General features: G+C 32.3%; 2 protein-coding genes and 2 long non-coding RNA genes across 9 annotated transcripts; 2 read left to right on the top strand and 2 right to left on the bottom strand.

Moving 5' to 3' along the window:
* Window positions 1-4,342: 4,342 nt before the first annotated feature.
* On the top strand, window positions 4,343-5,416 carry LOC112789792 (uncharacterized). Its single transcript, XR_003196410.2, has 2 exons — window positions 4,343-4,790; window positions 4,936-5,416. It is a non-coding gene; the product is annotated as an uncharacterized lncRNA (long non-coding RNA).
* Window positions 5,417-28,736: 23,320 nt separating this feature from the next.
* LOC112789790 (GPI-anchored protein LLG3) lies at window positions 28,737-30,849 on the bottom strand. The gene is made up of 3 exons (XM_025831832.3): window positions 30,613-30,849; window positions 30,429-30,485; window positions 28,737-29,418 (listed from the first exon to the last, which is right to left on the bottom strand). Exons 1-3 carry the CDS (start codon window positions 30,704-30,706, stop codon window positions 29,045-29,047), a joined length of 525 nt encoding a protein of 174 aa, XP_025687617.1. The 5' UTR covers window positions 30,707-30,849; the 3' UTR covers window positions 28,737-29,044.
* A 2,971-nt stretch (window positions 30,850-33,820) lies between these two features.
* On the bottom strand, window positions 33,821-35,631 carry LOC140183732 (uncharacterized). 2 transcript variants are annotated; one of them, XR_011879610.1, is made up of 3 exons: window positions 35,444-35,631; window positions 34,903-35,342; window positions 33,821-34,254 (listed from the first exon to the last, which is right to left on the bottom strand). It is a non-coding gene; the product is annotated as an uncharacterized lncRNA (long non-coding RNA). The 2 variants fall into 2 exon arrangements; XR_011879609.1 differs by having other exon boundaries at window positions 34,903-35,448.
* A 4,935-nt stretch (window positions 35,632-40,566) lies between these two features.
* LOC112789788 (probable serine/threonine-protein kinase At1g54610) lies at window positions 40,567-49,125 on the top strand. Of its 5 annotated transcripts, none has more exons than XM_072232532.1 (9): window positions 40,567-40,981; window positions 41,604-41,678; window positions 44,033-44,548; window positions 44,833-45,117; window positions 45,303-45,620; window positions 46,017-46,244; window positions 47,195-47,295; window positions 48,017-48,125; window positions 48,699-49,125. In XM_072232532.1, the coding sequence occupies exons 3-9, from the start codon at window positions 44,132-44,134 to the stop codon at window positions 48,987-48,989; spliced, it is 1,749 nt and encodes a 582-aa protein (XP_072088633.1). In that variant the 5' UTR covers window positions 40,567-40,981; window positions 41,604-41,678; window positions 44,033-44,131; the 3' UTR covers window positions 48,990-49,125. The 5 variants fall into 5 exon arrangements, with proteins under 5 accessions (XP_072088633.1, XP_072088634.1, XP_072088635.1 ...); XM_072232533.1 differs by having other exon boundaries at window positions 40,879-40,981; window positions 44,040-44,548; XM_072232534.1 differs by lacking the exon at window positions 41,604-41,678 and having other exon boundaries at window positions 40,897-40,981.
* The last annotated feature ends 22,964 nt before the right edge of the window (window positions 49,126-72,089 follow it).

Raw genomic sequence — 72,089 nt, 5'->3', positions numbered from 1 at the left:
CTGAGTAGAGGTACAACGACCTTCTTGCACGTGTGGGAGGAGTCGTTGCCATCAGCTCGGACTAGACGGAGAAGCTATAGCAGCTAGATCGTTTGCGAGAGCAAATGAAGGTGTACAACCAATAGATGCTCCTTGGAGGCAGTGGCGCTGCTGGTTTCAGCGGCAATACCGCTGGTGGGGCACCGACATTAACACTTACTCTGCCGCCTCAGTAGGGGGACTCCGACAACGACGACTACCGGGATCTGTAGGGTTTAGGAATTTATGTTTTTGTTTGTCTACTTCATTGTATTCTACTTCTATGACATTTTATTATATTGAGACCATTTATTTTTAATAAAATAATTTGCTCATTTCTGATAATTTAAGATTTATGCTAAAAATTTTGTTAACTAGAGTTTTAATTTGACTATTAATGACTTAACTGTGCCAAAAAAAATAAATAAATAAAAAAACTACCAACGGATTTTACTGGCGGATATGTCCGAAGATAACTTGACACATAACACGTGAAATAGCCCAAAATTATCGTCGAATTAATCCGATAGTAATCATCAACTCAGTCTCGACGAATCCATTGAAAAAACTTACATAAAATCTGTCGGTAAACAATTTATGACGACGTTTATACCATCAAATCTAGGACGATGGTAAATCCGATGGTGAATCTGACAGTACTCAGCATTTTTCTTGTAGTGATAAGCTTGTGGCAAAACAGTTTATCCAAATAGAAGGAGTGAATTTTATAGCCACGTTCAGTTCAATGGTTCGCATGACGACCTTGAGAATTGTATTGGCCTTAGCTGTGGCCAAACAGTGGCATATCAAGCAATTGGACATTAACACCGCTTTCTTTCATGGTGATTTGAATGAGAACGTATACATGAAGCTTCCTCCTGGGCTCAATTATCCGAATGTAGGATCAGATTCAGTTTGTAAACTCCAGAGATCTCTGTATGGCTTAAAACAAGTGAGCCATCAATGAAACTTAAAGCTAACTGAAACTCTCACCACTGCCAATTTCACCAAAGCTAAATTATATCACTCTTTATATACGAAAATCACTCCTTAGGGCGTTACCATCATTATGGTTTATGTTGATGACTTGGTTTTAATTGGTAATGACTTGAACGAAATTGAGAGCATCAAGAAGTTAATTGATCAGCGGCTTAAAATCAACGATTTGGGTAATTTAAAGTACTTCTTAGGAATGGAAGTGGTAGATCCTCTAAGGGAATTCACCTATGTCAGAGAAAATTTTCTCTTGATATCCTCAAAGTATTTGGGTACTTAGATTGCAAACCCGTTAGCACGCCTATAGATTACACTTGTGCTTCCAAACTATGCAGAGAAAGTGGCACTACTCTGGTTGATCGCACTCCTTACAGGCAGCTCGTTGGAAGACTATTATACCTAACCAATACACGGCCATACATTACTTTTGCTATAGGAAAGTTTAGTCAGTTCATTGATTGCCCAACTGATGAGCACATGCAGGCAAGTTTTTGTGTGTTAAAATACTTAAAAGGATGCCCTTTCGTTGGTGTTTTCTTTTCAGCGAACAATGATCTCAAGCTCACTGGTTTTTTCGATGCCGATTGGGCAACATGTGCAGATACTCGAAAGTCTATCACCGGCCACTACTTATATCTTGGATGTTCCTTGATTAGTTAGAAGAGAAAACAAAGCACCATCGCTAAATCCTCACCATCACTAGAGAAACCGGCCACTTGCCAAGCTTAATAACTATCTTTCATCATGTGTGACCTTGGACTGCCCCTAACCGAGCTCGATACTCTCTTTTGTGACAACAAATCCGTCATTCACATTGACACTAATCCTATTTTTCACGAATGGACAAAGCATATCGAGGTGGATTGTCACACTGCTCGAAATAAGCATCTTTCTAGCCTCACTCACTTAATGCCTGTCTCCCCATCCAATCAGCTCACAGATTTTCTCACGAAAACTTTAGCACCAGGCCCTTTTTTGATTAATCTTTTCAAAGTAGGACTTCTAAACATCCACAACCCTAGTCGTGAAAGGGTATATATTAAGTCACAGTATTTCTCGTAGTTTAGATTCCTAATTATGTGTTAGTTGGCATTATAGTTTGTTATCCTTAGTGGCTCGACAAAATTAGTAAGTCACTTACTATTATTTTTTGTGTGTGTGTGTGTGTATATATATATATATATATATTAGCTATTAGGGTATTAAACAATTTTGTAGAGAATTCATTCAGGAACTTTCTAATATTGGTTTCTTTTTTTCTACTCTCTTTTCTTTCTCTCGTTCCTGAACTATCTCTCTTCTCTCATCCTCTCATCCTTCTTTTCTCTATTCCTTCCTCTGTTCTCAAACTTATTTGACAGAGTTTGATGAGAGTGAAGTCTCTCTTTTACCAATGTCTACAACACCCAATTCAATCCTAATGTATGTATTTTGCAATCCTATCATATAATTAATGAAATTGTTATTTCTCCTTTTAGTTGTTAAATTGTCGGCTTTTAATTCTGTTTCACCTGATTTCATTCGACCCTTGACAGTGTCGATTAAATTTGTGTCAAAAACTCAATTCGAGAAGTAGATACGACTCTTCTAAAAAAGTGTGCTCGGTCTGAGACTTATTGACTTAGTATCGAAGTTGCTTTTCTATTACGAATTTTCGCATGCAATAATATCCAAGCAAATTTGTAAAAAAAAAATTCTCTGAATATAACTTGAAAGAAAAATAATAAAATAAACTTAATAAATTTTAAAAAATTATTTTAAATAACAAAAAACTGAACAAAAGAAAGGGAAAATAAATGAAGGAAACAAAACTTTAAAATGCATATAAATGAATAAGCGGAAACAATAAATAAATGAAATAATGTTAAAATGTGAATTTTTTTGGAGAATTTTAGTGTAACTTGAAATGTTGAAAAATCGAAGTCTCTCTTAGACTCTTACCTACTTTAATTTCTCCCTTTATAGACGACGAATTCTGATCGTGTTGAGTGATACTTTCTACCACGATCCAGTTTTTTCTTGTCTTCCATGTTAAATCTTCCACGTTTTTTCTCTTTTTTACCTTGGCCACCAAGTAGTCATTCCCAAGTTTTTCCTTCAAAAAAAGTTCTTGTTTTTCACATGTCTCTTTGTTATTTCGACATATATGTCTTTTCAACTTGAGTTCCATCTTATTGTCAACTAAGTCAATTGTCAAATTATATACGATGGTTGGTACTTGGTAGTTGGTACCATTACAATTATCAAACTTTGTGCAAACAAATTCTTTTTAGTGTTAGCCACAAAAATTGCTCTGGAAATATTTAGTCGCCAATAAAAAATCTTGATTTTGTTAATGGCAAGGTACCTTAAAATTGTTTTAAAATATTTTGTAATGTGATAAAAGTATTCAAACGTAGCAAAACTTTGTTTTTGGTACCATATAACGTTGAAAATGACAATATACTCACTTTACAAAAGTCAAACGAGTATTGTTATGTATTGCTTCAATGGTTTCTGTTTCCAGAGACGATTTTTCTTCACCTTTAAATATTATTATCAAATTTTTAAATATTTTTATTGTTAACAGAAATAAAAAATATTTTTGTCATTGATTAAATAATTATGACTAATAAATCCTAAATGAGGGTTTTTTTTCTATAATAAAATAAAAAAATTATTATTTTTTCAAATATGATTTTTATACTTTAATTTTTTAAATACGATTTTTTTTGTATTTGAACAAGTTGGTCTTACTCCCGACGAACTCCCAAAAGTTAATTTATTAATGGAGGTAAAAATGGTGATATACAGTATTATTAGTGCATGGCGTGTAATCCACAAATATGTCAGAAGAGCCATCCAGTGCACGAAACTGTCCCTCTTTCATGTGTATTTGGTATAATCTTCTAACATCTTCCTAATTTCAACCTCACTTAATCCGACTTTATTTTGTACACAAAAATTTACAACTATGACATATACGAGGTTTTTTCACTAAAATAAAATAAAAAAAATTATTTAACATGATTTTTAAACTTTAATTTCCCTGACACTTAAAGCTTTACAATGGACAATGACAATCATTATTATCGTCTCCAGAGTACATAAGAATACACAAAAGTACACAAATCTGGGATAAGACGAACTTGTCAATTTTTACAGAATTCGCCGGGTATGGCAAACTTGCCCAAATGCAAAAAAAATGTATTTGGAGAATTAAAGTCTAAGAATCATATGTAGAGAAATAATAATTTTTTTATTTTATTATAAAAAAATCCAATAAATAATTGTATATACAAAATAAAATTTAAATTTTTAATATAGATAATAAACGGATCAGTTAACCAACTCAAATCCTTCAACTAAGTTGTTTTTATGGTCAACTCTTTTTTTTTAAAGAGGGAAAGGAATGGTTGCGCCGTAATTGGTAATCATCTATTCGTTAAGTAATTGTTACCGCTTGGTTCAGAAAGACACGATGCAAATCACTGGAATCAGAGAGTAACGAATGACTTGCGACGTGTCCGTTGCCTCGTTCTCTTTTTTCCCCACCATATACATAAGCAGTCAAACCCGACCCACAACAACACACACTTCACCAAACTTTTTTTTTCTCTCCTTCTAATTTTCCTGCGAAAATCTATCTTAATTTTTCTAGGCAGCCAAACACGCTTCTTCCCGAAGAACTAGTCCTTCCCAATATGATGAAGAAATCCAGTCTCTTTGCAGCCTCTGTCGCTGCCGCGTCGGCCACCGCGGTTTCTGTTTCGTCCTCCGCGCACGTCTCCATTCAGGTACTTCCTTTCGCTCTGTTCTGTTTCAAGTTCCGCTTCAAAACAACGGGGATCTAACACATCTTACCAAAAAGTTTGAATCTTTAAGATTTTTTTTATGTTACTGGGGTTCAAATTCTGATGCGGGTGCTTCCATTCTTATCAGGATGGTGGGTCTCAAAGGGGCCATGGAGGCTCCTCTTCTTCTCCAGAGGGTTCAGCTTCGACAGAGAAATTCGCTCCAAGATTCGACGGGTTGCGGTTCATTGAGACTCTAATTACTGCTCACAGATGAAACCTTTGTTTTCTAGGGAATAAGGATTTTGAAGCTTCTTGCTCAATTATCTGTAGTACTATTTTCTCTTTGTTTACACCTTTTTGGTTCCGTTAATCTTTTTATCTTGTCCTATATAGGAAAAAAGGATTTAACCATGGAAAATGTTTAACTTTTTCCTTTTCATCTTGTCGTAGGGTTTATTATAACTAGGAAGGGAAATTGAGCGAGAGTGAGAAATTGTAATGTTGCGAGATTGTTTTGTTTTCATGTTCTTGTTTTTGTACTTTTTTTTTACCTGAACTTATGATGTGCATCTTGTGATTTTTCTGCATGAATTTTCCAAGAAATAATAAAAAAAAAGTTTCTACCCTTTTGTGGCTTTTTAATTTTTTTGATTTGTGAATTTTTTTGAGGGAGAAAAAAATTTTTCCCCTGATATTCAATATTTTTTAATTTTATTGTTTGGTTGGTCCTTGTTTTGTTTTGGAGAAAGCATCAACGTGTAACATGTTGGAGCCTGTCACATGCACAGCTCATCAAAGAGGAGGATTGTACATTTTTAACGAGTTGATGATAGTGTCCACATATTTGCCTAAAAACAACTCATATGGAAAATTGGAAATAAAAGTAGATCCTTATTTTGCTTGAGATTAGGGATTTGTAGCATTGAAAAAAACAAATGAAAGAGGATGATGAGGAAGAGGGTTAGGTGACTTGAAAAATAGCTGAAAAAGTTATATTTTGTGGTCGGTTAATGTGTTTTAAAAATATATATCATTAGATTATTAATTGAAATTTTTGTATAAGAAAGATAAAATACTTGATAAATCAAATGCAATCAAATATTACTTGTACACCTAAATCAAAATTAGATATATGTATATTCTAAAGAGATCCTTTATCTAAATTAAATTAGAGTAATTCACAAATAATTAGAGCGAAATATTTTTCTACAGAAATAATTGAATACCGGCTGAAAATCATTTTCTATAATATTTTTTTAAGAAAAAATAATAATATTTAAAGAATAATTAAATACGTATTCATAGTAAAATAACATTGAATATTATATTATTATGATTTTATTTTAATTATTTAAATATTAAATTTTATAATTTAATATTTTTATTCTACTTAAATTATCATCATTAAGCTATGAACAAAAATAAATATTTAAATATAAAATTGGAATTAATATCTAAAAACTAATAATAAAAAATACAATCAGTTCAAAAAATACTTAAAAATTTCATAAAAAATTGTATAGTTATCCAATAGAATTATTATTATTAAATATTATAGAGACTTATGGATAGTAATATTTACTTCTACGTAAATATGAGATAAAGATTAAAGATTCATTTAAATTTTATTATCACAAATCTATATAGATAATTGAGTACATGTTTAAATAATTCAAATTAGTTTGAATAGTTTGAATTATTTAAAGATGTACTCAATTATCAAATATTCATTAGATTATAAAAATGTTAATGAGTACAATAAAAATATTAATGAGAATTATAATAAATATTAATAAATAATTAATTTATTGTTTATATTAATATTTTTTATAATATAAGACTATTGAAATAAAGTGTAAATTATAAAATGAAAGAATAAGGGTTAACATGTCTTTTTCTCTCGGATGAACTTCACAAGTTCGCAATTTTGATAAACAAATATCTTTAAACTTTTGAAAAAATGAATACTCATGTATAATATCTCTTTTTTGTTAAGAAATAATTTTTTTATTTTATTTAAAAAAGTGTGTTGATAATAGACTCAAGAAACGAATAAAGGGAAAAATTAAATTGGGGGTAGTAATCTTTTATTGATTTATTCTTTATTTTTTTGAGTTCATTCCTCGTACTGATACTTGATGTTAATTTGTGAAAATTTTAAATGAAATTCTATCTTTTATACCATTTTTAAAATTTAGATATATGATATGACCAAATAAATGAGTGAATACGATGATTTGTTTCACGAGTTGCCTAGATATTTTGGTAATTTTAAGGTGGAAAAAAAGACAAAACCACATTTTTCTGACAAATTGCATGGCATATTTGTCGTGGAGTTTGATCTTTTGGGCATATAAAAATTAGAATAAGATGTACAACTCGTGATTCATACTATGATTTGGGTGTAATGTGGGTGTAACTGGTTATTAAAATTAGTCTAGATATGCTGATAATTCTAAGGTGTAAAAACAGAAAGTCATATTTTTCTGATGAATTACATGCCATATCTTTCATAGGATTTGACCTTATGGGCAGTGCAACTCGTGATTCATACTGTGATTTGGGTCTAATATGCATGTGATTGGTTATTAAAATTACCTTGCGAATAAAAAAATCCAAACGTTTCTAATATTGCATTCTTCTAAGGAGTGACAATCAGAGTATATTACAAGAAATGCATTGAAAAAATTTAATGGGATGATTAGTTTGCAAAAATATTTTTATTTTTATTTTTTAAAAATAATTTTTATTTTTAACTTTTCGCATCTAAAAAAATGTGATTGTTTTTTAAAAAGATTATTCATTTCTAAACATTAAAAATAATAAAACTATATTTGATTAATTTATTTTTAAAATGTATTTTTTAATATTTTAGAATATAAAATTATATTTTTATTAAATATATGATTTTAGTTATTTAATTTTTTTTATTAAGTTAACAATTTATTTGTATACAATATCAAACATGAAATATATTACTATTTTAAAATAATTAATTAATTGCATTCATATGGATCTACATTAGAAAATAAGACTAAAAAGGACTAGTAGTTAATCTATTATTCACTAGAGTAAAGTATTAAATTGGTCTTTTACATTTAGACCTAATACTGTTTTGGTTCTTAAGAAGTAAAGTGTCCTATTTGAATTCAAAATAATATTTCATTTAACTTCAATGAGTCTTGCCGTAAAGTCAATGTTAAATAATTAACACCAAATTTTAATATCCTTCCTTAAAGAAGAGGTACAAACTCAAGGGACACAGGATCAGCAGTGAATGCATCACCGCGAGCCACTGGCCTTGGTTCAAGCATATATGGAGAACATCGTCGAGAACTCGCTTTCCACGGAAAAATTTTCCGGTGGCGACGAGGACAAGGCCATCGTCATTTCTACCGCGAAGAATTTCCTTCGACAACCGAAGAGTTTGATTATATAAGTTGTTCATATCTGAAAAACTGAGTTTCATTAATTATTTAATATTGACTTTATGGCAAGATTATATTGAAGTTAAATAAAACTTTTTTGAATTCAAATATGACACTTCAAACTTTAGGAACTAAAATAAGACGTCGAAAACCAATTTAGTACTTTATCCTATTCACTATAACTCTTTTATACGGGTGTACGCGGATCATATCGGATCGGATATGGTCGAAAATTCGATCCGATCCGCACAATTTCCATCGGATATATGATATCCGCGTTTTTTAGCATTGGATCAGATCAGATATCGGATATATCCGCAAAATTGAATATTCTCTTTTTAATCATAGTTCTTTGTAAAAAAATCAATAAAAATATTTCTTTCACACTTTTAAACTTATTTATTCCTAAAATATTTTTAATCAAACTTTTTCTAAATAACAAAAATAAAATAATATAATATATGAATAATAATTACTAACTAAAAAATACAAACAAGTAAATATAATACCAAACATATATATTTATTTATTTTTTAATTATTATTGTGCGGATCTGCAGATCCGCGGATCGGATATGCGGATGTAGAGCAGATATCCACGATCCGATCCATAAAGGGTGCGATCAGATCCTATCTGATCAATCTGCGGATCGGATCGTATCTGCAATTTTCGGATCAAATACGGATGATCTGCGGATACAATTCGATTCATGAACACCCTTGCTCTCTTAATTCAGTTAGTACGTGTACTCAAACTAAACAAAAAGAATTTAATAAAAATATTTTTGGTTGGTCTATTTTCAAAATGTACTTTTTAATATTTTAGAATATAAAATTATATTTTTATTAAATGTATGATTTTAGTTATTTATTTATTTTTTATTAAGTTAACAATATATTTTTATATGATATCAAACATGAAATAAATTACTATCTTAAAATAATTAATTGTATTTATATGGATTTACCATTAAAAAATAAGACTAAAAAAAAGACTAGTAGTTAATCTATTATGCATATCAAATTTCTCTTCTCTCGAAGTATGCATGTAATAAAATTGATTCCTTGATGAGACAGTTCTTGTGGAAAGGCCATGCGACTGGCGAAGGGCTGTCTCTGGTCAGGTGCGAGGTTGCCATAACTCCTTAAAGGGCAGGAGGATTGGGTATTAGGGATACTTCCTTTGCTAACATGGCGCTTCTGGGAAAGTTGGTATGAGATTGTCTAAATAATAGTGAGAAGTTGTGGGTACAGAGGCATAAATATCTCAAGAATCAATCTGGTATGAACGAAAACGGTAGAAATTCTTCATCGGCTACTTGGAAGAACATTGTTAGTGCCTATGAGCATCTCAAGGAAGGGCTTCATTGGAATATTGGGGATGTCCACAAATCAGTTTGGTATGATGAGTGGACTCCTTTTGGTAAGCTTTGCAACCTTGTTCCTTATGTGCATATTTCTAAATCAGATTTCATAGTGGCTGACTTGTGGAAAGGGGTGTCTTGAGAGGTTGATAGTCTTACCACACCTATTCCGCATGAGATTAAGCAATTTATTTGTGGTATGAGATATCCTAGTTCGACTGAGTTGGAGCCACAGTGGGAGTGGTGGCTTGCAGCAACAAAAAAGTATAGTGCAAGGGAGGGTTATAGATGGTTATTAGAGAAAATATTAAATTGGAATGCCAATAGTAACTGGAACTAGTTGTGGAATACAAACATTCCGGAGAAGTTCAAATTTACTATGTGGTTTGGCTTACATGATGTTCTACCAATTGAGACCTTTCGATTCAAGCGGCATTTAGCTTCTTCAAATATGTGTAAGAGATGTAATAAAGCGCAGGAGACTATGGAGCATTGCCTTAAAGACTGTGAACAATCAAAGGCAATTTGACATATGTTGGATCCTAGTATCCTGGACTCAATGGCTAGTACTACTCTTGAAGAGTGATTTTGGAAGGCCTTGGCTAACAATGAGGCGTCTTTTGGTGCAGGACTTTGGTGGATATGGAGACATAGGTGCAATGACATATTCAATACTGACAACCCTTGGACAGACCAGAAGGTTGTTGCCTTGGCTAGAATTACCGCCAAAGACTTACAGGTTTACAGGAATCGAAACAATCCCTTTAGGTCTCTCCGAAATTGCCTGTGTTAGGAACCACCGGCAGGCAACAGTTTTAAAGTTAATTGTGATACAAGCTTGTATCTGTATTCAAACTTAGTGGGATTTGGGTGTATTATTAGAGATTTTAAGGGAGATTGGATCTCAGGTTGCTCTGGAAGAATTTTCCCCTGGTCTATCATCAAATGTGAATTATTTGCTACTTGGAGGGGGCTGATTTTAGCTTGGGATTGTGGTTTGAGAGATATTACATGTGAAATAGATTGCTTTGACACTCTGCTCATCATGCATGAGCTTACAAGTGGGTATTCATCTGAAGTAACATATTTCGTTCATAAGATTCAGGAGCTTTTATCTCGTCCTTGGCTTGTTCACGTTGAGTGGGTTTCCGAGAAGCAAATAGAGCTGTGGATTAGATGGCTAGATATGGTACCAAGAGTAACTCTAATAATGTTATTTGGTCTGAGCCTTGTGTTGATCTCCAGCAAATCATCCGCTCGGATATAGGACAGTGTTTGCTTTGTTTTTTTCCTTGTTTAGACACCAAAAAAATCTATTATTCACTATAACTCTTTTAATTCAGTTAGTAGGTATTTAGAACTAAACAAAAAGAATTTGACAAATACATTTGTTCAATCCTACATTTTCGAACTAAATTGATCATACTTTTATTGGTTTTTTTTCTTACTGCTTCTAGCACTGTTTGATGTACTTGATTTTTTAGTTGAACTTGGGAGACCCGATCTTCTTATTTTTATACCTATATTAGAAAATATATTAGTTTTTATTGAAATAATTAATTAATAAAATTTTATTTCAAAAAAAATAACCATATTAAAAATTTTATCTTTACCTTTTAAAAAAGATGTTTATAAAAAAAATAAAAGATCTGACAAGAACACTTGGTGATAAAGAGCGAAAGAGTTGGCATGTTAAAAATAGGGATAAGTATTGTTTTGGTCCCTAATATTGAGGGTCAGAATTGAAATTGTCCCCAACGTAATTTTTTATTTAGAATCATCCTTATTTTTTTTCGTATTAAAACCATTCTTTTTAATAATTTTTTTATTTTATTACTAAATTTCCCCTATTAATAAACAAATTATAAAATAAAAAAAAAACACGCAAGGGGGCAGGGGACAAGGGAAAAGGGGAAGGGCGCAAGGGAGTCGGGGAAGGAAAAGGGGAAAGGGGGGAGGGGGAAGGGGAAGGGGAGCCCGACGCGAGGAGGGCGGCGCATAAAGGAGAGAGAGGAATCTGAGGCTGAGCTAGGTTCCTACCACTACCGATCTGCCCAGCCGCCATCGCTCCGTCGCCCACGAGATGCCGGTGGTTCTGCTTCGGCTTCTGCATCTGCCTCTTCTTCTGCACATCTGCTTCTTCTTCTTACCTCAGCTCCTGCTCCTTGCTTTGGCCTCTGCTTTCTGCTTCTGTTTGAGCTTCTACCTGAGTTTCTGCTTCTGCTCCTTACTTTGGCCTTTGCTTTTTGCTTTTGCTTGAGCTTCAACTTCTGCTTCTGTGACTGCTGCATTGCCGGGAAGGGGAGCCCGACGTGAAGAGGGTGGCGCGCGAAGGAGAGAGAGGGATTTGAGGATGCGCTAGCTTCCTACCCTACCGATCTGCCCAGCCACCGTTGCCCCGTCGCCCATGAGCTGCCAGTGATTCTGCTTCGGCTTCTGTATATACTTCTTTTTTATGCTTGGGCTTCTGCTCTTTGCTTTGGCCTCTGCTTTCTGTTTCTGCTTGAGCTTCTGCTTGAGTTTCTGCTTCTGCTCCTTGCTTTGGCCTCTGCTTTCTACTTCTGCTTGAGCTTCTGCTTGAGTTTTTACTTCTGCTTCTTGTGCTTCTATGATTGCTTCTGCTTCTATTTTTAATTCTGATATCAATTTGTTGTTTTCTAATTTTATGGTTGTCGTGTGTTGATTTGGTTGTTGAATTTGTGTTGATTTGTTGAATTTCTGATTCTTTGATTTGTTGAATTTGTGTTGATTTTATTGATGTTGTTATTCTTGGTGGTGGAGGTGCTGGTGGTGGTCGTGGTGGAAGTAAAGGTGCTGGTGGTGGTGGAGGGTATTTTTATCCGGAAAGAGTTAAGAGGACGATTTTAATACGGAAAAAAATGTTAAGGATGATTCTAAATAAAAAATTACGTTGGAGACGGTTTCGATTCTGACCCTCAACGTTAGGGACCAAAATAATACTTATCCCTTAAAAATATTAATGGTAGAAGAGGGAAGAAATAAAAAAATCAGCCTATAAAATTGATTTATAAGAGGAAAGGGAAAAAAAACAACACATGAAATTAAGGGTAGAAAAATGAGAAGAAAAAAGAAATCAATACTTAAAAAGAAGAGTTAGAGAGATTCAAATGTTAAACTCAAAGCTGAAAATTCTGTGTTTTGAAGTAAAAATGTTTTCAAGAGTCATAACTTAAAATTTTGGAAATAAGAAAAGCGCATTTTCAATTTTGTTCTATTTTTTAATTAAAAATATTTTTGTTAAAAATATTTTTGAGATGTTCAATCAATCATATTTTCATGCTTTATTTTTATTTTCACTAAAATTAAAAATAAAAATGCTCAAATCAATCAGCATCTTAAACGCTAACTTTTTTTAAGAGAAACAAAAAAGTCAAATAAAAGTCTTATAAAAATATCCGAATATAAGAAATATATTCTAAAATAATTTTAGAAGACGAATTTAACATGTTTTACAAGCATATTTAGAAAAATGAATTCTTTCTTTCTTTAGAAGTATACATGTATAACTATGCTACGTTTATATTAAAATAAATCAGTCACCAGTATAAAATATATGTTAAAATATAAATACATATTAAAAAAAAGTTAACCATGTATTTATATATAAATATATTTGTGACTGATTTTAGTATACAAATAGAAGTTTTGAGTACCTGTAATATCATAACTCCTTTGAAACCCATTTTGGCTTGATTCCTGGCTGTCAAACAAGTCGAGACAAACTTGTCCTGTCAAGACACGACCTAATTTGAGTTGCAAACTAACTATGAAACTTTGACTAGAAAATTTCTCTCTCTCACTTGAAAATCAAGTCTTCCAATTCCATAATTTGGCAATTACAAACATAGTTTAATTTCTAAGGTAGTTGTTAACCGCACACATTTGTAAAAAAATATCTAAAGAATTTTTAATAACTTAAGCATTAAAGTATTTATAGGTACTATTTGTCCCATTAGGACATGATATGGAGCACTGTTAGAATTTTTTCAATACAAAAGTTTAGAATATTATTATTCATATAAAGTACCAGAGGTATCTATGTTGTAATATTAATGTTGTTTTTGAGAACTCAAAACTCAACTGCATATGTGTTCATACCTTTTGGTAAGGTTACGAGCTATGAAGATTCGCAGATCCTAATCTGACAATGTTAGAACTAGGCCAGGAGGACAACCTGCAAAATACTCTGATACTTAAGTCAGTAGTGTTTTAGGTGACCGAGTGAACAGTTCGTTACCGACTGAGTTTTTTTTCCTTTATTATATCTCTCCGATGTAACTGTTATTAGGCTTTCACTGTCTTTTATGTATGTGTTTGATGTCATAATTTGATAATTTTGTGAGTTAACAGATTTATTAGTCTTAATGACTTAGCTGTTAGTTAGTAACGTCGTTTTCTCATTTATTCATATTCTCGTTATGCCTTCTCGGTAAACTTTTTAACGAACCATCTGGGATCGTTCTCCCGACCTCCTTTGGTTGCATTCTGGAGAAAGACTTTCATTTTTCTGAGTTTGTAGACTCATATCTTATGATTGAGACCACCAAAACGGGGCTAGCCAAGATGCCCCTTGAAGACATCTTGCCATGAGTTCAAAAGATGTTTTTTTTGGCTCACCTACCTTTGTTAGGGATACCAAGATAAAAATTTTAAATCTCCATTCTGAATTTGTGGCAAAGGATAAAGACATTGATAATGCCATCATTCATATTTAGAGTTTAAATATATCTTTGGCCTCTCTTCAAGAGAAAAATACCACTATTCGAAACAAGTTAAAAGCTCAGAAGAAGCGAAGACTTCTTCTGATACGAAAGTTAAGAACCTGAAGAAACAGGTTGCCGAGCTCATGAAGGAGGTCAAAACCCTCAACCAGTCCGTCACGAAGTATAAACGTATTGCTGTGGATGGGTTGTTCAATGATGAACATAACATGCTTGAGCAAGTAAAACTCTTAGCTCCAGAATTGAATGTGTCCAAAGTCAGTACTTTTAAGAAGGTTGTTTATGAGAAAGTACAGTGTTTGAGATCTTGTAAAGATCTTTATGAATTTGTCTTAAGTTATTTGTACTTTAAGTTTCTGTACTTAGTACTCTTTTATTGACTTTGTAGACAAATTATTTTTCCATTCTCTCGAAAAAGCTGTCTTGTCTTTGTGAACAAGTTCTTTTCTCATTTTTTTGAGAAGCCTTTTTTTGTCTTTGTGAACAAGTTCTTTTTCTATTTTCTCAGAAAATTTTTTTAGCTGTTTTGAACTTTTGTTTAGATAATCAAGCTGAGTTTACTTTAAACTTTATTGCCTTTAAATTTTATGATTATGCTTTTATTTTTTACCAGTTTTTCGATATTAGTATTAACCGCGCTTTATCACTATTGTACCGGTAATGATATCGAATGTATTTTAAATATTTGTGATGTCATTGCTCCGGAATTAACATTTATGCACATTAAATAGGCAATAATAACATTAATGTATGAAGTCAAGTTCAAATAAACATAGAATTTAAGCCTCATTAAAAGCTAAGTGAATAGAAAAAGAGTGTCTTTATTCTGGTAACTTTCTAAGAATAATATCTTTTAAGGTGGATAGTATTCCATGTTCTCGAGAGCTTAGAACCATCTAAGTTTTCTAACTTGTGCACCCCTTTGTCCAGATTTTCTTTAACCTTAAAGGGTCCTTTTCAAATGGGGGTTAACTTTTCTTAAGATACCGAGGTACCAGCATCAGCTTGATTCAGTACCAGGTCTCCTGCTTGGAAGCTCATAGGTCTAACATTAGTATTATATCTTTGCAATCCTTTACTTTAATGCTTGTTCAGCTAAATTGGTTGCTGACTTTACTTCATTAATAAAGTCAAGATCCTTACAATGACTGAAATTCCCGAGTAGCAACCTCGAACTAGGCTCTCCAAATTTTTATTGGATTCTGGTCTTGGCTTATCTTGAACTCAGGAGTCCAAGTCCATCAAAAATATTTTTGGCTTTATGTTGAACCAAGCCATTATTGGTCCTGACAATGTTATTGGATCGCATCTCCTACTCCTTCAAGGTTCATCCTAGTCTTAAAAGCATCAATGTACTCCTAAGGATCAGACTTGCCTTCACACTTGAGATCTGTTGGTTTATCAAAATGCTTAGGCAAGCAAATCTGGAGGACGCAGAGAGCAAATGAAATTTGACCCATGATCACATGCTCCTGAGTATCCCTGTGCCTTTTAAGACTCAGACTCCTTTGTAGAGTCCATCTCCTTTTAGACTGGACTAAACGGGAGTTAGTTCTTCTCTTTCTTTCAGGTTTGTGATGCCCTTCATCACATCAAGGCGAGTCCCTCCTATGTCCTGAGGTGAACAAAAATGTCGATGATCATCCTCCTGGTGTCGCACATAAGCCCTTTCAAGGGTCCTCCTTTCACAACTATGATCATGACCTCTGGTCGTACGACTTCAATACCGAAATTGCATCGATTACGATCACTCTTCCAACGACGTTCTAACTCTTTCACTTTGTGGCGTATTTTTTGCATGGCATGAATGTAGCCTTCTCCTAAATCAGCAAAATACAGAACTTCAATGTTCTGAACCTCATGGTTTTTGAATCCTGGAGGAACTTAAAGTTTTTGATTGGTAGGTGGGGTGATATTAGCTTCATGTCCATCATCTGGATTTTGTTGTTCCTTGAAAGGAGTGTTGGGTTAATTATTGATTGTATTTTGTGATCATCCATGGAATTAACAGCGTAGGATCCCCATAGATAGTGCCAAATTTTTGTACCTTTTGGTGAGGTTACGAGCTAAGAACATTCAAATATCCTAATCTAACAACGTAGGAAATGACTTTATTAGTCTTAATGACTTAGCCGCTATGTAATAACATCGTTTTTTTATTTATTCGTCTTCTTCTTACGCCATTCTTGTCCAAAACAAGATGATAGACAACCAACAGTTTCAGCAAAACGGACGTGTTGCATCTAATGTTTAGTTACATGACGACGAAGCAAGTATTCCAATTCCAAATTACAATACCTTCAGAGTTCATCTCGAACTGACCTAACTACCAAGTCTCAATGTAGGAATCTCTCCTTTGACTTGGAGACTAAACTCTTCAATCCCTTGATTTGACGGTTATCAACATGGTGTATGTAGTTTCCAAACTAATAATTGCTTACATATCTGGAATGAGCTCCTAAAGTGGTGATTACAGACACACTAAATCTCTAAGATCTAATCTTTAAGCTCTCTATAATATCCAAAATAGATATGAATCACTAAATCTCATAGAAAAAACTACCAAAAGTACCCATGAAATTTATGAACACTGACAAAAGTACCCATAAACTAAGAAAATTAACGCAGTATCCATGAAAGATGGATTCCATATGACAAAGTATCCAAATCCTAAATTTTTATTGATTTTTTAATAAAATTCCCAAACTACCCACCCTTAACTCATTCTACCGTCACTCCCTCTCTTCTCACTTCTTCCTATCTCCTCACTTATCCCTCTCTCAAAAACCCCCACAGAGTCTTCTCCCTTTCACTCTTAAGGTGACTACAACACCTTCATCGCGCGTCTGGGACCCAACTTGAAGAGAATATCACCGTGGCGCACATGTTGCAGCCGAGGAGAACGTCATCGTGGCGCACCTGACCTAGCAGAGGAGAATACCATCGTCGCACGCCTGAGAAGAGAGAGGGGTCGTGGTGCTTTTGCATGCAGGAAGAGGGTTCGGTAAAGAGAAATCAAAGAAGAAAGGGAGGTGGCGCCGTTGATGAAGGTTCTGCCATTGACGATGTTACAGTTGGCGAAGAAAAGGCATTTCTTATTCTTTTTTTTAAACATTTTTTATTTCATTTTTCTTCTTTTCAGAAATTGATTTAGTTACTACTAAAATGATATTGTTCTATTTTTTTTAAATCTGCTTATATTTTTTAGGAAGGCTGAGATTGATTTACAGAAGATTAGGTTTATGGCTACTTCTACTTCTGATTTTTGCTGAAATAAATTTCAAATTTGATTAATGGATTTGTTGGTTTTTTATAGCTGATGGCTGTTTCTACTTCTAGTTTTGCTAAAGTAAATTGAAATTGGATGAATGAATTTGAAAATTTTTATATGTTGAGTATTTTTTGGTGTTTGATAGATTTGGTTTGGATATGGATTGTAAACTTATGAGTGAATCAGTTGAGGTCCGATCCTTCACCACCACCACCACTACCATTGATTTCGGTCTGGTTTGTTGTAGGAGTAGTTTCGGACTCCATGACAAGAGTTGGTGCATATTGGGTTATGAAAGGTTGAAAAAGTGAGTTGAGGTTGAGTGCAGGGTAGTTTAGGAATTTTATTAAAAAATCAACAAAAATTTAGGATTTGGATACTTTTGTCATACAAAATCCATCTTTCATGGGTACACCGTTAATTTTCTTAGTTTACGGGTACTTTTGTCAGCGTTCGTAAACTTCATGGGTACTTTTGGTAGTTTTTCCAATCTCATAATTCTTTTATTGGTTTTTCACTAACTTATTCATCAGAGTCTTTATAAATATTCCTATCTCGCGAAATATATCATGTGAAGTATTTTCTGAATTTTCTTAATATTCAAACTAAAATATTATTATTTTCATAAGGGCCTTTTTTTCTCCTACGATATTCCTTAACCTGATAGGTCAAGAATTAATCTATCACTAGCCAATAATAGATTGCTGCATGCACAAGGCGGGATTTAAACCTTTGACACTTGTTTAAATGGACTAATGAGCTAACCAGTGGACCAACCCAACTTGATTGACTTAAGGGTTTTTTAATAGTGAGAATTAGAAAAAATGATACAATAGAGATTAAAAAAAATCAAGATAACTTGAAATAATAATAATAATAATAAGACTAAACCACCAAAAGTAACCATGAAATATTGATTCGCTGACAAAAGTAACCATGGAAGATCAAAACTCTTCAGATACCCCAATTGATTTGCTCCATTTGTCAAAAATAGCCAAGTCTGATGTAGCCTTTTACGTTGGCGATTATACGTGTTGGTAGGCATATGTGTACTCAGTACCATTTAGGGTCAATTTAAACCCTAATTCTTCGTTCTTCTCAGTTGGAACCCAATTTTCGTAGGGTAACCCGAGCACAGGCATCCAAGGTAACTAGTGAAGAACCCTAATTCCTAAATTAATTTATGCTCATAGAATTTGAGCAATGTCAAGGAGAGAGGTAACTACAAGCGAAGGAAGCAGATTTTCAGGAGTTCACATTCGAAGATGAAGAAGAAGAAAATTATGGATGAAAGATGTCACTGTGGTGAGTATGTTGTCTTGTTGGAATCTTTGACGGTTACTAATCCTGGAAGATGGTTCATTTGTTGCCCCCTTTTCGAAGGTATGGGACATTATTTATGATAATTAGACAAGTATAGGATTCCTTTGCATCTCTGATATTTTGATTTTTTGGCTTCTGTACAGTCGAGATTGCCATTATTTTGTTTGGGTTGATGAAATTGATGGGGAATGGAAAAGTTTGGCATGGTATTTGATTAGAAGAATCAATGAGCATGAATGTGGTGTTACTAATCAAGATGTGTCAATTGCTCCAACAGACCAGAGGGAGAGAAATGTTAACATGGCCACGTAGGTTGAGAAGAAGATTGAAAATGAAATCAAAGCTATGAGAGTATGGCTTGTGTCCGTGTCTTTAGGATTGTTTCTGCATTTTACGCTTTTTTTTGTTTGTAATGGTCATGTATCAGTAATTGGTAAGCATTGAACCTCAAAGATATTTCCAGCATCATCCCCTGTCCAGAATGGCCTCCAACTACTACTCTGTTTCTTATTTTTTTCTCTAATCTACTCTGCTGTATTGGACAAAGCTGTCTATTGTATCCCCTCAACTCCTTCTTATTTCTAGTCAAAATTCTCATAACATAACACCTTATCTCTTCCAGGAGGGTAATGATTGGCTTTTTCCTAAACTTCTTACACTTAGAGTTAAAAACTTCACTGTTGTTGTTGGTGATATTTTTCATCTTTGGCCATTCACTAAAGTGGGATCTTGACCATTGTTTTGGTGGAATGCGACTCAGATACTCCCAAGCATGTGGGTTTTTTCTGAATGTTGTCATGGCTACTGCAAAGTCTTGGGGGTGGTACTCCTTGCACACAACCCTTATAACTTAGAGGTTACAATCATTGAATGACTTAGTTCATAAAAGTATTACCTCATAGAGTACGCCTCTAAACACGGTCCGTTGGAGAAGCAGCAACCTCCTTCTCCAAATCAAAGTACAATGGGAATACGCTAGAAAAGAAGAAGATGAAAAACTGCTCCGTTAGGGCATAATTGATGTCACGTTCAAGGGAGGGATAACACCACTTTCTGTTTTTCTAATTTCAATGCTTAAAAGAGTAACGTTTTCTTTTTTAATAAACTAAATAAATACAATTTAAAAAATCAATGTAAGACATTCTTTTGCCACGTTGCAATAGATGTGGACATAATTTAACAATATTTTATTAATATTTGGTCATATTTGATAAATGGAACACATCAATTGTAGGTATCTAATTTGATCTTCCATTATTACTTTTATCAGCAAATCAATCTAGTTATTTTTGGTGGTTTAATCTAATAATAATAATGAATCATGCTAGATACAAAAAATAACGTGAATTAGCAATAAACGATGTCACTTTCAATTTTAATTGATGATAAGAATTCAATGGCATAGTTCCTTTTCTGTTCAAGGCAATATGGAACAATCAGTATCCATAATATTCATTATTCACCACCACTATATAGTTTTTTTTTATTTATAAAATAAAAAAGTTATTATTTCTCTCGATATGATTTTTGGACTTTAATTTTTTAAATACGATTTTTTTTATATTTAAGCAAGTTTACCAGACTCCGACGAACTTTATAAAAATTGGCAAGCTTGCCTAATCCCAGTGAACTCCCTTTTAAGTTTTTTCAATTTCACGTTTTTAATTTATTATTATCGTCTCCAAATAGTATATAAATCTACAAACAGTATATAAGAATACACAAAAATACACAGACAACAAGCATGACTTCTTCAAAGATTTTTTTAATTATAAATTAAAAAAATAAGCCATATTTAACAATGGCAACCATTATTATCCTCTCTAAAAATACATAGGTACATCGAAATAAACCATATTTAACAAGGATTTTTTTAATTATAAATTAAAAAATAACTATTCCCAAAAATAACAAGGATTGTTATCGTATGTACTTTTTGTGTACTCTTAGGTTGCGTTTATTTTTAAGAACAAGACACGAGAAAACAATGAAGACAAGACATAAGGGACAGAAACATAAAATTTTGTGTTTTTGTATTATGTTTCAGTGATAAATTAGAACAAATTAAAAAAATTTAATTTATTCTTTTTTTATTCAAAAAATTTGAGATGAAAATATAATTATAAAAAACTTAACAAGAATAATGAAAAAAATGAAAAAATAATTGTGTTCTTTGTTAGTGTTTTCGTATCATTCCTGTCAGGATGGACACAAAATACACTAGTTCAGCGTCTCTAAACACATTATCTCTGTCTATGTCTTCTCTACCAAATACAATTTTATGTTTTTGTATTCCTATCTTACTGTTATGTCTCTATAAACAAACACAATTTTATGTACTCTGAAACCATAATAATAATTATCATTGCTAACTTTTCAATCTGATATAATATTCATTTTCAGGTGATAGTGATGTTCTATGCTTGTACTCCACACTAATATAATATTCCTTTTCTTTTGATTAGGCAAATCGTGAATCCGGCTGCGTTCTTTTTGCTATTTAAAATTTTATGTTAAATTTTTTTCTAAAGAAAAAATAAAAAAATCAAACTTTGGCCAAACAGATCCGATTACTTCATCTTCTAAAAATTCATAGGTTTTACATATTGTTTGATTTGATGGTTCAAAATCTTCTACAACTCTCTAATTAACCTGTGTCAAGTAAAATTATGGACAATTCACATATATAAAATGGTTTGAAACAAAATTTATTCAAATGTCTTAATTAAAATCTGATTACTTTTATGTCTTATTTCGTATTTATGTAAATTGTGGAAGGTTGATAAGAACTAACAAATTTAAATAGTTTGTGAAGGCTGAAATGATTTCCGAGGAGAATCAGCTTCAAGCTAATTTATGGCAGGCTACAACGAACTAGCATGAAACAGCATTGGAGTTTAGTGATGGTACAATAGTGGTTCATATTCAATTTTTAAAAATGTTGGATAACATACTACTCCCTTTAATTATACAATAATATCAACAAGGTCTTCTTCCACTAAATGGTCAACAATATAAATTAAACAATGTTATTGTATTCTATTATGTATCATATTTATAATAAAATTGTTAATATTTAAAATTTTTTGACCACTTTAATAAAACTATAAAAAAATAAAAAAAAATAAAAATAAAGAATGTTATACTTTGTATTTTTTTATTAAAAAATTATAAAAATAAAGCTAAATATATAGACAATATTGTCTATGAAAGATAAGATAATAAATAAAAATAAAATAACGAATAAAGATAAGATAAGAACAATAAAAATTAAAATTGTGATGGAATTTATATGTTATATTGGGTTAAATTTATTAATCAGTGTGAGACTTCTTTGTTGTTATCATGGATTAATGTGGACTAATGTAAAAATGGTTTAATACACCACCGCAAAGTGGTGGATGAAAGATATCAACTTGAGAAAGACGCTTACGGTGCGGCAAAGTTAGGGCTGTCGACGGTAGAAACAGAACAAGCAGCGATCTTTAGCGTATGCAACACAGATAAGGGAAGAGAGAGGTGCGACAAAGCTGCTGGAAGGAAATGCGGGCAGAGCTGGCGTAAGGAACTGCAAACGGAACTGCCAAAAAGAAGCGTAGACGAAACTAATAGAAGGAAGCGAAAAATATGTGGTTTTTCCATGAGAGTAAGTAAGTAGCGGATTACAAAAATGTTTAATTTATTAGACTTGGAAAGACATAAGACGGAGATGATAGGCTAATCGGTGAGGTGAAAAAAAGCATCAAAGCAATGACAATAGACAAAAAAAAATGACACAGAGAAGAAGAGTACTTTTGAAGAAGAATATGGTGCTACCATCGGAACTAAAATAAGCTATCCTCTTCAAAGAGGATATTATCACTCTGATACCATAATAAAATTATGAAAGAATAAGAAAAAAAAGATGAAGAATGTTGTATTTTGTATTTCTTGTTTGAAAAATTATAAAGGTAAAGCTAAATATATGGACAACATTGTCTATGAAAGATAAGATAATAAAAATAGATAAGATAATGAATAAAGATAAGATAACAAATAAAGGTAAGATAAGAACAATAAAAGCTAAAATTATTGTGGCAAAATTTATGTATTCTGTTGAGCTGAATTTATAAGCTGGTGTGAGATTTCTTTGTTGTTGTCATGGGCTAATACGGACTAATAGAAGAGTGGTTTAATACACCTCATGTATATGATTTTTTTCGGTATTCTTTTACCTTTCACAACCTGTTCACCTTTCATCTCATTCATCCTCCTAACTATATACTCTACTAGTTTTTTTTCTCATATTTTTAAACCACCTGAGACGAGTACCATTTTTTTCTCCTATAGGTGCTATGCTAACTTTCTCTCTTATATCTTCATTCTTTATTTGTTTATACATGTATGACCGCTCATTCATCTCAGGATTCTCAGCTCTACCCGATTTAACTTATATTCATTTTCATCCTTTGCTGTGCAACACACTGTTTCATAAAACATAGCCGGTCTAAGTACGATACAATTTTTCTTTAAATTTTGAAGGTATTTTTTGTCTATATAAAATCAGATGGACTCTGTCCTTTAACCAGCCAGCTTTGTATCTGATGTTTTACATCTTCCTAACTTTCTATAGTATCTTGTATAATATACATAGTTATCAGAATCAGATCGGATCGGCCAGTTCAACCGAAAATCCGGTGAATCAATGGTCTGGCCGGTTCGGTTTACGATGCTGACCGTTTCTGTAATTAGACTGGTCAACGGCGGTCAAATCCGTTAAAAATCAGACGGTTCAATGTGAACCGGTGTGGTTCGGGTGCATGACCCGCGTGTCTCTACGGTGCACCAGCGGACATGCTGAATCACAATAGAAGCACCTTGTGAATTAATTCACAAAAACGCAGCATCTAGGACTCGAACTCGGAACCTCCTGTAAAAGCCAAACATTCTTCTTTGTAAATTATAGGCTAATAATAAAATATATAATAACAAAGTTCACATGAGAATGCTTAAACCTACAACCATACACTAGTTCATATGTGTAAGATTAATTTTATTTATATGTAATTTTTTTTAAATTAAACCCATTAAATTAAAAGCTAATAATTTATATAAATTATATATATATATATATATATTAATTAAAGTAATAAGCTAATGAAATTTATATATAATTTATTTAAATTTAAATAATATAAAATATTAAACACTAATTTTTATTTTTTAATAAATATTGTATTATAATTTTATATATTTATTTAATTATTATCGGATTAAACGGTTCAACTACTAACCCATTAATTAAACCACTAACTCACTGATCTAATAATTTTACCTACCGGTTCGGTTTTGATAACTATGATAATACACTTAAGATATTTAAAATACCTTACTTGCGTTAAGATAGTTTCTCCAATTTTTATTTAGGTGCTATCGTTTTTTCTCGCCTACCAAATTTACATTCTATAAATACCGTTTTATCGTGACTTATGCTCAAATCGTAGTCTTCTAAAATTCCTCTTTACAATTTTAACTTCTGATTTAAATCTTTCATTATTTTTTCTATAGAAACGATGTTATTGGCAAAAATATTTATCATGGCATTAGTTTCTAGATATGCTAAGAAAATACTTCTAAAACAAATGTAAAGAGATATAAATTTATAGATGATTTTTTGTCTAATTCTATACCAATAAAAAATTCTTCTATTCTTATTAACTATATTGTATTTTAAAAAGTTTTAGAATATTGTATTTTAGTATTGATAAAAATTTCAGAGTATTGTATTTTATCAAAATACTCCTATTAATTATACTATACTTTTAAAAATGTTGGAGAATAGTATGTATTTTATCATTAATAAAAATTTGAAAATATTTTTTAAATATATGTTTGTATATAAATACATACATGCATAAAATAAAAATATATTTAACTATCTATCATAAAAAATAGTAAAAAAAAATACCATTTTAACATTCAAATTGGATCATGAAAAGATGATATTTTAACCTAAATATCATATTTATTTAATAAAATACACTAAATATATGAAGATATAATCAAAATGTCATTTCTTTCCTAATTCATTTTGAATTTTTCTAATTATATTTTTTATGATAGATAGTTAAATGCATTTTCATGTTATGCATTTCCGAAATATATTATGCATATACACAAATAATAATTTGATTATAAATTTTTATTTTTTATTTACCACGCAATTTTTTATTGTCACTAATAAGTAACAAGGAAGTATAAGAATCTAATAGACTAGAGTATTTATACAATGTGTATAATAGGGGTTTAGGGATGTTCGATTTAATAGGATATCAGATATTTATTATTTCTGGTACTCGGTTATTCTGGATAGGGGAACACTCACATAAAGATGTCTATATCATCTTTTGTTAAAGATATTTTGGTATTACATTTTAATTGGTTTATGTATAATTTATTCAGTGTTCCTCGTCACACATTATTAAATTCCTTAAAGGATTTTCTTTCCAAAAACAATAAAAAATATTTAAATTGGACTAAAACAAAAAAGGTAATAGATTAACTATTAAATTTTTTTCTAAAATTGTTTATATAAAAAATATGCCACAATCAATATTATATATATATATATATATATAATATTTTAAAGTAAAATTTATTATACGAGTTATATCGATAGGTCAAACCTCTTAAAATTTTTATAAATAAAAAATAACTAATTTATATTCGTACAATATATAAAATAATTAATATATTATTATTATATTATAGATTAAAATTCACTAATTTAAATTTATTTTTATTTTTAATATAAGCATCAGAAATAAATAAAATTTTTATAACTAGATGTAGTGTAACAAAATATATATAATATTAATTTATTTTTAAAAATTCTGAAAAAATAATTTCTTTCTAATAGAGTGTTATTAGAAAATTAACATTATAAAAATTAATTTCAACCAATATCATATAATAGGTTATTAAATATATTTAATACAAAACACATTGAATATAAACGTTTGTTGAGTTTAAATTTTAAATAATTTTTAATTGAATTTTGAATATTCTTATTTTAAAGAGTTAGAATATTTTAACATAATCTTTTTCGTATCTTTTTAATTGAGTTTTTGATCTTTTAAATTATAAACCTTATTTATAATTAAGGGTAATATTTTAACACTATCAATTAGCGCCACATACAAAAATACAAAAACAATTCTATAGTTATAATTATAATCTAACTTTATAAGCAATACAATGAAAGTATATATAAGTAATATAACTAAATTTTATCTATATCTATGATCACATTTCATAAATAATATAATCTAATTATATTATGTTTATAATTAAAATATAAAAAATACAAAAAATTATCCTAAGTTTCATTCATAATTTTTTTATTATTTTTGTTATGAAACGAAAATTATCATAATGGTTCATTTTTTTTCATTCATAATTTTTTTATTATTTTTGTTGTGAAACGTTTAATTATTTTAATATTTAATTATTTTTAAAAAAAGATAATTGAACAACACAAAAAAAATTTATTAAGAATAATTTATTTAGATGTGATTAAAAAATAATTAAAAATTATGTACGGTAAAAAGTTAATATTATTAAAAGATAAAATTAAAATTTATTTTAAAATTAAAAATAAATTTTATTTAAAAATAAAATTAAAAATCATGATTTTTTTTTTTTTCTAAAATTTATCTACAAGTAATTCTATAAGTATTTTATGATGAATAAAAATATTAAACTCATACTAAAATTTATTTTAGTAAAATTTATTTTTATTCTGTTAAACGTTAAATAAAATATTGAAAGGAATTTTGCTCCCTCCATTAGAGGAAAATGATAAATTTTCACACTTCCATTATGTTATGGCGATAATTTGACCGTGTTATTTTTTAAAAATTAGTAGTATTTTATTTTGAATATTCATTTTTTAACTCATATTAAATAATAACTGTCGTGGTCCATACCATTGACAACGGCAGACCACCACCAGACCTCTACCATATTTTTTTCCCCAAACTCTTCTCTTTTATATCAATATCCAAAGGATAAAAATAAAATTTTACATTTTTAGCATATCAAATTATTTCAATTTCAATAAAATTTTATTAAAATAAATGAATTTGAATTTAATTTTAATGACATGAGATTTTTAAATCATTTTAAGTTTTTTTTTTTATCTATGCTAAACAAAGAGTTTCATTTTCGTGTTGTTCCAAATACATGCACCCCGTCCAACTCGAAATTGAATAAGAAAGCTCCGAAGGGTGATGTCTTTTCGAAGACATGACTAGCATGAAAGTTGGAATGGTCATGGCTAGGAAGTACTAACTTCCTTATAGAATCAAACAAACAAGTTGGTTAAGGTTTCGAGTTTCGACGAAGTCAAAATAGGAAAACTTGCCCGCCAAAAGATGCTTAATTCAATGGCCAAAATGTGATGATCCTCTTTGAAAACGAATGCCACGTGAAGTAGACATGATAATATGATGATGATGCCATGGTGGCTCAATAAGTTATCCAAAAGCTATTGTCCCCAACTATTTATCTCCATTAATTGAATTAATTTTTTTTAAAGATATGTACCAATAAATAAATAATATAAAATAATGATAAAGGGGTGCCCTTTCGAAGAACCAATTACAAGTTAGTTTGTCATTTGAGAAATAGATAGGATCGGTGTCAGAACTCAGAAGAGCTATTCTAAATTTAGACGTAAAAAACTAAAAATATATCAAACCTTTTAATGTTTGACTATAACAAAATATTTTCTGTGGCTTTAGAGAAAATTCAATTATATCACAGGTGGAGAAGAATGCTTCAACTTATGTATATCACGTAACACTAACATTCTTATATTGACAAATTCAATTAAGACGTGCACTTGAACGTTCGAAAACAAAGACACTTTTTTCTCCCTCATAACGTTTATAATTTTTTATTCAATGAATATGTTTCTATCATATAAAATACAAGCAGAGTAGTACCACAATGAAGAGTGTTTTTTTATGAAAAAATATTCTATTTATAATAAAAAATATTAAAAAATAAATATATTATGTACAATACATATTCTCTTAGAAAATTTAGTTACATTTTTTATTTTTCATTCAAGTTTTCACTTTATCAAAGAAATTTCTCCAATTCATTTATGATTTGGTTATTTTGTGAGCTTTAGTCATCATCGAATTAAATCTTCTTAAATTGGTCCAGACATAAAATAAAATAAATAAATAATAAATATAATGTTTAGGGTGACGTTAGACGATAAACATGAGAGTGATGAGAAACAAATTTGAGACCACTAAATTTTCTAAGTGGCAAACCCCACTCTTTCAACTTGCATCTTAATTATATGCCGTATGTTAAATCAGCAATTGACAAATCATAACCCCCACCTTATTAGATCATTTTCAACTTCAAAAGGGTGATGTAACTCATAGCCCAATCAAATGTTAATACAAATATGCTACAATAATGGTATAAAATCAGTTTTTCCACTTTCACACAATGGTCCCTGGTCCTTGATATAGTAACAGAATTTCCATATGATTTTAAAAGAGTTGGCTACATACTCTCCATGATTCAATAATATTTTTCCATTTTTCAAATTGAGTTGTGAAGATCGTTGTATCAACAACCAGATTTTGTTTAAATAAGTAACATTATTTATATGGATCAAAACGATGATCCAAACTCCAAAGTGATTTATCAAAAATCATACTAAGTCATTAAGATATCAGTGATACATAGATAATATATGGCTATGAACACAGTTTATAACTTTGTATGACAAGAAAAATGAAGCAAACTGAAAAATTTTGCCAACGAAATAAAATCATTTGTATAATTTTGGTACAATGTATAATACATCTTTGTATATAACCTAAAACACTTTGTCTCACTGCGTAACATTAGTTACACGGATCAAACAATGCCACAATAATTTATCATAAATAATTGTCAAGTCAATCACATCTGCAGCATGCATCTTTACATATTTAAAATAGAGAATCACGAACGTTACAGAATGATAAAGCAATCTTGTTCCGAAAATTATGAGATCAAAATAGTGATTGCTATAATAGTTAAAAAAAACTTGACCCAATTGACATAAGAGAGAGCCTTCAGAAAAGTTGGAACAAAAGACCAATGAAACCAAGTATGGCCAATAACAACATAGAGTCATAAGGAGCAGCAAGATGAGCAGAGTTAGAAACAGAGGAACTGTTATTGGATGTTGTTTTGACATTGGTGCAATCAAGGCCTTCATTGCCTTCTTTGCACTCATTAGCAAAGAGGCCAGGAGGGTACTTTCCATAGATGTTTATGTAACTGAACATGACTGAGGCACAATCAGTTGCCATATCATTGATTTCATTGATGAAAGGGCATGCAAATTGCTTGAATGCTTCACAGCAAACCTTTTGTGGGTATTGTGGTCCTTTGCATTGGCTTGTTAGGATTGTGTAGTTCTGATTCTCAAAGTCAACTCCACAAGCTGCACATTATAGGACATAAAAAGTACATTTATCAGTGGATTCAGCCAGAGAAATGCTTTGTGTACTTATTCTGTCTTATACACGGAATCGACACATGCTAATGAGATATAAGACCCCTTAGAAAGACGGAGTGAGAATACCCTAACAAAATTATGACATCTCTAAGTGGTTTTATTGCTCAGGAGAAGTATTATTTTAATTCTTAATGTTTGGGTCAACTTCTAATTTAACGAAGTGAGTAACGTAAAATTTAACAATATTAATAGTTAAGTCATATATTAGCTAGTATTAAGAAAATATAACCAAAATCTTTTTGTAACGATTCGTTTTTTAGTTCTCTTTCTTGTACAAAACTCAAAATCCTATTAATCAATCATCAATACTCTAGGATCAAAGAAAAATATTTTATATTGGTGATGATTGGTGGCTGATTTTACTTGTATAGTGAAATAGAACATTATTGACTTTTATAACATGTTAAATATTCCTATCAAATTTAACGGTAGAACAACATTAAACCTGTTTGAAACTTTTTGGAACAACGTTAAGGATTAAATTAGAAGTTAGATTCAAAAATTTGGGACTAAAATAGTATTTTATCATGTTACTTATTAGAGAATCATAATGCAACAAACTTGTCATCATTTGGCATGATCAAGGCCAATACATTCAATTCCTAAAAAATCAGTTTGATTTCAGGTACTTTGTAACTTTACACTGCCTACATTTGATTGAAAGAAAATCAATTGAAGAAGCATACCTATTTTAACTAAGACATCTAGATTAATGGTACCATTGGATTAAATTACTTGCAAATAAAAGATTACCTAATCTGGTTGAGTTATAAATAATCCGAAAATTTTAAAGTAATCCACATTATGTTCCAAGTGGTAATTTATCAATTCGATTATCACCTAAGTTATAACATTATAAAGATGTTCCAAATTCCAGCGTAATTATCTTCTGAATTACCACTAATCAAATTAGGTAATGCAAAATGTAATGTTACCTTTCTTAGCCTGTAGGAGGGAACGGGAGGTGGATGCCCCAGACTCAAATATATCATCTGTCTTAAAACAAAATTCAACTACATTAACAAATATATAATAACAATGTGTAACTGTGATAATGTGGCAGTTCGCATGATTGGAAAAATAAAATAATGCAAAAACATGTGAAGATGGAAAATGTACTTGAAAGGAATGGGGAGGCAGTGGCCAATGTGGATATAAGGAAGAAATAGAGAATGGAAGAGAACAATGCCTTTGAACTCATTATCTCTTTCATTCTTACCCCTCTTTCTTATTTTGTTTTATTTTTCCCCCTTTCTCTTCGATGGATCTGCTTCTTTTGTTTTTGTTTTTGTTAAGGAATTGCGGTGTGAATGAATGGTGTTTTCATTGTAGCTGAGTTGCAATGGTTCTTCTCCCTGCGTTGTCGTTGCCTTTGGCATTTTTATTTTTGGTGCATAATGGCTTTGGCACTTGGCAGTTATTAAGTTATTACTAACCCTTATTTACCCCTGAATGCTAGCTAGCACGAGGAAGTTATTTTTTTACTCAGGTAAGGAAATTGCGTGGTGTAGCTCATTGCGTGACGCGTCGAAATTATCAAACCTATCTTTTATGATAAATTTTAAATATTTAAAAATTATTATTTTTTATATCTTTAAATTAAATATTAATTTTTATCACATTTTAATAAATTAAAAAAATATATATAAACACGGTAGTATGTACTTTTTTCTTTTCATTCAAAGATACTTACACACTTGACACTCCCTCACACACACTAACCTAGCCAAGTCCTCCACTGTTAAGATTTGAACCTGGTGTGGCTTAGATTAATTATTGTTCAATAAAGGTGTGTTAGTTATTGGGTTTTTTAGTATTTTGTGGGTGTAAATTTCGTTCTGATTGGGCTTTTTTGTTGCATTACTGAGTGAGAAAGGAATGTTGTAGTAATTTTTTTGTTGTTTGTAGAATATATCTGATCTAATAAATTTTTGTACATGAAAAGGCCTTTTTTAAAACACCTGATGAGTCAAAAATATAGAAACAAAACTAAATGAACATATTTAGGGTGATTTCAGAATAAAAAAATAAATAATAAATAAGTGTTTAAAATTATATAGAGTTTAAAATTTAGAATTTACAGTTCAGAATTTAGAATTTAGAATTTATTTTTTAATGATGATTTTAATTTATTAATTTAAAATTAAAAAATGCTAAGTGTTTAAGATTATATATGGTACTAAGTTTAATTTAGCTACTATATATTCAAAAAATTCTAAATTTTAATTTAGGGTGAATCCAGAATTAAAAAAAGGTACAAAGTATTTAAGATTATATAGATTTTAGGATTTATAATTTAGAATTTATGGTTTATAGTTTAGAATTTTGAATTTAGAGTTTAAGATTTAAGATTTTAGGATTTAGTTTTAGGTTTTAGAGTGTTATGGTTATATTTGGGTTTAGGGTTATAGGATGTAGAATTTAGGTTTAGGATTTAGTTGGTAATGATTACGGGGTTTGGGATTTAGAGTTATGACTTAGGATTTATAATTTCAATTTTTTTTTAGTGTCTGTAACAAAAACTAAAACAAGCAGGAACACAACCTCAAAAAATTACATAGTAGAATCCTTCAACAAAATCTGTTTGAGGTTATCACTTGGTTGAATCCATACTGATCGAGAATAAACACTTTTAGTCCCTATCTTGGCTAGACAATTAGCAGTAACATTTGCTTCTCTTCTAACCCAAGTGAATGACACCTCCCAATTTTTACTTAACCACTCCATAATCTTTTCTATAATATCCATATTATCGCCTAAACATAGTTGATAATATTGTCAGCAAAAGATACACCTTCATAGAATCAGTTTCACAAATCAGAGAATCACAATTAACTTTCCACACAATTATAAGACCATTTCGAGCTGTCAATAATTCATTCCTGAAAACTGAATCAAAGGATAGGCACCTCGAACAATCTAGCATCCAGGTGTTATAATGATCACGGATAACGCACCTAAAGCCCACAACAAGAGAGTCCGAAAGAACACTAGCATCACAATTGACCTTAAGAACATTCTTCACCCTTTTCAACTCATTCATCAAGGCTCTCGCAAGGCAAGAGATTTTTCTCCTAAGCCAAGGTTCATTCAGGTTGAAGAAATGATTACAGCTATTCCACCAAATCCACCAGATTCTAGCAGTCACTACTTCCTCTTTACCATTAACAACGCTAGTAATCCAGGATCGGAAGTCAGAAGCATTAGCATGTTCAACAATAGAAGGATCTAAATAATTCCATACATCACGAGCAATGGAACAATCCTGGAGGCAATGTAACATAGATTGAGGCTCATTATCACATTTATTACAAAGATCACTCACCGCTAAGCCCCTTTTATGACGGAAGACATTCATGAGAATGGCATCATGAAACGCAAGCCAAAAGAGGAATCTGGCCTTTTTCAGAATGAAAAAGCTTTGTTAGCTTTCATAGCCACTTCCAATTCCCATCACCTCTCCATTGAAATTTTATATGAGCAAGCCAATTGTACCCGCTTTTGGTAGTATAACCCTTCGAAGCAGCTGGTTTCCAAATCCTGGTGATGAACCTTGAACCATGAACTTGTAATGACTTTTAATTCAAATTGAATTTTGTCTTCGACCGGAATAGGAACCAATTTTAAATGTTTTATCTGAAATTTTCTCAAAGTGTCATTTAAATATTTCTTATGAGAAATGAAAATTCCATCATTTTTTAAATGACTTTGATGTAAAAAAAAATAAGACATTAAATCCATATTTGTCATTCAAAGTGTTTTATTATAATCTCGAATTTTATAATTATCTTTGATTTGATGCCGGTAAAGATCAAATCATCAACATAAAATCACACAATCAAGATATTTCCAGAATTAGTAAACTTGATATTATCAGTTCACAGGATCCTACATCGTTCGATGGCCAGGACTACTATAGCCAGTATTTATCACTGTGGTGGCTCCACTATACTTTTTTGTAAGTCATTTTTTTCCCTTCTAGTTGCCTTCATTGTTGTTGGGGAACCGAAAATGCTGTTTTAAACTGATATAAAAAATGCTATCTATCTGGTTATTCTTCTAGGATTTTTACTGTGCTTATTAACTTATTGAGGTATGAAACATGTACTTCTATTTTAGTGTGGTTATCAATGAGGAGAAAATGCAACCCTAGGCAAACATCGTCGTTGTACTGGATGAAGGAGAGTGATTAGGTAGATGGGTTCTATTTTCCTTTTGTTTCCTTGGGTCCCACGTTCTCGAATATCAATTTCTTATTCTCCTATGTTTTCGATCTTGTGTTGCATTATATGATATAAGTAATTAAGCTAAAGGAGCAGAGGCTATATTATGTGCAAAATATTTGTGTGTATTTCCTTCATTTACAAATAATTGGAGCTGTTACGTATATACAAGAGAAGAATGTATAGATTATCAAATCATATTCAAGATATGACAAATTCTAAAAGATTCTCAATAACTAACAGAATAGTGAGTCACCACTTCTAGAAAGATGTATAAAAATATAAGAGAATAAATAAAGGAAAATTATTGGAAAATTTGGATTTACCGCAATGTGAAGAGCACTCTAGTTGTCACAATACAAAACTGGAGGGCGAACACATGTCACATGAAGCACTTTAAGGGCATTTAGGATCCATTGGAGCTCACAAGTGGTGTGTGCAAGAGCACGATACTCAGCCTCAGTTGAAGAATGGGCAACTATTGTTTGCTTCTTTGTTTTCCATGAAATGAGAGAATCTCCCAAGAAAAAACAGAATCCTGTTAGTGAGAAAAGCGTATCCAGAGAGTCAGCCCAATCAGAACCACTAAAACAAAAAATTTGCAAACTTGCAGTTTTAGGAAATAAGAGACCTTGCCCAAGGCTATTTTTCAAGTAAGGAAGGATGCGGATATTAGCAGGGTAGTGATTTTGGGTAAGAGCAGCCACAAATTGACTGAGTGTTTTGAGTGGCATAAGTAATGTCAGGCTGGGTGGTTGGGAGGTAAATGAGGTGGCCAACAAGACGGCGATAAACAAGTAGACTAGGGAGCAAAGGTCCACTATCTTGAGAAAGTCTTGTGGCACTATCCATAGGAGTAGGGACAGGCTTAGCACCCAAAAGTCCTGAATCATTTAATAAATCCAAACAGTACTTATGTTGAGAAAGAGAAATGCCTTGAGCAGTGTGTGCAACTTCAATCCCTAAGAAATATTTCAGAATACCCAAATGCTTGATCTTAAAGTGGGTGTCTAAGGTTGTTTTAATGATAGCAATCTCAGAAACAGAATTAACAGTGATCACAATGTCATCAACATAGACTAGCAATATAGACAGCCCAGACCCAATTACTTTGATAAATAAGCTATAGTAAAAAATTGTCTGTTAATACCCACATGAAATAAGGAGAAGGGAAAGCTTTTCATACCACACGCGACTTGACTGTCGCAAGCCATAGAGGAATCTGAGAAGGCGGCAGCATTAACCTGGCTGACTAGCAGAAACACCAGGAGACAATGTCATGTAAATTTCTTCAGTACAAAAAAGTATTGTTCACATCTAATTGTTGGACCGACCATGGCTTGATAGAAGCCAGAGGCAAAACAATCCTGATTGTAGCTGGCTTTACTACTGGAGAAAAAGTATCAAAGAAATCGACACGCTCTATCTACATAAATTCTTTTGCCACCAAATGGACTTTGTATCTGTCAATAGTGCCATCAGAACACCGCTTAATTCTATAAATCCACTTACATCTGATAGGTTTCACCCAAAGGGGATAATCAACCAATTGCCAGGTTCTATTCAACTCCAAGACTTGAATCTCATCTCTCATGGCAACACGCCAATGAGGTAATTTATTAGCCTCTGGAAAAGACTTAGGCTCATAATCAGAATGCAAAGAAAAGATAAATCTGCGATAAGAAGAAGATAAAAAGGAGAGGAAAAAGACAGACTTGAGGGGATACCAGCACCGAAAACAGGATGGTGTTGGGTGAAGAGAGAGAAGCGCTGCAAATGTAATCGACAAGGCGGGTTAAGAGTCGGGTCTAGCGAAGGCTTCGACGAGGTAGAGAGACGACAGAAGTGTCGGAGGTGCGTGATATAGCGAGAGGAATAAGTTTGGTAGGAGAGGAAGATGGTGATAGGGTTGCGCAAGGGAAAGATGATGTTGGAGATTAAGAGAAATGTTGTGGTATTTTTTTTTTTGGTCAAGTGGATTGGACAGCCCCCAATCCTAGGTATTACATCCATGCTTCACACACCCACACAACACACACACGCACACGCTACATGGGTATTATGGGTTCTTTAAACAATATCCAACCTTAGCTGAGATTCGAACCCGGGTGCAGCTTGCAAGAGGCATATAGATATGCCATCGTGCTAGGCCTCCGCTGCAATGTTGTGGTGTTGATTGTTGAAGGTAAGATGGGGATAGGGTGATTGTGACTTGTGGTCAATGTGTAGGATTGTTGGCCTACTAGGAAAAGAATAAGTGATGGGCTTATGGTGAGGTGAGGCCATAGAGAATTCTAAAGCAATGGGTGGGAAAATATAATGTAGAGTTTGGGTTGAGCTTGATGGAATGGGACTATTATTGTGAAAGGGAAAAAGGATTCATGAAATTGGACATTTCTGGAGACATGAATTTGTGTGTGCTCAAGAGAATAAATGATGTAACATTTGAAACCATAATGGTAGCTAAAGAAAACTACTTTGTAGGCTCTTGGGTCAAATTTAGAGCGGTGGGCCATTAGTGTGGAAACATAATAGAGACAACCAAAGACTTTAAAAGAGTATAAAAATTGGGTGGTTTATTAAACAAAATTTCAGAAAGTGTTTTAAAATTGAGGTTTGAAGATGGAACTCTATTTATTAAATAAAATGTATAATGAATAGCGTAAAACCAAAAATAAAGAAGTAAATTATATTGAAACGTGAGGGTACAGGCAACATTTAAAATATATTGGTGTTTTCTTTCTTCACGACTATGTTGTTGGAGGGTTTCAACAAAATTCTTTTGGTGAATAATTCCTTTAGAAGAGAAAAAATGTGGTATAAGAATTTCAGGCTCATTATCGGAACAAAGGACCTTAACTTTGGAATTAAATTGATTTTCTACTAGTGTGACAAAATTTTGGACATGTTGAGTCACCTCACTCTTTGATTTTAATAATATGACCCAAGTAAAGCGACTATGATATGTACAATCGTCAAAAAATATTTATGATTATGGATGGAATGTTGATGAAAAATTTTCCAAATATCCAAATGTAATATATCAAAAATGCTATTTACTCTATTGGAACTTTAAGAAAAAGAAATTCTCTTTTGTTTTGACAAGTGACATACATCACAAATTTCATCATGGTGTGAATGAATGAAAAAAATTGCTTGTGTAAGATACTAAGTCTATGTCCAAATGGGTGACCTAAACGAAAGTACCATAAATTTGCTTGCGTAACGGGTGTACGATAAGTGGAGTTTATTGAGTAGAATGGTAATAGGTTATTTTGATGAATTGCTTAATCAAGTATATATAATCTGTCTCTCACTTTACCTAAACCAATCATCTTCTTATTGTTCGGTGCCTGCAAAGTACGAGAGAATTGTGAAAAAGTGATTTCTCATGGAAGAGTATATGTCAGTTTGGAGATAGAAATTAAATTAAATTAAAAATATGGAAAATAAAAGACACTTGTAAGAATTAATGAAGTTGAAAATTTGACAATTTCCATATAGTGAGCTGTGATGTGGGAACCATTTTGCAAATAAATAAAAATAGAACTATTTTTGGAATAAGAGATGAACTAAGATAAGTAAGATACAATGTGATCAGTAGCTCCAGAAAAAAATTAAAGTATAAAAAATTTTTGTTTTTGAAGATATATGATTTAAAATAGAAAAAGTGTGATATGAACAAAGAAAATGGCTACCTAAATTTAGGCTAGAGAAAAGCCCAATTTGAAATGAATGGATATTTTTAATTTGGTCCTTGCATTATTGATTGTGGGCTTCAACTTATTTTAAAAGGGCCATGAGAGTGTGAGTTGGGCTGAAGTGAAGCCTAAGACTGATCCTTGGGTGATGAATGGGAATCCTATCAAGTTTTAGCACATTTTGAAAATTGGGGGAAGAGGTAGCCACATTATTCACTGAATCAGAGCCACCTCCACGTTGAGCACAATCAGTAGTAGTGTTGCGGTCAGAGAACCGAGGCCGTCGAAGATGGCATGGATAACCAAGAGGATAACTATGCTTGCCATAACACACCTCTACGGTGTGACCTCCCCACCCACAATAGGTACAAAGTTTGGCAGCAACATCACCGTGTCCTGGCATTCATACTATATCAACATGGCAAAGACACAATTAATCAACGACAGAGGATCGAGCAAGAGGAGTTGTGAATGAACCACAGAAAAATGTTCGTCAAGTTCTTTGAGGAAGTGGATGATAAAGTCCTGGGAGCGGTGTGTCTTCACCGGACAAGTGCAAGGAGGGAGAGGCCAGCATTATCAAGCTCCCCTGAGAGAGTTTTTAAAGCTGTGTAAAACTTTATGACTTTTAAGGTGCCCTGTTTTAAGGTATAAACTTGCTCCTGGAGTTCAGCAATTCTGAGAAGATCAGATTGAGAAAATCTCTCACGGAGACCATACCAAGCAGAGGCAGCAGTTGAAAGGTATATTACTCTCTGTGTTATAGACGGAGATAGAGAGTGAAAAAGTTAGGAGAGCACTAAGTTGTTGCAGCACTTCCAGACAGAAAATAGAGGATCATCATGAGAAGGAGAAGCAAGACGACTAGTAAGAATGCCATATTTATTTTTGAAAATCTCTGCCATAGAAAATGTTCTTGACCAGAAATGGTAATTGTTCCTACTAAGTACTTGAGTGATAAAAACAGAAGTAGGATTTTAATTGGAGATGAATATAGTATGAACTAAAGGGGCTTTATGATGTATTTTATGAAGGATCATCCATAACAATAGAGATGGAAGGAAAAAATAATGAGAAGAATGATTATCGGGGTTGGCAATTTTTACCATAATAGAGTATCAGCAGAGCTCTTAGAGATCTCTGATACCATATTAAGCTAAAGAGTAGAGGCTATATTATGTGCAGAATATTTGTGTGTATTTCCTTCATTTACAAATGATTGGAGCTGTTACATATATACAAGAGAAGAATATATAGATCATCAAATCATATTGAAGATATGGCAAATCCTAAAAGATTCTCAATAACTAACAGAATATCAAGTCACCACTTCTAGAAAGATGTAGAAAAATATAAGAGAATAAATGAAGAAAAATTATTTTGTTTGGACTTTCATGTTATTTGATCTTTTCTTGTGCTGGGCTATTTGTTCATTATGGTCCAATATAAGTATCTCTTTTAGTTGTTTGATCTGACAGGTTTATGTGTTTATCAAGAGGCAGAATTTAATGTTAAGAAATTTGAGGAGTAGAAATAGTGCTAACCAACTCCTATGCAGCCCTGCATCTTCTACTATCTCCTAGTACTTTACATCTTTGTTTTCTCCCTTAAAGGCTCCGGTGATTGGACAGTGTATTATTATGTTTCTTCATGGTTTTATGTTACTGTATGTGTTGCTTAGCTCTTGATTATTTTCTTAAATTCCTGCATCATAGAATGATGAATGGTTTTGGCACTGTGAGTGGATGAGCGTTGATGCCACATCTTAAATTTTTTCAACATTCCAAAAGATTTTGAGATAAATTTTCCTTCGATGTTTATGCTTGATATTCCCGAAATTCGAAAAAATTCATACTTTCGAAGTTGGAAATTTTCTCATCTCTCTTTGTGCTTTTTCTCTCTCGATTTATTGTTCTTGATTTTGAAATTTTATTATGTTTTTGAAATCTTTGTTATGATATTAGCATCAGAACTCTTCATTTCTTCAAAGTTTCATTTCTTTATTATAATTTAAAACATATTTTCTGAATAGTTTTTTTATTCTTTTTTATCATTTCAAGAGGTTGAATTATTTCTGTTAACTGTATTCTAACAAGAGTTTTCCCATACTTTAGTTTTAGAAGTTGATCTTTTATATTTATTTTTCTCAACTAATCGTTTCACCACCTCAAATTGCTTTACCAAAATTTTCCGTTCACTATTTTTAAACAATTCACTACCTTTTTCTAGTCTTGGTTTTCAGGTCTTTGCAAACTTTTATTTTTATATTTCACTTTTGTTCATCAATAATTCTTTATTTATTTTTAATATTTTTTATTAATTTTAAGAAAGGGAAGATGCATCCGAAGATTTTCAAATGTTGGGAAAGAAAAATTAGAGACTTAACTCAGAAACGCATCATTAATTAAGCGCTAGAGTCTTTGTCAGAAAACATGATACTATTGTGAAAGGATATCTATCTATATATTAATATATAATATGAATGTAGTAGATGGTTTTTTTATTGACATGTGGTGCAGCGAGTGCTCGACCAGTGTGTATTCTGGTTGAATGACATGTGGAAGGCAAGAAAACTCAACAATACTATGTGAACTTTAAAACTCACTTTTGCACAACAACTTTTCTATACAACAATTTTTTCCTTACTTGACAAACAAATTTTGAACATTAAAATTGGCTCAGCTGAAATTTTCCTGAAAAGAAAAGCTTTTAAGTAAGATTTCATCTTTTTTCATTTTAAATTTATGATTCGAATCTCTCTCTTGCTCTCGTTCCTAATTTTGTTTCTCTCTCAAATATATCATTCTCTATATCTCTGAAGAGGTAGCTTCGAGTTTTTGGGACTCTGGTATTTTATAGTCCAACCTTATTTTCTGCGACTTTCACCTCGTTACTTGTATCAGCACCGGTGATATTGATACCATCTACCTCTTCCGTTTCAAATGACTTCCTCTCCACAAGCCTCCAGCAAAGGATCGTCCTGGAATGTCTAACCGTAAGGAAGTTAGCATCATGAGCATTAGCGTTGCAGGTCTAGCATAAGCTAACTTGGTTCGACTCGCAGAAAATTTTATCCCTAACCTTGCATAATTTTCAGTTCATCATATCTACCTTCTCGAATATTTATTTTGTTTCGGTTCTCAAATTAGAAAAAATATCTTACTATTTTTGTTCTCGGTTTGTTCTTTTCTTTGAAGGGTGAAAGAGGAAGATTGAGAAAGAGAAAAAGTTGTAAGTTACGTTGTCTTATTTTATAAGTGAGAAACTTGTGTTATTGGAAAATATTATCCAACTGCCAAATGGTTTGTCATGTTTCAAACAAAGAACAAGTACAAACAATAACACATAATGACATTTCTTCTTCTTCTACTATGATTATTGCAACTAGCAAGAGGATTAAGATTCTTAAAAATGTAAGTTACTATAGCTTATTATTATAAATTATGATACCGTTTCAAATTTATTTAGTTCATAAACTAATGGCTATGGCATTGGTAAAATGATTTACTTGCAAGTTTTTGAATGGTGTTCATCATGCCTCAGTCCCAAGAAAGCTACATTCCGGTGAGTTTTTGTGAATTTATGTTCACTCTTTTTCTTTTAAGAGCTTACATAATTATTTATATCTCCAATTAGTATTGGTTAAAAATACTCTATTGTGTGTTGTGCAAGCTGACATGACTTCTGTGTCATTTCTCATTTAACTTTTCAAATTCTAATTTTACTCCTCTTTAAAAACAAATTAAAGCTTTTTCACTTTTGTTATTAAAGCTTTTTCACTTTCGTTCTTATTCTTATCAATATAACTATTAACCATTCTCACAATATAGATTTGTGATGCTTATGGCTTTGAGAATATGCACGCGATGCCAAAATGGATCTTCTCTTCACTTCTCTTTGTAGTGATGGATGGATGTTATAATCATTATTGTAATAACCTTACTCAAATTGCAATTAGAAATATCAATTCACTTGGTTGTTTTTTCTTTTTAATTATTCAAGCAGAAAAGTTGATGAGATGAGAAACAATAATAATATATGCTTTCAAAGATATGATTCTATTTATGACCTAAATACAACAATTGTCAAATTGTAGAATGTCAACCAAGCATAAATCTTTTTAATTTGGTATAGTGCTAATACCAATACCAAAGTTAGTTGTCTAAGTAAGTTGATATTTCTTCAGTTACAAATAGAGAAGAAAGAAGGGAGCTCAGGTGAAGGGAGGCAGAGTTCTTGAGAAAAGGAAAAGGCAAAACGGGTTAGAGTTTGTTTTTCTTTTTAAGGGAATTTAAGTAATTTTGTTTGTTTCACTCTTTATATTTATCTTAAATAAAAAATGATACTAAGATATAACTTAGTCTTGTATACTTTACATCAAACACAATATAGAACTTAATTTAGTCTTTGTTTCTCAGTCTTTGTCTTTTAGTCTTTGTCTCTCAATCTCAGTCTTTCTTCCAAACTCAGCTCAGTCCAATAGTCTAGGAGGTATATAACCTCTTAATTATTATGTTAAAACAAAAAAAAAACATAATTCCACAAACATAAAGCTCAATCTAGTTAAATAAAAAGAGAATCATTCAACTTTTTATCCAATATCTTGATGCAACAAGAAATGGACTCCTCAACCTAAATTGACTCAAAGAAACTCATTCAACCTTCTACCCAATTCTCCGATGCAACAAGAGAGGGACTCACTCAACCTCAGTTGTCCACACCATGGTATCATCTAACAAATAAGTTATTTTTTTTTACAATACCTAAAATATAATATTTCTAAGAACATAATTTTAAACGAATACCCACTAATTATTTATAAAAATTATTTTGGCTTTCTAAAAAAAATAATTTTAGGATAACCATTAATTCTTTTGTTATTTATTTAAAGAAAAAAATTTTATTAAACAAATAATCTATTATCTTGATTATTTTCATGATAGTTTATTGTTGGTTTAATTACTTCATCGATCCTTATAGTTTCATCGAATTTTCAATTAGGTCCTATACTTTTTTTTTTCTTTTCAATTAGGTCCCTATACCATATCAGATTTTGTAACTAAGTCCCTACCGTGACAAAAATGTTGAAATTAACGGAATATTTTGTTAAACTATATAGAATATTCAGTCAAGTGTTAGACATATTCATTTTGCTTAACAGAATATTCTGTTAATTCCAGCATTTTTATCATGGTAGGGACTTAATTATAAAATCTGATATGGTATAGGGACTCAATTGAAAAAAAAAGTATAGGGATCTAATTAGAAATTCAATGAAACTATAGAGGCTAACAGAATAATTAAACCTTTATTGTTACATATTTATCAGGTAATTAGCTATTAATCTCTTAAAAAAGGAATAATATAAACGAGTTCCTAATTAGTCAACAAGCTTAAATGAAATTAAAAACATATTTAATGTGGCCCTTGCTTATATTTATCTTCCAAACAAAAATTGGTGACCTGCTTTGAAGTTTAAACTTTGAACTTTGAACATAGACTCAATATCAATCGTTCTTTGTTAGAGCAAAAACATAGTGGATGAAGTCATCACTCTCACTCATATACTCAGACCATAGCACCACCCATTTTAGAGAGAGAAAGTGCTTTCTTTTGATTGAGCATAGGCATAGCTGATAAAAGCATATAAGGTTGTTGTTTTATACTTCATCATCAAATTCTCTTTTTCTATTTTTCTTTTCTCTCTTTATTTTAATCTTTTTTAATTCAATATTTTTTAACTTTTTTTGGAATCTTCTTTGAGAAAAGAGAATGAAATAGCATCCTTCCCTACTCCTAAGATAAATGGCCTTTTTTCAAAGAATAAATTCCTTTTCTTATGCTTAAACCTATGTACTTTTTTTTAGTAGAATCTGTTGTCCTTGATTCATCGTCTAACCTTCTTTCAAAGCTCACTTCAAACTCTATACCTATTGTTTGATAGGGCCAAGGGTCCTCCTCTTTCCGTAGCTCTGTTATTTAGTTAGAATATGCTTACTAAATCTCACTTTTAATGAGCAGAAGTCGCGCTCAATTCAAATTGTATTTTACTATTAGGTGATATCTATGAATATTCTCAGATTTGTTCAAACTCCGATAGAAGAAAGAATATTCACACCTATTGTTTATACTCCTGATACTGATACTAATACTGATACCATACTTAAACTACACCTTAATCCCAATTCTAAGTTTCTACCACCCGAGGTATATTTTTTATTCATTAATTAGTTTTCAGTTTTTAATTTTCAAATTTGATGGTTAAATTTTCTTTTCAGTATTGTCATTACTATCTAGTATTTTTTTCTCTTTATTTAACTTTGCTTTTTTTTTTCTTAGATTTTATTTGTGAAAAGTGTTATTCTTTATGGTGGTTAACTATTACTGACATAGTGTGTGAGTTTAGAATTGTATGTTTGGTTTAATTGAGTCAAATTAAAATATTCAATTAGACTCCGAAATTGTAGAATTTTGTGATTTGTGTTTATGGTATGTGTGGCGATAGAAAAAGTGTTTGTATATCCCCAAAGAGAAAAAAATTCTAACTTTGATTTTATATAAAATAAAATTAAAAATTTTATTTATTTAGTTTGTGACTATTCATGAATTTTTTAGTTTGCAGTTAGAAGATGATGGAGTACTAGTTGGTGGATGGTAGTCCTAATTATTATTTTATTAAAGGGCAATTTTATATATAGGCTTTGATACTGCAACATGGGTTGTACATGTTCAAAGAGTTCGACCATAGAAGACTGTAGGGAATGGATCACAAACAAATTATCATGTTGCACTAGAGCATCAGATCAAAATATTTTACAGTTGAATTCCTCAAAGATGGTTGAGGGTATTCAGGTTAAAGATAAGTCACTTGATGATTATGATGTGAAAGTTTCATCAATTGATAAGAAAGACAATGGTTCAATTCAGCCATATGATGATCAAACTAGGAAGAATAAGATAGAGAAATCTGAATTGACTATTATTGACCATCCTACTATTGAAAGGATTCCAAAGGCTGAAAAGGCAGAGCAAGTTTCAGCAGGATGGCCAGATTGGCTTTCTTCTGTTGCTGGTGAAGCTATCAAGGGATGGATACCAAGGAGCGCAAATACTTTTGAAAGGTTACATAAAGTAAGATGTTAATTACCTTTTTTCTTTGTCTATCTATGTTTGTATTATGATTCAACTATTAAGTAATTTTTAATGCTATTTTGTGAATGTTCTTGCGAGGCTTTTTTGAACTCTACCATGACAAAGAGACCTTTCTTTTTCTGTTGTGGTTAAAATGTTATTCATTAGTTTTGTAAATTGTGTACTTTGAATCTTATGAAACAAATTGTACAGTGATACTTTTATCATTGATGATATTAGTCTATGGCACTAAATGAATCTTTTGATGACATTCTATTATGTAGATTGGGCAAGGAACTTATAGTACTGTTTATAAGGCACGTGATGTGACTAATCAAAAGATTGTTGCGTTAAAAAAGGTATATTTTGACAGTCTTAACCCTGAGAGCATCAAGTTTATGGCTAGAGAAATCCTTATTCTTCGTAGGCTTAACCATCCAAACATAATAAAGTTGGATAGCTTGATAACATCAGAGACATCCCACAACTTGTACCTTGTTTTTGAGTATATGGAACATGATCTTAAAGGGCTTGCATCAAATCCTGCTATTAAATTCTCTGAACCACAGGTAGTCATGTTTCTTTTCATTCTGTCTTCTATTTTACTTAGAATTGAGATCATTATGCATACGTGTATTGAATAAGATAAGAAGCAACATAGGAAGCAATATCCCGTTTCAAAGCTTCGATTATTGACTATCTTTCTATATCATTTTTTTATAGAAAAACTTCTAACAATACCTTTTTGTGTCAGCTAAAATGTTACATGCAACAACTTCTCAGTGGATTGGATTATTGTCATAGTCATGGTGTCATCCATCGTGATATAAAGGGATCAAATATTCTCATTGACAACAATAATGTCTTAAAGATTGCAGATTTTGGTTTGGCAAGTTTTTTTGACCCCCATCATAGTATTCCATTGACAAGTCGTGTTGTAACGCTTTGGTATAGACCACCAGAACTTTTACTCGGAGCAAACCATTATGGGGTTGCCGTAGATTTGTGGAGCACTGGTTGCATATTAGGAGAACTATATAGTGGCAGACCTATATTGCCAGGAAAAACAGAGGTGAGATGTTCTGGTATCCATCATTTGGTTATTACGAATGATTTATTAGTCATTTATCTTTGTTAATAGTTAATATGATATCTTTATATTTTGTGGTAGCCTACCAATTTCAAAACTAAGATCTATCAAAATTGCATATACATACAATTTTAACATGACTAATGGAACTACCAAAAAAAAGGCATTTTCCCAATGTTGTTACATTATGAAATTGATCTTATTTAATTAAAATGAATTATTTTAGCCATCTTTGAAACATTAGTGAACTATACTTTCCTATGTACAACCCTAGTTTTTAATTCATATTTACTATTGTTGACTGAGTTCAAATTTTAATGCACAACGTTATTGATGGTATATAAGAGATAACTAAAGGTTAGTTCTTCTTCCTTGTAGGTTGAGCAGATACATCGAATTTTCAAACTTTGTGGTTCCCCATCTGATGATTATTGGATGAAATTGCGATTGCCACTTTCAACAGTATTCAAGTCTCCACACCATTATAAGAGATGTATTGTAGACACATTCAAGGATTATCCACATGCTGCTGTGAAGCTTATAGAGACTTTACTATCTATTGATCCAACACACCGAGGGACAGCTGCTGCTGCTCTCAAAAGTGAGGTATGAAGTTTTGTTTTTCTTAGCAAGTAATTTATCTAATCTAATTCAGCTAGCTTCATCATTCTCTTTCCTAATCTAAGTGGTATTTTAAGGTCATTTATTTACTGTTTATAACATGCATGATAAAAAGTTCATGACGTTTCCTACTATCATATTGTTCATATCACAAAACTCTACTATAACTGATAAGTCAATAGAGTTTGTGAAAATTTATTCAATGACTCAATGCTATTGTGTTGTTTGATAAATAATTTAACTTGAATTTCTCCAATGTATATGGAGAAACTGATGTTTTTTATGCTCATTTAATTCATAAATATGTTTTTTTTAGAATTTTCAACAATTGTGCAAGAACATTTGCCATAACATAAAAATAATTTCTTAATAATGAAAATATTCAAATTACATTCTTTTGATGAGATATTTGATAGATATGTAGAGATATCTTCATAATTTTACATGTAATTTCTGCCGTAATTTCTTGTTAAACAATAAATACAATAGAAATTAGTTAATGAAAAAAAAATTCAATTGAATTTTAACTTTAGTGTTCTTTATATGTGTTTTATGTCATCCCATCTGTTATGGATTATGCATGCTACATCTAGAGGAGTAATGATAATTTTGTTCCTTTACGCCTTAAACAATGTATTATTCTCAAATTTCTAAGACATATTTTATTTTTTATAATTCCTCATGTGCTTAAATAGCACCTTTTTGCTATGGCATACAAGAAGTGATACCCACAGTGGTCAGTACGTACTTACTGAGGCTTAATTTGTAATCTACAAATAAATTATTACAAATAAACATAACCTCTATGTGTGTGGAATAAATGAAGAAATAGTAATTGCTACTCACACTCTTGTGTTATATGTAATATTATTTGAACTTTTTTGTATTAGAGGTGTGTGATTTTCTATTTTAAAAATTTTCTTATTTATTCACAGTTCTTTACATTAGAACCTCTGCCTTGTGATCCATCAAGCTTACCAAAATATCCTCCCGGCAAAGAAATCGACACCAAATTGCGAGATGAAGCAAAAAGAAGGTACTTGAATAGTTGATTTTTTTAAAACTGAGACAAAAATAGTTAATTTTTGTTATCCTTTTATTTTATTACTGGTTTGTATTATTAGTTATCTTTCACCCCCTAATAAAGTCCTTGGATTATAATTGTTGTTAGTAGTAATTTTTTTATTCCAGCACTATGTATATATTTTTTTACATTTTATAATACATGATAGATTTTTTCTTTTGCTTTCCCTATAACTACTAGTATGGAATTTCATGTCTTAATATATTATTGGTTAACTAAGTTAATCTCTTATTTATTATTTAATTTGAATGTTAAACTCTGCTATGAACAAAAGAATTATTGATAAAGTTTTGCATGTACTTGTGGTAAACATGATAATCCCTCTTTCTTTCCAAGTCTTGCATGCTCACTCATACGAGAGTTTAAACTTTATAGTTATTTAATTTTTGAATTAATCTCATGAATAGACTATCTCCAATGCTTAAACTATTAGGTGAAGATCAATCAATAACTTTGGTGGCTTCTTGAAGATATTATTTTATATCATAGCTAGTTAACTTAAACAATATTGCAAATGCAACAAAAATTGTATGCTTCTAATAATTTAATTGCTATTTTTTGTCATACTTTTTGAGTCACTCGATCAATTCATTTTTAAAAAGGGGTTCCTTATTCCATAAGTCTATTGTTAATAAGATAACTAATACATATCAAAATTTTAATATCCTTTCAGGCAGTGTTATGCTGGAGATAGGGAGAAAAAAATTGACTCAAGAGTTAGACAAGTATCAAGGGCACATGTCACGTCAAAAGACAATATTGGTTCAAAAATATCAATGCAGGTAATTCAGAAAAACATTCAATTTTTATTGTAACAATTTTTATTGTAACAGTTTTTATTGGATACCTCTTGAATCATGAAAATACCGTATAGTATAGTTATTAAGAAATTAGGAAAAGGAAGAAGTTATAATTCTTTGGACTTTTTATTGATTCAGTTAACAAATTTGTAGATAGGAAATGAATCATTGTGAAATATAAAAAAATTTATTTGTTTGAAATTTAGTTATTTACCTGATATTATTATTAAAGTCAACAAAAATATTTGACTACTTTTTTTGCTGAGTTATTTGTAACACATGCTAACTGTGTTATGGTTGCAGTTGACTTTTTAGTCATGTGGCACATATTCTTATTTAATTTTGAGATGTAGAAAAGAAATAATGTATGAGCACAAAAAAGGATGTAGATTTGTATGACTATTGTTGGTTGCTTATTTCGTTTATAACATTTTATTGACCCATTAATATGCTTTGCAATAATAATCTTTTTTTACCCTACTTTTGTGGTTATTTTTCATTATCTTCTTTTTATCTCTCTTTTTATCTCTCAGTTGGTTATATTGTTTGATGCAGCAAGTACAACGATATTCATTTACAAAGAACCGAAGTGAAGTCTCCAACTCTCATAGAGAATATGTGTCCAAACAACTAATTTACCTACCTAAACATTCAGAAGATGCTAAAGAAACTGGAAACAATCTCTCTGGGCATATCCATAGGAGGACTTTGCATATAGGTCCACTGGTTCATGTTAGTTCTGATTGGGCAACAGGTGAAAATAAAATTGATGATGAGCCTCTTATTTCGCACAGAATAGATCATATGAAACTATCTAGGCTAATAGCATCTAAGACTCAAGTCTAAAGATTGGAAAGAAAAACTAGTTCTCTCACAAAAATTTATTGCAGATCTCAACTGAATATAAAATAGAAAGGGCCTACTAAAAAGTCAAACACTAGTTAATTTCTTTTTCTAGTTGTTGTTTCTTTCTCTTCTCCGTTTCTTGACTTTTCTCTATGTTATTAATTCTAAGTATTTGGAAGTGACTATGTAAAATGTCTCATTTTATAATTTTTTAACCAATGAATAAGTACTAGTTAGGCATAAACACATATGATAGGTATGTCAAACCACTCCGAATTTACAAAGTTATAGAAAATTTTGACAAATTAGGAAAACAAACAAATCAATTTGGAATTATTGATGAATGATATGTTGAACCATAGCAAAATCACAAAGTTATGTAAAATGGAGTAAATAGCCATTTTAGCCCCCGAAAAATTATGGTTTTGTCAAAATGGACCTTAGCATTTGTTTTTGACAAAATAAACCTAAAAAATTATGCACCGTTTGAAAAAATGGCCTCGACGTTAAATCCTCACTCTAGACATTAACAGAGATGTTTATGTGGTGCATCAAGTATTTACCTGGAGGATTAGAGTGATCTACGTGGGGAGTCCATCACATTTTAACCTGAATTAAACCATAAGCACCAAATTGAGTAGTTAGTGGAGCAAAAATATGGAAAAAATATTTGTTGATGGAGAGTGATGATTCTATCTACGAGAACAACTATGAGGGCTACACCAAAAGAAGGAAAAATTATTTTATGGAAGCTGCTTCTGCTGTGAGGAAGTGGTGATACTAAAATCGTATACGCATGCCAATCCTAGGCATTGATTTTTTCATCGTCTTTTTTGGCAGGTATATCATTTTGAATGAAACCCATTGAAACAAATCTTATGATTCTTCTTATTTGTTAAATCTTTCCCTTTGCGCTTTCTATTTTAATAGAAATTGAAAATGTGGTGTGAGTATTTTGTTTGGGTTGATGAAGTAGAAGAAGATATTAAGAAAATTAATCTGAAAGCTGGAAAGAGTGAAGGAATGAAAATCTTGGACAATGAGGGAGTTACAGAGCAAATAGCTATGAGTTCATCTCTGATTGAAGAGCACATAAGGAAGATAGATACTTTGTTGTTGGTGTTTGTAATTGGGGTAGCTTTTATTATAATAATGAACATTTTGTCATTATTTAGGTAGTAGTGGTAGTGTTGTTGTTGCTATATGGTGGTAAAAATTAGTAGAGAGTGCTATTTTTGGGTGTGCTGAATGCTGAAATTGTAACCAAAATGAACATGTATTTCTTGCTATTTGTGAATGAAAAATGACTATATTGTATTCATTGCATATTTTTGCTTATGTGTGAACCTGAGAATGTTGGAATAGATTAAAGTATCCATATTACATAAAGTAGTACAAAATAACAGCACCAAATGCTAGAAATATTTATAACTAAATACATTTGTGGCAGTAAACTAAAAAATCAGCCAAACTATAAAATGTTTATACCTAAATATAATTATGGCAATAAACTCAAAAAATAAAAAAACCACCAAGAAAGAGTTGTTCAGCATATATTTGACATAATTCATGTTAAGCCTTAATTTTAAAACATAAAAGAACCATCAAAAACCATAAAAAAAGACTTGCAGTTCATGTTGGGATCTTGTCTGGGACTGAGACACTTGGTCTACTTTGGGGCTGAGTTGTCAAAGTTGGTGTGGGCACGAATTGCATAAACATGCTTGTTGTTGCAAGAATTACTGCTCCCATGGTTTCAAAACTCATAGATGGCCTTATGCTTAAAGAGGTAGCCCTATTCACTACTGTAGAAGGCCTCACCGATATTGGTTTTGAATTAACTGAATTTAGAGGCCTATATGTGGCTAATTTGGCCCTGTGCTGTGGTGCATGTAGTCTAGTTGCTGCTACAGTTGGTCTAGTTGGTCTTTGTAATACTTCTGGTGGTTTGAATGGTGCGTAGTAGCTGATCTTGTCTGACTTGTTGATACAATAACTCTTTGTGGTTGTGCTTAAGGTGTGGTTGGGATGACAGATGACTTTGTTGGAGCACCAACTTTTGTCTTCTTTTTGTTGTTATCCTTTCTTACTGGAACTTGTTGCTGCCTTAGTTTGTTTTGTAGTTGCTGCATTTGGCTGTTATGCCTATGAAAAATTCATAAATTTTTGTAAGTCTCTGTTTGAGAAAAAAATAGCCATTGAATGATATAATATGTAATGATGGCTCTTATCACAGCAGCTTGTTCCTGTGTTTGAGGATGCCTTTGTGTCAATGCATCTTCCTTAGTTACAGCCAAACTTTGTTTATGGGTCTGATCCATTGTCTCTTCCCAATTAGCCTCTTACTCTCTTTGCTCCTCGTCCATCTAATCTACTTATAACTGCTGCTTCTTTCGGGGACAAGTTCTTCTATTGTGTCCATCCTAAAATAATATTAAGTAGCGTATCATGCTGCTTTAAAGTATCTTTTGACCAAACAGGATGCTAAGCCCATGTTAATTAGGTGGGTGCTCCTTCTTTAGGAGTTTGATGTTAAGATCAGAGATAAGAAAAGTACGGAGAATAAGGTAGTCGACCACCTTTCCAGAATTGAGTCTATGGAAGCAGCAGCTAACCACACTCCAGTTAATGAAGCCTCCTGATGAGCAGCTATTTGCTACATTTGGAGCCCCATAGTTTGCAAATATTGCAAACTATAAAGCTAGCCAGATCATTCCCACTTATTTCACTAAGCAACAAGTTAGGAAGTTGCTCCATGATGCCAAATGTTTCTTGTGGGAAGAGCCTTATTTGTTTAAGAGACACTCTGATGGAATCATTTGTTGATGTATTTCAGATGCAGAAGTACAGGTCGTGCTCTATCACTGTCATGGTTCTGAATATGGTGGCCATTTTGGTGGAGAGAGAACTGTAGCAAAAGTCCTCTAGTGCGGGTTTTATTGGCCTACCCTCTTCAGTGATACCAGAGAATTTGTGAGCAACTGTGATCAGCGTCAGAGGATTGAGAATTTACCTAACATATGAGATGCCATAGCAAGCTATCCTAGAGATTGAGTTGTTTGACGTGTGGGGAATTGATTTCATGGGACCTTTTCCTCCCTCACACTCAAACAACTATATGTTGTTAGCTATAGATTATGTATCCAAGTGGGTGAAGGCGATAGCCTTGCCCACTAATAATGCCAGAGTTGTGATGAGCTTCCTTTAGAGGTATATTTTCAACAGGTTTGGTATCCCACAGACTTTGATCAGTGATGGGGGAAGTGACTTCTGCAATAAACATCTAAATTATCTTCTTTAGAAGTATGGAGTTTGACACAAGGTGGCCACCCCTATTACCCTCAGACAAATGGACAGGTGGAGGTCTTTAATAGAGAGATAAAACGAATTCTAGAGAAGATCGTCAGTGCTTCAAGAAAGGATTGGGCTAGGAAGATTGATGATGCTCTCTCGGCGTACCGGATAGCTTTCAAGACTCCTATCGGCATGTCCCTTTACCAGTTGGTCTATGACAAGGCCTGTCACTTGCCTGTGGAGTTGGAGCATAAAGCTCTGGGCTACAAAGTTCTTGAACTTTGATACATAAGCTGTTGGAGAAAAGAGGCTCCTCCAACTCAATAAGCTTGATGAATTTCCAAACACATCATATGAAAATCCAAGCTCTACAAGGAGAAGACAAAGGCATGGCGTGATAAAAAGATAGCCACCAGAGTGTCTGAACTGGGTTAGAAAGTCCTTTTATCCAACTCGAGGCTCAAGATCTTTTTCGAGAAGCTGAAATCCTAGTGGTCAGGACCATTTCTAGACACTAAGGTTTCTCCTTATGGTCATATTAAAATCATGGATGACAAGACTGACAGGAGATTCATTGTAAATGGTCAGAGGTTGAAATACTATCTTGGTGGCGACGTTGACCGCCAGAAGACTACTAACCTGTTCACTTAGCAGGGGTGACTCGTCAAACTAGTGACATTAAAGAAGCACTTGTTGGAAGGCAACCCAACGCCTTAGTATCCTTTAGTTATATTTTATTCTTCATGTTTTATTTGTTTTATTTTCATATCTCATAGTTTTCCTTGTTTTTCACTGTATTTGCATCATGCATTCTGAGAAAAATAGGAATCGGTGCGTTTGGAATGGAGCTGGGAGCTCCATGATGGAGGAATTTGATTCTGGTGGTTGGGCGCTAAATGTAGGGACCTGGTGTTTAGCGCCAAGAGGCACATAACTCAAGGAAGTTCACTGCAACCCTGGCGTCTAGCGCCAGGCAGGGACGGACCTACATGTACTGCAGAGGGGGCATTTGCCCCCACAAAATTTTAAAAAAATAATAATACTTATATATATATATATATTTTGCTCCTTTTATATTATGTTTATAAATTATTTTCTTTAATTTTATGCTAAATTTTTTTGTTAAATTTAACATATAATAATAATAATTATATTATTAAATTTGAGTCAGTATAATAAAAAAAATAAACTCAAAAAATAATGATAATTAATTTCATTATATTAGTTAATTAGTTGATAGTTAAATTGAAACTTAGTTTTTTAATTAAATACAACTTAACTTATTAGTAATTTGTTAAAAAATTATTTAAGATAAAAAAATATTATTTATATATTAATATACTGTATTAATTTATTATTAAAATGGTCTTGATTATAGTAATTACTTTGGGTAAAAAATTTATTTATACTATAAAGACTATAATAAATAGACCTAACAGTTAAATACTGAAATATATGATAATAAAAAATAAAATAATTTTTTAAGAATATATACAGAAAAATAATATTACCATATTAAAAATTAAAACGCTATGATAAATTATTATTTTTATTATTTTGAATATTATACTGTAGGTGTGAAATTATCTTTTTATTATTTTTAATACTATAATAAGTGATTGCGCGTATATTTTTAGTTTTTATCAATATGTATAGATAGTTATAATTTAAAATTTTAAATATATCTAAACCAATTTGGGTTGGTCGAGTGATCAGCTTAGTGGTCGTCTGCTTAAGTAGGTGTTAGGAGTTCGAATTCCATCTTGTATGTATAGTAACTTATTGGCTAAATGCAGACTCTTAAATAAAATTCAAATTCATAATCGAATAATCCTTAACTTGTTGGGTATTGTAGGAAGCAATATATATATATATATATATATATATATATATATATATATATATATATATATATATATATATATACCTAAATTTTATTATATTTTTGCCCCCACTACAAAATTTTTCTGGGTCCGTTACTGGCGCCAGGAGTGGTACTTTTGTTGAATTGGCCTCTGCCACCTTGGCGTCTTGTGCCAGTCTGGGGCGTTTAGTGCTAGAGTATACAAAAAAAAGGAGTTGGCGCTAAACGCCAACAACCCGACGTTTAGCGCCAAGAGCATGCAAAGGTGTGAATTCAATTCGAGAAGGGTGGCACTAAACGCCTACATTCTGGCGTTTAGTGCCAAGTGCGCAGTAACTTCTCCTTCCCTCAATTTGAATTCAAATCTTTAACACATTCCCAAGATTCTCTCGACAACTCCTCTTCCCATAATCTTCTCCCCTATCCTATCAATTCCCTTCTCCATTATTCTTTCCTCTTTCCTATAACTAACCCAAATCACATTCAAATCCCCATGTAGCATTCCAACTTTTTGAATCAAGTCATTTTTATAACTAATTAATTAATTAAAATGGTAATGATTTAAGATTTGAATTTAAAATTTAAACACATGAAAACACTAGTGGTAGTAAATCTCTAACCGACAATAAACAACCTTTTAAAATATAGTCATAATTAATTCTACATTTATTAGATTTGAATGATATTTAGTTAAATAAAAAGATAATAATACTAGCTCTATTGCTTAAGTTTAGTATAAAATCAAATTCAAATTAAATTAGGTAGATAAATCGGTTACAAGTTCATAGTAGAAAATCGAGCGCTTATCAGCCAGCCTGATATACTAACAATATTTTGAAAATATCTCAAGCTGTGGTTATCCGATTAACTTATTTTAAGATTCTTTTTAAAGCTAATTCAATTCTCTATAAATTTGTCTCAAATAGCCATTTCCAAATTCCAAACATAGAAAATGTTATAGGGCTAACAAAATGACGATTCAGATTGAAGATTTTACCTAAATGCCTCCTAACATAATCTGCACATACCTGAGAGCTATTTGATCCTTCCTTTCTCATTCTATTCCCTTTTTCTATACAAAACATTCTAATATACACAAAGTCTAGCTATGGAACAAGTCTCTCTTCACTAACAAACCGCATCTATTTGCATCAGAATACCTATCGAAACTTCACTCGAGGTAGGGATTTTGTGCTAATTTTTATATGTCATGTTTTAAATATTTTCGAACATAGATGTTAAGTTTGCATGTCATGGTTTAATGTCTTTTTTCTTCTTACGCATTATGCATTATAATAATGATCTTATGTGCATTAAAGAATTGAGGGAATGATCCTTTGGTAAGGGAAGGTAACCCCCAAAGACAAGATAATCGAGATGATCTTTCGGTAAGGAAAGGTGATCGACAAACTTTTGGGAACCTTCGGTAAGAGAAGGGGACTCCCATTAATTTTATATAATAAGATATCTTTGTTGATATAACTCTTTTCTTGTGTATGTCTAAATAACCTTGATTGTAAATTGAACTGAGGGAATGATGCTTCGGTAAGGGAAGGTAACCCCCAAAGACAAGATATCGATATGATCCTTCGGTAAGGAAAGGTGATCGATCGGGATGATCCTTCGGTAAGGGAAGGTGATCGCCAAAACGTTTGGGATAAGAACCTTCGGTAAGGGAAGGGGACTCCCACCTTTTATACCGGTTTGAGCCTAATACCTTCCATAAAAGCTACAAGAAAAAAGTAATGAAAAGTACAATGAAAAGTATAATCATGATTGTTCTTCTTTTATCCATTTTCTTAATTTATGATTATGTTTATTATTGCATTTAAAGATCCTTCCTTTATCCAAAGTTCCTTTTTGTTTGATGTATGATATTGTTTAAGATCTTTATTTTATTCAGATCTATTCTGTTTAACTTATATATGGCGATGTTACTATTCTTCTCTTATTTATTATTTGTTTTTCCTTACTTTATGGTCTATGAGGACATCATACCAAATTTTATGAGTTTATATTTATATGTTTTAACGCTATAGGCATTTTGTATGCATTACACATGTCATAACATAAGTAAATGAGAAGCATCTAAAAGTCACACCACTCTGACTAACAAGGACTTTTGAAAATAATAATTGAACAATATTGCATTATCACTGTTTTTATTTTAAAACTCGAAGTGGTTGGAGATGGATATGATGACACCATATAGATAAACTACTGAGAAATTTTTTTTTTCACCCCTCTCTCCGTACCATCTTTAGGAAGGATGCAGCACAAAGCAATACACTGCTCAGTTGAGGTGAAAAGACAAGTGCACTATTAGAAGCGAACTATCAAGAATGTAGATACGAAACATTAAGCGTTTACCTTAAGAAGGAAGAATATGTGATTGTTTTAGCCATAGTTATACAAATTAAGAGAATTAGAAATTTCTATATGTCTTGTTTTATTTTTATTGAGTGATTGCAATTGTAACTATGATGTTTCTTGTTATGATTATTTGGCATGAGTAAAGCTTGTCATTGTTGTGCCTTCATAGTTTAGCACGCCCGTTTTTCCATGTTAGAATTTCCAGATCTACTTATATATTTCAACTAGTAACTATTCTAATAAAAACTAGTTATTTAATATTTTTACACATAAAAATTATTTTATATTTGTTTTAAAAGAAAATTTTCGCAAGGTTTTTGAATATCAGCTACTAAATATAATTCAAACAAAGCTTAACTCAGTTTAAGAGCATTAAGGTGTTACATTTTGGTATCAGAACCAGGTTGATCCCATAGGGCCATATTCTATATTTGCCAGATTAAATTATTATCATTTAGTTATAATTAGTGTTTTACAATGAAATCTTTTCCATGTGATATGTTTTCATTTAATAGTCAAAGTTAGTGTGCCCCTAAATGTTTTTGTTTGAGGTTTATTGCCATAACTATTTTATCAAAATGTGCATATGTTAAAGGTCAAAACATAGATTGTCTAAGAACACCCTACTCATGCTTAAAGACATAGCAAAATGCACATGAGACATTCTAAAAATATATATATATATTTAAAAAATAGTAGAAAATTATGTTTTATTACCTTTTTATATATGTTTGGCATGCGTCGTGTTCTATTTTATTATTTATCATATATGTTGTTGTTGTATAATTTCCTGTTATCTTTATGGCATTATTCCTTTTTTTCCTTCTTTTACATGCATACAATATATTCATCATTCAAATTTTTTCGTATGCAAATTCATTTTTTTAAGGTCTTTTACCGAGAGTACTTGATGTCTTTGCGTTTTCTTGATTGATATTATTCTTATAATTGTTACCACTATTTTAGAAGCCATTTAAGTCAAGAGTACGTGCACTTTTATCAACTCCATTCAACTATTTAATATGTCTCACTTTCATTATATTTATTAAAAATGTGATATTACACAATTTTTTATTTATATCATTTATATTACTGTTACTATCTCTTTAATTAGAGGGAAGGAAAAAATGTAGAGTAATTGACTTGCATGTTAAAAGAAATTAATTATCTTTAACTTTTTTTGAACTCTGCTTATCATGCCTTTGCAGCTTGATTTGCCATTAACTTTCTTGATTAGCTTTTTCTTCATTCTTGTTTGGTCCTTGAATGAAAAAAAAGGGTGAACTCTTATCTCTTGTCTAACCAATGCTTGGAGTAAACTTAGCAGAAGTTTAGAATTATTTTCCCTTTCAAGTGATTTACTTTGGGCTTGGTTTAATTTCACCTCTATTTAGCAACTTTGGATCATGTCTCATATGATTAGACTACAATAAAATAATTTCGGCCTGCACACTTGATCACTCACTTGGATTATTATCAACCCAAGTCAACATGTTTGTCATCGTCAATTTGTTATTCTAATTGTTCTTAAGTGAATGCATATGAATAGCGATATGTAACTAATTTTTGCATGTGATTTATATGATTTAAATATTTGAGTTTGATGTGCTAGAATGCTATTTGATGATTGATGATTTTTTATTGCTTGTTAGAGATTAGGCTGTAAACCCAGATTCTCACTTAGGATAATATAGAAACAGTGAGTTGTTTAATTGGTTCTCATTCTATACATTACCTCTTCATGTAGGATAAGATTTTGGTGAAAACTTGATTAGTTTGTTGTCTCCAAAATTTAGGATTATCCCAAATCTTTAGAGAGATTTAAAATTTTTGGTAGTAGTACTGTCTAAAAACTTTTAAGATAGGAAGAATTCAAAATCCAAAACCAAATAACTTATCCTATCTAATAACTTTTTCTAGTATCATCTCCTAATTAATAATAAATTTAATATTGTTATTAAATTCTTAAGAAAAAAACTTTTATTATTTAACTGTTATTAACTATATTTTTATTAATTCTATTTTTAATTTTTATCTATTTTATATTATAGATCAAACAACTTATATATCTTATTTTTGATAGATTTTTGAATTTTAAGAAAAAATTAAAATTTGTGAAGTCAATTAGTATTCAACAATATTAACGTAAATTATTGTGCAAATATTTAAATTTATGTTAATTTCTTATAAATTTATTTTCTTTAACTTGTTTAAATGATTATAGAATTTTATTTGACAATAATAAATATTTTTAGTGATGTAAAAAAAATATTATGAGTCAGAATTTGTTTGAGTGTCAATAAATATACTACTTTTTTCTTCACTTATCATTTATTAGTTTAAATGTAACCCATTTATCAAAATTATATTTTTTTATTATTTTTATTACTTATCTAAAAGATTATGTACAAAATATTTTCACATTTTGTACAAATTTGAAGTTATCAAGGGATAGAATTCAGAATATCTAAATGGTCTAGTGATAGATTTAGAAAGTTGGGTTGAAATGTGAACTAAAGTTGTTTTTTGACATAGAAGACATGACCTAAAAGAGATATTTGGATAAGGTTAAGCCGATATTGGAATTGGATGTCTGTAAAAATGTTTAGTGTTTAAGAGACCTAGGTGAAAGACGCATTATAGACTAGTCGAAAGAATGAAGCAAAACTGCATGGGCTATGAGGCATTGAAAGTAAAGGCTTTAGTATGACTAACTACAAGATTTTTTTTAAGCATCTTGTTATGTTTTACTGTTTGTTTGAATTTTTGTATTATGTTGTGTGGTTTAAATCTGATACATGAAGACTAATAACTTAAGACACAAAGAAATGAATAATATTATCTGTTATGTGAATCTATCTTTTAAAATTATATTAGCTCACGATGATATTATAATTGTGTTGTATCTTTACTTAGTTTGCTTGAATGTATGGATTGATTGAACTTACTTATGTTGGAACTATCATATATCCCTATAGAAAGAAAATATAGATAAAATCTACTAGGATAAGTGAGGTTGAATTAGTATCTTCTTAGGAGACATGAATTTTGAGGACAAAATTCTTTTTTAAGGGGGTGAGAATGTAACATCCCAACTTTTTGAATCAAGTCATTTTTTATAACTAATTAATTAATTAAAATGGTAATGATTTAAGATTTGAATTTAAAATTTAAACACATGAAAACACTAGTAGTAGTAAATCTCTAACTGACAATAAACAACCTTTTAAAATATAGTCATAATTAATTCTACATTTATTAGATTTGAATGATATTTAGTTATATAAAAAGATAGGAATACTAGCTCTATTGCTTAAGTTCAGTATAAAATCAAATTCAAATTAAATTAGGTAGATAAATCGGTTACAAGTTCATAGTAGAAAATCGCGCTCTTATCAGCCAGCCTGATATACTAACAGTATTTTGGGAATATCTCAAGTTGTGGTTAACCGATTGACTTAGTTTAAAATTCGTTTTAAAGCTAATTCAATTCTCTATAAACTTGTCTCTGATAGCTATTTCCAAATTCCAAACGTAGAAAATGTTATAGGGCCCACAAAGTGACAATTCAGATTGAAGATTTTACCTAAATGCCTCCTAACATAATCTGCACATACCTGAGAGCTATTTGATCCTTCCTTTCTTATTCTATTCCCTTTTTCTATACAAAATATTCTAGTATACACAAAGTCTAGCTATGGAACAAGTCTCTCTTCACTAACAAACCGCATCTATTTGCATCAGAATACCTATCGAAACTTCACTCGAGGTAGGGGATTTTGTGCTAATTTTTATATGTCATGTTTTAAATATTTTTGAACATAGATGTTAACTTTGCATGTCATGGTTTAATGTCTCTTTTCTTCTTACGCATTATGCATTATAATAACGATCTTATGTACATTAAAAAACTGAGGGAATGATCCTTCGGTAAGGGAAGGTGACCCCCAAAGACAAAATAATCGAGATAATCCTTCGGTAAGGGAAGGTGATCGAATCGAGATAATCCTTCGGTAAGGGAAGGTGATCGACAAACTTTTGGGAACCTTCGGTAAAGGAAAGGGACTCCCATTAATTTTATATAATAAGATATCTTTGTTGATATAACTCTTTTCTTGTGTATGTCTAAATAACCTTGAATGTAAATTGAACTGAAGGAATGATCCTTCGGTAAGGGAAGGTGACCCCCAAAGACAAGATATCGATATGATCCTTCGGTAAGGGAAGGTGATCGATCGGGATGATCCTTCGGTAAGGGAAGGTGATTGCTAAAACGTTTGGGATAAGAACATTCGGTAAGGGAAGGAGACTCCCACCTTTTATACCGGTTTGAACTCAATACCTTCCATAAAAGCTACGAGGAAAAAGTAATGAAAAATACAATGAAAAGTATGATCATGATTGTTCTTCTTTTATCCTTTTTTTAATTTATGATTATGTTTATTATTGCATTTAAAGATCCTTCCTTTATTTTGTATGATGTATGATATTGTTTAAGATCTTTATTTTATTCAGATCTATTCTGTTTGACTTATCTATGGCGATGTTACTATTCTTCTCTTATTTATTATTTGTTTTGCCTTGCTTTATGGCCTATGAGGACATCATACCAAATTTTATGAGTTTATATTTATATGTTTTAACGCTATAGGCATTTTGTATGCATCACACATGTCATAACATAAGTAAATGAGAAGCATCTAAAAGTCACACCACTCCGACTAACAAGGACTTTTGAAAATAATAATTGAACGACATTGCATTATCATTGTTATTATTTTAAAACTCGGAGTGGCTGGAGATGGATACGATGACACCATATAGCTAAACTACTGAGAAACTTTTGTTTCTCACCCCTCTCTCCGTACCATCTTCAAGAAGGATGCAGCACAAAGCAATACACTGCTCAGTTGAGGTGAAAAGACAAGTACACTATTAGAAGTGAACTATCAAGAATGTAGATATGAAACATTAAGCGTTTACCTTAAGAAGGAAGAATATGCGATTGTTTTAGCCATAGTTATACAAATTAAGAGAATTAGGATTTTCTATGTGTCTTGTTTTATTTTTATTTAGTGATTGTAATTGTAACTATGATGTTTCTTGTTATGATTAATTGGCATGAGTAAAGCTTGTCATTGTTGTGCCTTCATAGTTTAGCACGCCCTTTTTCCATGTTAGAATTTCCAAATCTACTTATATATTTCAACTAGTAACTATTCTAATAAAAACTAGTTATCTAATATTTTTACACATATAAATTATTTAATATTTGTTTTAAAAGAAAAATTTTGCGAGGTTCAACTACTAAATATAATTCAAATAAAGCTTAACTCAGTTTAAGAGCATTAGGGTGTTACACCCCACCAACCCCCCTATTCAATCCCCTTTTACGCACCCTCCACTATAGATACCTCTTTTTCCCCTTCCCCATTCCACACACCACAATTCATATTCCTTCTTCCTCTTCTTACTTTCTTCCTTCCCTAACCCCCAAAAATCGTGCCTCAACCTCCCTCTCCCCCTATTATTTCTTTTTCTTCTTCTTTTCCCACCACCACTCCACTTTCACATACCCAATCTCCATTCCTTCTTCTTCCTCTCCCTCTTAACTCTTCTCCACAAGTCACACCCTTTTTTGCTCTCTTTTATTTTGCTCAGAGATGAGTAAACTTTTAAGTTTAGTGTTGTCATGCCACTCTTTTTCTATTTTTCATCAATGACACCAAAGGGAGGAGAACCTTCCTCAAGGAAGAGAAAGGACAAGGCATCACAATCCGGTGACTTCAAGTAAAATAGGTTTTCCTCTAAGTTACATGTGGATCACTTCCTTGAGATCACAAGCAAGAAGAAAGTGATTCCGGAAGTCAAGTTCGACCTCAAGCCGGATGAATATCCAGAGATTCTACAACAAATTGAGATAAGAGGTTGGCAATTGTTGAGCAATACACATACCAATGTGGGCCAATTGAAGGTCTAAAAATTCTATAGTAATGCGTCAATCACTTACAAGGATCTTACTCGTGGGATGAATGAGAAGAACTACCGAATTTATGTTAAGGGGAAAGTCTTAAACTTTAATCCAAGGATGGTTGGGGCGACTCTTCAACTCCCACCTCCAAATTATGGTTTGGATTTTTACAGTGAGAGGATGAGCCAGGACCAAAGGTATAATTAAATACTTACAGACATTTGTCTTTCGGAAGCTCAATGGAGGTTGAGTGCAGATGGGCAACTGAACCAACTAGGGCGGCATGACCTCAAGCCAATTGGTAGAGGTTGGTTGTATTTTATCCAATGCTCCATTCTTTCCACTAGCAACCACTCAAAATGCACTGTGGATAGAGCCATTGTTCCACAACAAATATATAGCATCGCCTCTAACATCTCAACGCGTGCAAAGCTAGCCTTCCCTCACCATATTTACCAGCTTTGTGAGGTCGCAAGAGTTCGCATGGATAATCTTTTTTCTATCCCCATAGAGCAATCGATCTCAAGGAAAACTATGGAGCATGCAAGAGAGTATGCAAGGGTTCCAAGGGGAGGTCAAGCCGAAGAAGAAGCTCAACAAGTTCCTCCACCACCTCTTATGCCTCAAGGGTACTACTTTCCACTTCAGGAGTATTGGCAGCAGCTGACATCGTCCCTTGAGCAGATGAGGATCACTCAAGATAGTCATGGTGTCCTCCTCCATTAGATTGTGGCAAAGCAAGAGAGTCAATACCACGAGCTTCGCCAAGTAAGGCAAGACATAAGGCGTCTGAGAGGACCATATAAAGCGCAGCCTAAGGAAGAAGATGGCCACCATGATGACTGAGGTGGTTGAGTTCTTTTTATCCTATTTCCCTTTCTATTATGCTGATGTTGTTTTCTTGTTTCTTGTTTTCTAGTATTTTCCACAAATGCATGATTTCTGATTTTCTGTTTTCTTTAGTTTCTAGTTCATTTTTAGTTTTATATTTTTTATTTTCAATGGTGTCTCATGTACTGTTCTCAAGTAGTATTAAAAAAAAGAAGAATAAAAGTGGTGTTTAATGTTAGAAAGTTAAGTTTATTTTACAATTACCTTGCTACATTATATGTGGTGGTATATATATACTTGTGGTTGTGATTGCACTAAAAAAATAATGTGTGAGATTCCTTGAACAAGAGGAAATTTGACTCTTGAGGAACAAGAATTTAGAGAAGTGTTATGAAATCTCCACAAGTAAGCAAGAGGTTGATCCTTGAACCAAAAGAATTGAAAAGAAAAACAAGAAAAAGAGAGAAAAAAAGAGCAAGAAAAAGAAAAATAATGATGAAAAAATAAAATGAAAGCTAAGTTGTAAAACTCTGAGCATCAATGGCTAAGACCCAATTATGTGTTTGTGATGTCCATAGTCCAAGGACGACTTGGGTGATTAGATCCGAGGGGTGCTTCATCACTCGACAACTTGGACCAACTAGTCTGGGATTGTCGATTGAAAATCCGTTACACAAGCTACCTTGAGACAAGACATTTAACAGTCCAAAAAGGCTCTATGCATCAATTTTTGGAATCAAAGTCTTATGTATATGCTTGTGGTGTAACCGTTTTAAGGAGAAGCTTGGGTAACTAGATCTGCAAGGTGCCTTATCACCCGGTAACTTGGACTAATTGGTCTGGGATTACCGATTGAACGCTCACTATCAAGAGTTGCCTTGAGACGGAGCATTTAGAGTTGTCAACATAAAAGTTCTCTCTAAGTTCAAAGAAAAGGGAATTCAAGGATCAATCTGGACTTAATGGAAATGAGATTTCATAACATCATCCGGGTTCTAGTTCCTTTAAGGTATTGACATTTCCAAGTCTTCAAGGAACAAGGAAAAGTAAAGGAGCATTCATGATCACAAGGTTGCTAAACCCCACTCTTAGAATAAGCATGAGCTTCAATGGAACTTCAACTTTTAACCGACCCCACTTTAGCTTTTCGGTGCTTAAGTTGCTTGAGGACAAGCAATACTTTAAGTTTGGTATTGTGATGTGTGAACATCATTAGTATCTTTTCTATATGATTTATATGGAATTCTATTGATTTGTTAGAGAATTTTAGTGGATTATGCCCCCCATTGGATGCTACTTTGAGTTGTTGTGGGTTTTGATTGATTTCAGGTAGCATTTGGATGAAGATTTGATGAAAAGTGCATGAAGAAGCAAAGGAGCTTCTGGGTACGCATCATGCATGCGTACGCATCACTAGAGCAGCAAGGGAGGTCATACGAACGCATGTGCTGCACATACGCACGATTGGAAGAGCTCAACAAAGCCAATTCTCCACTGTATAGGTGGCTTTAAATGCCACGACTCAGCGTTTAGCGCCAAGTGCTTCGTAAATCCTGCCTATCTTTCTAGATAGCTCGTGTTAAATGGCCAGCCATCACCGTTTAGCGCTGAGACTCTTATTTTGCATGCAAGGCTTTTTGGATGACTGGCGCTGCGGACCACACGTGAATATTGAATCATCAGAACCATATCTTTTGATTTCAAATCAATTTACTAATTAGAAAAACTTTGTTATAGTTTTATTTAAGTTTTAAATCAATTTTAATTAGGACTATAAAGAGGACAGAGATCCGCCCTCGCGGGACTTCTCTTCTCCTAATTTGGATTCCGCAATTTTACACTTTTCTCTGCTAGGATTTTATTCTCACTATGAGTAACTAAACCTCCATTGTTAAGGTTAGGAGCTCTGTTTACTTTGATGGATTAATAATTGTTTGTTTTTTTACTCTTGGATTAAAGGAGATTGAAATACCTAGGAATAGGAATTCAATCACTTGGGATTTGCTATAAACTAAATCATTGCATAATCAAGGTAGTTGATATTGAATATTAATCCGCATATTTAAACATCTATAAAGCCTTAACTCCATTCTCATTCTGTTTTCTCGACCATTCATTGTTTGCTTTCCTTAATTTACTGTCTTTTATGCTTTTGGATACTCTAAACTCTTATTTCAACTTGTCTAACTAGAACAAATAATCAATCATTGCTTTCTTAGTCCATTAATCCTCATGGGATCAACACTCACTCACATAAGTTTATTAATTGGTATGACCCAGTGCACTTGTCGGCAAGTTGTGGTTAGAAATTCCGCACCAGGGGTCGACCTCATGGTCCCTTTCTGACCACGCCAGGCTAGCTCAAATATCTCATAGTGGTCATTGATTACTTCACCAAAAAGATCGAAGCAGGCCACAATAATAGCTGCCCGATGCAGGAAGTTCCTTTGGAGGCAAGTAATCAACCGCTTCGGAATCTCGAAAATTGTCATCTCCGACAATCATATTCAATTCTCCAACAAAAATTTTTGGAGTCTCCTTGAGTGGTTGGGGATCCAATAGTGCTTCACCTCCGTCGAGGTAGAAGCCACCAAGTTGATAATCCTAAAGGAGATCATGAAGATACTGGAACAAAAGAAAGGTGATTGGGCGGAATAGCTCTGCTCAGTCCTTTGGTCCTACCGCACGATACCATAGTTGGCAATGGGAGAGACCCCTTTTCAATTAACTTACAATACGGAGGCTGTGATCCCAGTAGAGATTGGGGAACCCAGTCCCAGGTTCCTTAGCGGCGCGGTTGACCGAGGGCAGGGCTAGACTTGCTGGATAAAGTTCAAGACCTAGCTAACCTAAGAAAAATAGTACTTAAGCAATGATTGGCCCTGATGTATAACCGAGACATCAGCAAAAGATCCTTGGAGGTAGCGGAACCCAGAATTCCAGAGAAGGCAAGTTAGCAGCAAAATAGGAAGGATCCTAGCGTATTCGGGAAGCATGCGGCAAGGGAGCATATAAGTTGGAACGACTTGATGATTCGACCATCCCCAGAACTTGGAACATCGTCAACCTTAAGAGATTCTACTCATAAGAAGTATAATTTGTAAAGGGTTTAGCCCCTATGTATCTTTGCGTCCTTCCTCGTTTAGTTATTTTCTCATGGGTACTCTTTCCTCACCTCTCGGCCTACCAGGGACCTAAGAAAGGTTTTAATGAGACCCAAATAATAAAACGATTTTAAGATATTTCTCTTTAGTTTCTCTTACAAGTACTAAAATATACAAGGATAATTGCTAATGTTATATACTTTAAAAATATTTGGAGGAAAGTAACACAAGCGGCACCCTAGTCTTGATCAACCTGGTAGCCAAAAGGCCATCCGCACAGATATCCAAAAGATGAAACAGCATTTACAGAAAAAGAGTACCAACCAACACGGTCTCGCAACAAGTCGGCCCGTCGGGTATAAATACAGAATACAAAGAAATCCAGTATATGGCAAACATAAAAATAAAGAGACAGGGAAGCTGCTACACTCTCTTCTCAACATTGAGGTCCTCAATCTAGCCATCGCGAATTGTCTTGAAGGCACCAATCTGGGAGATGTCAAAGTCGGGAGCAAGAAGAGCTACCTGCAACTTCAGAGATTCCTTGGTGGTAGAGATGGTCTCTTTTGCATTCCAGACGACCTCTTTATTTCTCTTCCTCAAGGTATCCACCAAAGCCTTGGCAGCCTTCATCTTCTTCTCGGCCTCCGTCACCCGAGTCTCCACCTTCGCGGCCTCTGACCTCTGTAGCATCTCCAGATCCTTAAGGCGTTGAACCTCACTAGCAGCCTCTTGAACCGACTTCTCCGCCTTAACCCTGGCCTCTTCAGCCAGTTCCTTCTCTTGATGAGCCGTCACTAGGTCCACCTGAGCCTGGTGGAGATTGTCGTCTAAGACGTGAAATTACCCTAGAAATGTCTCCGTCTTGCGTACCACGACAGCTAAGCGAAGCAAAGAGCGATAAACCCACTTTGCTTGCGTTGCCACATCACAGTCAGCAAAGAATTCCTCAGTCCCCAGGAGTAGCTGCTCGTCAATAAAGGCAGGGATGTCGAAGGACTTCTCCATCACAGAGGGGAGAATGACCCCTTTTTCCCTTTTTGCCAGGCGCGGTCTTCCTCTTCTTCCGAGGTGACAATGCAAAATACCAAGACACCTACCCACATATTGACGACTGGCATTTCGATCACTCATCACATGGCGAGGGTTCAATGGCCTATTCCCAAATATGGCCGTCAACACCTCAACAATTTTCTTACTTTCTTGGCTCAAACCTTTGTAAGTCACTTTAACGAGGTAGTCGGCCATAGCTTCATACTTTCAGTACGCAGGGAACTGGTGCTCCCCTTCTAGGGAGGCCAGAAGGGGTGATGACCCCTGGCCGGCCCTACCTTGAAGTACTCCTCCTTGAACCTGTGAATCGAATCCTCGAATAGACCAATGATCTTCCAGTGATCTTCCAGCTACGCACAGCCTAGAAGGACATGCACCCTTTCTTTAACTTATCCTCCCTATGGGGCACGGTCAGCGGGAAGAAGAACAAGAAGACCTCCACCACGGCAGGGATTTCCAAATACTCGCACGCGAGCTCGAAATATCTAATAGCGGCCATCTATTAGGGTGGAGCTACAACGTGGCAATGCTACACTAGTTCAGGAGTCCGATGATGAAATTAAAGAATGGGAATCAAACTCTAACAACGTCGAACATGGGTTTCTAAATCCACATCTTGTCAGGAACCTAAGGAGCATTCGGGTTGATATAGTAGACTCGCTCGTAGGCTTGGAAAATGAAAGCTCGTATTGTTCTTCCGCGGTGGCACCCCCACCGCAGATTGCTCCAGCGTCCTAGAGTTATTGGAGGGGGTCTCCACCACTTCCGTATTGCACCAAAAATATGTCCGGGGCATCCCCCAAAACAGAACCCAAAGCGAAGAAGGAAGCTAAGGAAAATGGCAAAAATAAGCGTAGGAAAGTAGAAAAGCTTGCGAAGAAGAAGAAGTGGAATTAGAGGAGGGGGAAAGCAAAACTGAAGCCAAATTTTAAATGGTGGCTCCCCAAAAATCGCAAATTGAAAGGACTGAAGGGGTGATATGGTGAATTCGGCCCCCATGGCAATAAATGTCCTTCCAATCAAACTGACATGATGCCTCAAAAGTTGCAAGCACGTCCACCACGATTAGGAGCTTCTGGAAACCATATCTAACACTTAATACTGCAAATATGAATCGTATCTTTTCGATTTAAGGACCACCCGAGTCTTATAAAAGGATAACCATGATTATTCTAAGGTATGCATGATAACCTTAACTTTTGACCTCGTAAACACTCTTCAGACTTTAGCATCGGAGTGTCATTGCAAGTCCATCCCCCATCCAATTCTTATCCAGCACCACGGAGTGCCATAGCAATGGCACACCCACTATCTAGTCGCAGTCCCATCGAGTCAGGTCAGACATGAACATATATTTATTTTGTTCTCATTTTAAACAATATGTGTACATGCAAAAAAATGTAGATATTTGTGTATATTGATAGTTATTATATTTGTTTAAAAAAACCTATGGGGTTAGTTAAAGAATATTTATAATTTTTTTAGTTTTTTTTTATCAAATTTGTATATAAGAATCCGTTTGGTTGGTGTTTATGTTTATTAGGTTGCGTTTGTTTATAGGTACGTGACATTGAAATAGGAGCACAAAGACACAACAATATGTTTGATAGATAAGACATGGGTAGAAATATTGTATCCAAAGACATTAAATTAGTGTATTTTGTGTGCTTTCTATCAAGAAGGACACGAAACACTAACAAAAGACAACTTATTTTTCATTTTTTCTTTTATTAATTTTAACAAATTTTCATAATTATATTTTTTGTCATTATATTTTTCTTCCTAATTACTTTTTTTTATAAAAAAAGAGAATAAATTAGATTTTCATTATTTTTTTTAGTTTGTCACCAAACAAAATACAAAAATACTAATTTTTGTATCTCTGTCATTTCTGTCTTGTTCTCGGTGTCTTATCTTGTCCTGTTTTTAGAGCCAAACGCAATCTTAAAGTCATGAACATAGTTACACACGTACAATGTTTATTTTGTGAGACATAAAAAAGAAAGAGACATGGTTACATACAAAAGTACATAGAATACGTGTATTTTGTATCTCTCTAAAACGATGCAACACGAATTTACAACGTGAGACACAATATGAACTTTATTTTTGGACGAATTTACCCTTAATATTTTTTAAAAAATTTAAAATTTATCCTAATACATTTAACCTTTTCACTATCTTCTTCTCTCTTGCATTCTCACTACTATAACAACTTTCTTACTCTCTTTCAAATCAATTTCACTTTTATCCTCCGCTGCAGTCACGAAACAATTCTTTTTTTTTTCATTTTCTTCTCTCTCAAATTTGACCGTGAAACTCCGCTTGCCTTTGAGCCTCTGCATCTCGCCATACCTTCTTCCTTCATTGTCACGGTTGTCACCGCGTCGCCCCACCTTTATCATTGTATTTCGTCACCGCCATGGATCTTACTATGTCATTATCGTCATTTTCAAATCTATTTAGACTCCCTCTTTTCCTTTTTTTACCATGTTTGCACTTTTGTATTGCCTTCTTCTTTGCTTCTGTCATTGTTTCTCAATCCTCATCACATTCCTTTCACCTTTATTTTTGTTTTTTGATTTTGTATCAATTTTGATTTTTAAAATATAATTGTTGAATTTTTTTTACTTTGTTTTAATTTTTTTATTTTATTTTTTTGGTGACTTTTTAACTTTTTTATTTAAATTGTTGAACTAGTAATTGATTTAGATTGAGGTTTAAAAATTAATAGTGATGGTGAAAATAAATGATAATGATAGTGATAATGGTTATACTTGAAATAAAATAATTTAAATTAGATATTTGTATTCTGTGTATTATTACTAAATATGAAAAACAAAAATTTGCATATATATATGTATGTCAATGTCTACTTAGCTTGTATATTTATGTTTGTGTTTGTGTCTAAATGACACTGACTAGATGCAGCCTGAGTTCAAAAACAAATTTCGGACAATTGTTGCATACGCTAAGGTGTATCAATCATATTAGTATGAAAATATTGATTGTGCTCAACGATGTTGCCGTTGTGGACTGTAACAAAATCACACAACCAAATCAATTAAAAAAAAATAACTAAGAATCTTAATTTCTTTTCTTTATTTTTAAATAGAATTTTAAATTTTATTTTTTATGTTTATAAAAAGTGACATATATGTTTAAATTTTTCTTTCTTTAAGTATTAGAAGGATAATTAAAAAATAAATTAGAATTTTCAATAATTACTCTAGTTAAAATATAGTAGTGATTTTGAGAAACATTAATCGTGAATAAACACTGTAGGCCGACCTCTACATTGTCATCTTGTGTGTTATTTCCGAAGAAGAATTGATTTTGGAGGAGGGGGAGTCACAATGACATCATTATACACATATAAAAACCTTAATTTACAGTTTTTTTCTTTTTGTTCACTTATCTCCACTATTTAAGAAATTAGAATGATGATCTAGTCACAATGACATTATTATACACATATTAAAACATTAATTTATGATTTTTCTCTTTTTTATTTCACTTATGTCCACTATTTAAGAAATTACTATAATAGAATGAGTTCATACTCAATCCCGATTTTGACGATCTTAAAATGTTTCAACTATTAAACGGTCTTAGTTATGAAATATGCTGTTTGAATCTTTTAATAATGATCAAATAACCTTTCTTTAATTTTATTTATTAATATATTAATTAGTTCTTCAAATATTACTTAATTTTAAAACCAATTTTTTATTTTTTAGATTATTATTTTATTATTCATCCTATATTTTATATTTACAATTCTAGTATTAATAATTTGATATTCTATCAGTATCTATTTTTAATATCCTATCCAATTTTATTTTGAGTTTGAAATTCTGATCTTATCTTTTCATTCCTAAGATTAACAATTTTATATAGCGTAGTTTGTAAACTCGAACAGTCACTCCACATAAGCTGAAACAAGCCTCAAGGTAGTGGAACACCAAGATGTAAATTGTTTTACTCATCTCTAAATACACTCAATCCCGTGCTAATCACTCACATATCACAAAAAAATAGATCTAGGCTTTACCTATATTTTAGTATATGTTGATGACTTAATCCTAACAGCAGATGATATGCATAAAATTGACGTTATTAAGAAGATGTTGGACACCGAATTTAAGATTAAAGATATTGAGAAGTTGAAATTCTTCCTAGGATTAGAAGTGGCATGCAACACTGATGGAATTTTCTTGTATCAAAGAAAATATACACTGGATTTGTTGAAGGAATACAATTTGTTGGATGCAAAACCTACTTCTACTCCCTTGAATTATTCAGTAACACTATCAAAAACTATAGGCATGCCTCTAGATGATTTAAAGCCTTATAGGAGGTTAATTGAACGACTCATCTACCTCACTAACACAAGACTAGACATTAGTTTCGCTGTTAGTAAGCTAAGTCGATACTTAGTTTATGCAACTGATGTTCACTTTAAGGATGCCCTCCACATTTTATGCTATCTCAAGCAAGCTCTTGCCAAGGGCATTTTCTTCCCAACTCAATCTCACCCAAACATAACTGGTTTTTTTTATTCTGACTGGGGTACTTGCTCAGATTCTTGATGTTCCACAATAGGATAC

This window comes from Arachis hypogaea, chromosome 3 (assembly GCF_003086295.3).
Source record: "Arachis hypogaea cultivar Tifrunner chromosome 3, arahy.Tifrunner.gnm2.J5K5, whole genome shotgun sequence".
NCBI classification, from domain to species: Eukaryota; Viridiplantae; Streptophyta; class Magnoliopsida; order Fabales; family Fabaceae; genus Arachis; species Arachis hypogaea.
This window is presented reverse-complemented; position numbering and strand designations above follow the sequence as displayed.

Excerpts from the sequence above, each read along its gene's own strand:
- LOC112789790 (XM_025831832.3), bottom strand. The coding sequence starts at position 30,706 with ATGAAAGAGATAATGAGTTCAAAGGCATTGTTCTCTTCCATTCTCTAT. Across the intron at positions 30,486-30,612 it reads TGCCTCCCCATTCCTTTCAA|ATGATATATTTGAGTCTGGG; the intron begins GTACATTTTCCA and ends GTTTTAAGACAG. Across the intron at positions 29,419-30,428 it reads CCTCCTACAGGCTAAGAAAG|CTTGTGGAGTTGACTTTGAG; the intron begins GTAACATTACAT and ends TATAATGTGCAG.
- LOC112789788 (XM_072232532.1), top strand. The coding sequence starts at position 44,132 with ATGGGTTGTACATGTTCAAAGAGTTCGACCATAGAAGACTGTAGGGAA. Across the intron at positions 44,549-44,832 it reads CTTTTGAAAGGTTACATAAA|ATTGGGCAAGGAACTTATAG; the intron begins GTAAGATGTTAA and ends TCTATTATGTAG. Across the intron at positions 45,621-46,016 it reads TATTGCCAGGAAAAACAGAG|GTTGAGCAGATACATCGAAT; the intron begins GTGAGATGTTCT and ends TCTTCCTTGTAG.